The sequence below is a fragment of the Calypte anna genome, chromosome 4B, assembly GCF_003957555.1.
Source record: "Calypte anna isolate BGI_N300 chromosome 4B, bCalAnn1_v1.p, whole genome shotgun sequence".
NCBI classification, from domain to species: domain Eukaryota; kingdom Metazoa; phylum Chordata; class Aves; order Apodiformes; family Trochilidae; genus Calypte; species Calypte anna.
Genome location: NC_044249.1, coordinates 18,785,421 through 18,856,747, shown reverse-complemented (window position 1 = coordinate 18,856,747; position 71,327 = coordinate 18,785,421). Strand labels below are relative to the sequence as shown.

The window sequence follows — 71,327 nt, the reverse complement described above, 5'->3', positions numbered from 1 at the left end:
GCATTTCAGCATAAGAAATGGATTAAAAACTGCCACAGGACCCAAAGGCCTCAGGCCATAAAACAGATAAGAGTGATTAGGCAGATCAAAAGTCTTCAACTTATCCAGGGCCATAAGGAACAAATTAAACCCCAAAGCCTTTAGGAAATGGCTTTCATAACATTTCTTCTTATGAGCATCTTGGCAGGTGTTCAGGAAGTTCATTTAGAAACAGGACCAACAAATCCACTTCAAGTCAAAAAGATCAGGTTCCTCTGAACTTACTACGTCAGAGGGAAAGTCAGCACAGAGAGAACCAGGGTTTTAAGCCAGCACAATCAGATGTAAGAGGGGAAGAGGACAATACCTTGATAGTCCTCACAGTATTTAATCCAGACTATATCCAGCCATTCCTGTTTTCTGACCCGCACACAACTGCCCTGCTTAGAGCCACTTCTATACTGAGCAGCAGCTGCTCTTTGGGGTGAGCCCCACAGTCTGGGGTGACCCCAGATGGGCTGTGGGACCCTTCCAAGGCAACCAGAGTAGTACACGAGAGGAAAAGGCTGGGGCAGGTGGTATGAAGATACAGACAAGATGCAGAAGAAGCAGAACCCTGGATATGTTGCTCTGCCACTTTGCCTGGACAGCTGGAAATGAGGCTTCAGGAGCATCACAGCTCGGGGTAGAGCAGGTTTGAGCATTTAGTCACAGACACAAGTTCTGCACCCAAACGAATCCCGCTATTAAATCATCTTCAAACAATGCAGCAGCTTATTCTTGCACACAGCAAGCCAGCCCTGCCACACAGGGACTGCAGCAGGGAGGGGCCAAGCCTGCCTTTAATTTAAATGCTTGCTGTCAATCTGGTTTTATGAAAAACACTCTCAGAAATAACTTCTGCTACCCTGATGGAAGTTTTCTTCTGTAATACACTACCCTCTGCTGCTCGTACCTGCTAATTACAATGCAGTGTCAGCCTCCTGAGCTCATAGGAGAGACCTGCAGAGCTAAACCTCAAAGGGTGTGATTTATTAATTGCTGCAATCTAAAAGAAGTGGTGGCTTGTCTCTTCATGATAACCAGATTTATTTAAAAGGCATATTTGAATCCTGACTGAACTTTTTTTTTCTCCCCTTACATCTGCACTGAACTACAATTTGTTCTGCACAGAAATTAAGGCCAAAGACTTTCTGCAGAGTTTTACTGGGAGGCTAATTGAGCCACAAACAGCAAAATGTGTTTCCCAAGTGGTTGTTTAGTCAGTCCACCCCTTTTTTTCTGCAGTAAAGGAATTAAAGCTCATCACATAAGACACAAAAGCCCCAGCTTTACTGTAGCAAATAGCAAAGTGATAATAAAGACCACCAGTGAGTGGCAGTTCTGGATCACACTCTCATAAATTCAATTTGCCCAAGAGGAGGCACAGACTCATTTATCCCAAGTCTCTTTCTGTAACTCTGTGCCCTGTGCAGTTGGGGCAGGCTGGAACCACAGCTCCCTGCACCCATGGGACATGGCAAAGAAAAGAGAAAGATGGGTCCATTCCTCCTTCTCAGGGATAAAGGAGAGCTCCCTGGCATCTCTCCTCTGGGTTAGGACCTGCAGGGCATTCCACATCAGCCTCCACTCACCTGAAAATGATCCAGTCTGAGCAGCTGCAAGCAAAAGGCTCTCCCTGTAAGAATGAACTGCTGGAATCATTTTTCCATCTTCCCTACCACTTCCACTGAACCAAAGGGATCCAAATCCTCCCACATGCCATGAACCATCCACAAGTTTTGGGCAGGGATGTGAAGGGAGAAAAATAAACCTCAAAGCTGAGTCTTCCACCAGTTTGGCTGCAAGGCTCCTACTGATAATACAGAGAATGAGACCCATGGACCAACATCTTTTAATTGCTAAGTTCTTCTGCAGTCATTGCTCCCAACTCCACCAGAACAAATGATACAGAGAGACTGAAGGAATTTGCTTGGCTCAGTACATTAAAGAGTTGTTTGGTAGAAGGTTCTGCTTTTTCAGACCCATAAACTCCTAATGACATTCTTTCCAACTGCTTTACCTCCAACCGCAGACCCAGAACCAATTCCCAGAGACGTATTTTACCGGCATCTCTTTACTGGAAGGAAGAAGTTAAGTCTTGCTGGACTAGACAGCTAGGCCAGAAGGTGAGATACCTGCTTCTGCTCCTCTAAAATCCTCAGAGCTGACCCAGAAGAGCTAGAGGAGGAGGGATTTCAGCTCAACATGTTCAGAGATCCCTTCTCTCTGATTTCAGCTCCTATTGGAATTGTAGCCACATTTAAACCTACTTTTGCAAAGCTTCAGTGACATGTGATTAACTTCATGCTCAGGGCAAAGTCCTCTTGAAGGGAAATGTGCTTTAAATGCAGCAGCAGTGGAAATTTATTCTGTTTTCAAAGGTAGGGACATACATAAGTCTCTGTTCATTCAGGATCATGTTCACAAGAATAAAAACAGCTAAACAACTGCTCCTTCTGCTCAGAACTTGAAATATTTCCTTCTAAATTTCTTGTATTGGCTGTAATCAGTTTTCATTCCATCCAACTGTTTTTGTCTTAACTTCTGCATAAGAGCCCAGCACCTTGTATCTAATGTGAATAGCTGGAAGCTATTTGGTAAACAGTGTATGGCATGCTTTACTTCTGAGAATTTATTTCTTCTTAGAGCAATATTGATGGGTTTAGGAGTAATTTTTTTTGTTGTTGCAAGAGGTAGGAAAGATTGCAAATTGGTGTTTAATTGGTTATAATGCCATTCTTTTACATAACTACCTTCTCCTCTTAGAAGATAATTTGCTTAGCACATGTAACAGTGCAGGCAAAAATATTTTTTATTTACTCCGTAGGTGTCAAACATAATACACAGATTAGAAATTATGAGCTACAGAAGCAGGAGGAGAGTTTAAAGAGATCTTATCTGCCAACTTTCACTAGAGGCACCTCAGCTTCTCAAGGAACAGGAGCATCACATAGAAGAAACAGGAATTGAGGAAACCTACAGGAAAGTGCTGAAAAGGACTTGCCCAGACTATCTGGTCTATGTTCTGGGAGAACCTCAGTCACCCCAAATCTCCCTAACATGCTGTAAAAGATTTTTGGTCCCAGATGTTGTGGAAGCCAAGGCTCAGGTGCAATAATCATGAAGTGAAGGAGGATGATCCATGCCCTGCTCCCCTCAGGAGGCAGGAGATGTTTGCTAACACAAGGATAACACCACTCAGCCCACAACTGAAATTTTTCAGGAAAAGGATTGAAATTGAGGACATGGTACAAGATCCGGGTGGAGGCTCCTTGTGGGGTTGGAGCACTTGGGCAATATGGCACTAAGTTGATTTGCCTGGGGGTACTCAGAGAAGTCCTCACATTGCTACTTTTCTCCTCTTTTGGAGACTAGAAAAAAGTCATCTCTAACTGGACACTTCTTATGTCTCTTTGGATTCCATTCTCAAGTGATTTTTGTTTTGAGATGTAATGGCAAGACACATGAACCCAGCTAGCAAGCTTTGTTTCCTAAGGAACTCAGGATAAAAATTCAATTAACAAACCCAAGAGCACCAAACTCTACCTTGAAACTTCAGTTACTCATTAACTTTGCCTTTGCAGGTGCTGAAAACAATAAAATTCCCAACTTTGAAGGCTCAGTCAGATATTGAAAAGCAGCCAAGCTCCTCAGGCTGGGGCACTGGAAATAATCCGTTTCCCTGCCAAAACCAGGGAAAAAAAAAAGTTAACAAGCAATTTAAGTTTCAAGGCAAGCTGTTCTCACGTGTGATTTTCATTTATTTATCTTTGCTAGGTAGGGGTTTTCTTTTGGTCTTTAACTTTTAACTGTACCAGGCTGCCAGGGAGAAGGATGTGTACTGGGGAGGAATTGGAAGGAGCCTCAGACAATATAGAAGTGTTTGCTTTAGAGGGGTTGGATCAGGTCAACTCTGCTAGATGACAACAGCTGGATACATGCACAGGACTCAGATGACACCATAAGGAAATTCATCACCCCCCCTAACCTAGGGAAAAGCTACAGCATAAATCAGGCTTCTCAGATTCACTGGTGGGGTTGTATTGGTTGTGTCTGTGGTTGCACTGCCTGGGAAGAAATTCAGAGTGCAGCAGCAATGTCACTCTCAGACATCCAAGCCACAGGATCCAGCACTGGAATATCCATCTGTAAAGGGGAAGCAAACTCTCAGCAGACTGCCCTGCAAAGGTCCAGTGAAGGAGCCTGCTGTAGAAATGTTTTTTTTTTTTTAATAACGTTCCTGTTTAAGGAAAAACTCAAACAATTACAACTATTCACCCTGGAGAGAGTCCTGGAAGGTTCATGACCCTCCCCACTCCTCATGAAACCCTTTAACTCAGTCCAGGAGTCTCAAGTGTTTCTTTAAGTCCCTGTAATTCAGGTGCTGCTGTTTTTTCTTGTTCCTTCCTAAGTCCCTGATGCCTGATTCTGCTATCAGCATCTGAGCAGATGCCAGAGGGGCTGTGGCTGCCTTTTTGCTGTTAAATCCACCCCAGCAAAGCTCCTTGGAGCAAAGTACACTTTAGAGGGATTAAAAGGTAAATCATTAGTCCCTGGCATTTCAGGTCCCAAGAGTATTTTTTCCTAAATCCAGTGACTGAATTCACTTGGAGGATTAATTCCAGAGGCATATGTTCACGTATTCACCCTTTTCCTTCAACCACCATTTTGAACCCTCCTGGATCTCAAAATTTAGATGATTATTTCCTTCCTATCATGGTAGAGGGGACACCCAGACATTTCAAGGACACCAAGTCTCAGCCCATGGGGCAAGGAATTACAAGATCTGCAGACACATGGACAGAAGACTGACAAATGGACCAGAAGGAAAACAACCTCAGTTCTGCTGGCCACAGAATTGGATGCTGATCAAAGTCCTGTGATTTCCTAGAAGCTCCACTTCAAATCCAAGACCACATCCTTGTCTTATCTATAGCTGTCTCCTCTTGTTCTCTCTTCCTTGTGTTCCCACACTCAGCCTTTTACATCACTCACTGATGGGGGGAAGCTTAGCCAGGCAGTGAACAAAATGCTGACCCTGGAATCAGAGCAGTTGCCAGAACCACCCAGGAGCAAAAACCACTTCACTCTTTGGAAGAGGAACAAATGGGGAAGGAACAAAGGTACCAGCACTGCCAAGGTCATACCGAGTCATGGGGAGGGAGACCTGATGTGTTTCAGATGCCTGAGAGGAAGGAGGAGCAGCTGCTGAAGCTGCCAGTGCTGTTGTACTCAAAATCAGCAGGAAAGCACTTGACAAACACGTCCTCATTGGGCCTTCTGTAAAAGCATTTCCCTGTCTCCAAGGCCACCTTGGAGAAATAAGCCCTGACACAGGTCACGTAAGGTGAAGCAGCTGGTCTGCACAGCCTGGGAATGGGGAAACACCACAGTGAGAGTTTAAATGGTTCCTTGGAGGGGTTCTTCATGCTCTTTTAGGATTGCTTCTGAGCCCAAAGCCATGTGCACATCACTGATCAGTGGCAAGCACCTTTCCAAAGATTTATGAACAACCAGTGGCTCACAGACCTTGATTCAGGTCCTGCTGCTTTGCACATTTAGTTGTCTACATCTCCAGCCAGCCAAAAATCCCTTTCCTTTGCTGAAGAACTAACTGCAACATCCTCATCCACACTGATCAACCTCTTTCTGCTCTTTCATCCCTTACTGCATTGCTTCAGTGACAACTTCAGAAGATGACTTAAACATCAAGGGACTGCCATAATCTTGCCCCCAGGGAAAGGACTTGCTGATACCCCAAAATAACTTGCTCTAGCAGTAGCTATGAAGTTGCCACATCTACAATGCACTCTGTGGGTATAAGGCTTTAGGCACTGACTTTGTAGACTCATACACATATTAGTTCCAGATTTTCTATGCATTAAATTAGGCCATGAAAGTACTTAGACCTCAAAGTAAAATCCCCATTACCTGAGCATTGATAATTTGCAGGGAACTTGCAAATCTCCTTGCAGCCAAAGACTTGGGCAAGTCTAGAGGAGCTGTGTGCAGTTTGGAGCATTCCATGTATAAGGACCACAGATTTGGAGCTTTAACACTTCATACAACAGCTTTTATTGTCACTCTTTGCTGTGGTCAGCAGCTACCACAGGAGCCATGCTGCCCTGGCTCACACTAAAATAAACACAACTGTTTATATTTGTACATATTTCTATTTTGTCTCAGGACCTCACTTTATTAGATGATGTACATACACACTTACTGCCCAGAGATTGCCCATGCCTCTAAAAAAGGAAAGAAAGGCTTGGTGTGGAACAGAGAGCTTGATAAAAGTCTTCCTGAAGCCCAAAGTTCATTAAGTGGATTGCAGTGATGAGTAAGCCTGCTCACCCAAGAGTGAGTTGGGCACCTCCAGCAGATGGCTTGGCCCTCCTGAGGGACACAAATTACTTCTGCAAATTCCAGGGACCCAGCTGCAAGTGGACATCAGTTACTAATTTCAAGTAGGATTCATCTGACTAAACTCAGATGTCTCCACCAAAGGCACCTCCATCTCAGCCCACCTTCCCAGGCTCTTCTTCAGCAGTGGAGATGCTTTCCAAGCACTTTGGGTGTGGGTTTTCTCAGCCCAGCACTGATGTCCCAAACGGGCCCAGTGAATTACCCATGGTGTTAATATTCCTCTTTGTCTCCACCACAATCTGGGGCAGGGGCAGCTCAGCAAACTTCCCCTCTGCAGACACCAGGTTCCTGCAAGATGAAGCCTGTCCTAGCCCAGCCTAAGCATGTTCCCTGCCCAAATTCCCCAAAGCAGTTCTGCAAAGGCCGAGATGCTGATAACCCAATATTAAGGCAGTGAACATAAATATGATGAGCTCTCAAGAACTTCTCCAGCCCTGCTTAAATCATCCACAGTGTTACTAACCTGCTTTAAATACCCCTGCACTGGCATCTTAAGGGACACCTTAAGATGTAGTAGATGAGGATTGGGTTAGGGATCAGCTGAGTAATCTGGACATCCATAAGTCGATGGGTCCAGATGGAATGCATCCAAGGGTGCTGAGGGAGCTGGCAGAGGTCATTGCTAGGCCACTCTCCATCATCTTCAGTAAGTCATGGGTAATAGGAGAGGTGCCTGAGGACTGGAGAATAGCAAATGTCACTCCAGTCTACAAGAAGGGCAAGAAGGAGGACCCGGGTAACTATAGACCGGTCAGCCTCACCTCCATCCCTGGAAAGGTGATGGAACAACTTGTTCTTGTCACCATGTTCTTGGTCCCCATGACTCGGTATGACCTTGGCAGTGCTGGTGCCTTTGTTCCTTCCCCATTTCTTCCTCTTCCAAAGAGTGAAGTGTTTTTTGCTCCTGGGTGGTTCTGGCAACTGCTCTGATTCCAGGGTCAGCATTTTGTTCACTGCCTTGATATGCCTTGATATCAAGGACATGGGGGTCATCAAGAGCAGTCAGCATGGTTTTATCAAGGGTAAATCATGTTTGACTAACCTCATAGCCTTCTATGAGGAAATTACTAGGTGGATAGATGATGGAAGAGCGGTAGATGTGGTTTATCTTGATTTCAGTAAAGCATTTGACACCGTCTCTCACAGCATCCTTGTAGATAAGTTGGCCAAGTATGGGTTTGGTGATCAGGTAGTGAGGTGGATCAGGAACTGGTTGAAAGGAAGGAGTCAGAGAGTTGTAGTCAATGGGGCAGAATCTGGTTGGAGGTGTGTGACTAGTGGAGTCCCTCAGGGGTCGGTACTGGGACCGGTGTTGTTCAATATCTTCATCAACGACTTGGATGAGGGTATAGAGTGTACCCTCAGCAAGTTTGCTGATGACACTAAGCTGGGAGGAGTGGCTGACACACCGGAAGGCCGTGCTGCCATTCAGAGAGACTTAGACAGGCTGGAGAGCTGGGCAGAGAGAAACATGATGAAGTTCAACAAGGGGAAGTGTAGAGTTTTGCATTTGGGGAAGAACAACACAATGTCCCAGTATAGGTTGGGGGCTGACCTGCTGGGGAGCAGTGTAGGTGAAAGAGACCTGGGGGTCCTGGTAGACAAGAGGATGACCATGAGCCAGCAATGTGCCCTTGTGGCCAAGAAGGCCAATGGCATCCTGGGGTGCATTAGAAAGGGTGTGGTTAGTAGGTCAAGAGAGGTTCTCCTCCCCCTCTATTCTGCATTGGTGAGGCCGCACCTGGAGTATTGTGTCCAGTTCTGGGCCCCTCAGTTCAAGAAGGACAGGGAAGTGCTTGAAAGAGTCCAGCGCAGAGCTACTAAGATGATTAAGGGAGTGGAACATCTCCCTTATGAGGAAAGGCTGAGGGAGCTGGGTCTCTTTAGTTTGGAGAAAAGGAGACTGAGGGGTGACCTCATCAATGTTTTCAAACATGTAAGGGGTGAGTGTCAGGGAGATGGAGTTAGGCTTTTCTCAGTGATGACCAGTGATAGGACAAGGGGTAATGGGTGTAAATTGGAGCATAGGAGGTTCAAGTTGAATATTCGAAAAAATTTTTTTACTGTAAGGGTGACAGAGCCCTGGAACAGGCTGCCCAGGGGGGTCGTGGAGTCTCCTTCACTGGAGACATTCAAAACCCGCTTGGACACGTTCCTGCACGATGTACTCTAGGTGGCCCTGCTCTGGCAGGGGGGGTTGGACTAGATGATCTTTCGAGGTCCCTTCTAACCCCTAGGATTCTATGATTCTATGAAGGAGAGGCAGGGAAGTAGTGCAAGTTCCTACTTGGAAGCCTTCCCTACCTACAGATGTCCTACATCTTCCCAGGTACCTTCTTCCTCCAGTTCCCTTACTGTATCTTGGATGGAGTTACTGGAGCTGGCATGGAGCTGGACACATTGTTGAGAAGTTCTGGCAGCAGACACAGAGGGAAAGAAAACCCCAAGACTGGCCCTGAAGCTGAACTTGAGATTTTATGACACAGATGACTTTCCCCTTGAGAAATGCAAGTCAAGGAGGCCTCAGAGCTGGTTCTTTTTTGTAATCTGCTGTGGGACCAAGAGCAGCTCTTCAGTTCCATCCCCATTGCTCTATGGAGCAGGGCCAGCACTTGATGTCTGAGCCTTGGCCACTGCACAGGGATCTTGTCATCAATTTGTATGTTTAAGCACCTCTCCAACACAAGCTCACTAATCCTCTCCTGACTGTAAGAGCAACCAGGATGGATTTTTCCAAAGTGCTGAAATAAGCTTCTGCAAACCACCTCAGGTTCTTGAAACAGGAAGACAGATAACCCCAAGGGAGAACCATTTCCTTTGCCCCATCTAAGTGGCTTTATTTATGCTCTTGGCAGTTCTGTAATGATGTTCTTGACTAATGCACAGAGTGCTGGGTTACAAAGCTCAGACCCAAGTATCAGTTTCAGCAGAAGACACTGACCCAGATCCATCATCATTGCTGCTGCTTTGAGAGTCAAAGTGGGCTGGCTACAAGGAGCCAAGAGAGAGCAAGAGCTCAAGGACAGGGAAAAAAAAAAAAAAAAAAAAAAAAAAAAAAAAAGAAAAGAAAATCACACAACACCCTCAGTCTCCCATCAAGACCCATGAGAAGCTCAAATGAAAAAGCTCAGGCTCAGGACACAAAAGCATAGTTGAGTAAAGGTTGGAAACACCAAGGACCATTCCCAGGATGATCCCACCTCGACCCTACAGACAACCAACTTGCTTAGTTCCAGATAAATCCCAGGGAAACCTTCACACTGGCATCGTGTCACTTGTAGCCCTACAATGTGAGCAACATTTTACAAACCCTGACTACCACCCAGAGTCCTGCAGCACCTGGAGTGCTCCAGCCACACAGAGTTCTGCTGCTCTGTGCTCTCCACATTCCTCCAAAAGCCAAGGCAGATGGATCTATTTAAGGTCTGATGCAGTTTAGTTCCATATGTTGTTCACCTGGAAGGGCTTTCATTTCAGGAGTTTTGTTAGAAATCTCACAAGGAGCAAGCTTGAATGCTAAATATTAATAGCAATGTACAAATGACTTGTCTTCAAGGGATGTTATTTGGGCTTTTCTTGATAAGGCAATAGGCAAAAAAGCCTTGAGGTCTCTTTATCCATTAAGTCTGGAATAAGTTTTTATCAAGGAAGTGATTTAATAACTACAACTCTTAGCTGGCTCATAAGACAACCTGTTTCAACTTGATCTTGTTAGAAATCAATGTGCAAGGTTAAGCATGACATTATAACTCAGTATTTTTGTGCCACAAATGTGACTGCAGTTATGCTAAATCAATAGAATCAGGTAGCCCAAATTTACTGCAGAGTCACAGCATAAATGGTTAATTCATGGATATTGCTTTACCTGGTTTAGAGGTAAAAGGGTTGTTAAGAACAAGGCTCTGGAGTTGTTCCCCAAGGCTGCAGTGCAAGAGCTGTCATTCATCTTCCATCCAGCCTGCCAGGCTTTTGAGGATGTTGAAAGGGATTTTGATTTTAGCAATAAAAACCAGTCTCTCATGTTTTGCTTGTTTTGTTGCTGTGCAAGCACAGCTCCCCAAGAATAATTTCACGTGCTGCACTTGGAAGGGATGAGGCTTTCAAAACCATCACCTTAGCAAACGTGTTTCTAACCTCATGAAAGTACTGTCATTTACTGGCTTCTCAAAAAGAAGCTCACTTTATTTCTTAACTTTTTATTACTGTTTATACAGAAATTATTCCTATTAAAGTAAAAAGAAAAAAAATAAATTTCTCTCTTCACAGCTACGATTTCAGTGCCTTTTGTAAGGGAAAGTTTCCAGCTCTTGGTTGTGTAGAACGTTTTTTTGAGAATGAGATTTATATGCAACTGTAAAAGGAAAAACAAAGAAACAAAAACACAAAAAAACCCCCACCACAACAGTGGTTTTGTGCTTTCCTGATTGTTTCCATGAAAATCTTGCTTTGGGTTATGTGACGGTCTTACAATGTTAATTCTTCTGGAGTGGTTGAGAAAATTCATCTCTGAAATCAACTTGATATGTAAGATTATGCAACTTGGCTGCAAAGTTTGGAGGGGGACTAGATTATGCATCGATTTGTTTCTGCTGGAAAACAGGTTTTTGTCAAAAATAATTTATAATCTACAGTGAAATCTTCTTTGTAGTAACTGTTAAATCCTACAGCAGAAAATTTCCAGATTAAGCAAATAGCTGAATCAACTTTGCTTTTCAAAAAACAGATTGCAGAATCAAAGGAGAAGTGGAACAGAAACATCTATTTTCTTACTTAATTAAAAGCACAAGTATATGTTGTTTTACTTTCCTTGGGGAGGTTAGAAAATAAATATAATAGTGATGTAATAAAATGTATTAGAACAACATCACCAGGATTCCTGACATGGTTCTTAAAAAGAAAAATAAAATATTGTTGTGTGTGTAGAGCTGCATTTATGTAGTGCTTTCTCTCTCTCTCTCTTTTTTTTTGTTATGGTCATTTATTTTGAGAGAGAGGAGGGTTATTTGTGTGGTTATGGCTTCTTACCAGGATTATGGTTTCTCATAAGATGGTATTGCTCCCTCACACAGCTCTGGGTGACTTCAATAGGTTTTCATATAACTTTGAATTTCACTGGAGGGGGGAAACTCAAATAGAAAACTTCATATGACAACTTTTTTTTTTCTCCTTCCAGCCCTCAGCTCCTGTTCACATCTGTTTATAGCCACTTCCAGGGATGATAACTTCTTTGAAAGGGTTGCAATTTGAGTGGTTTTATATACCCCAGGTGTATTGCACCTATATAATTCTTATTACCATATAACTCTTCCTAACTATAAAAACTCCTTTAGGGGACATAATGTTGTTTGCACTAACTCAGGAGGTAGAAGGCAGGATCTGGGGCACCTCGTGTAGGGCACTGCACATGTCCACATCCTTTATCCTGGGATGAAACAGGCCCAAGAGTCCTTTTATTCTTCTTAATGGCCAAATAAATTATAAAAACATTTCTTCACAGGAGTGGCTCTGGAGATAAGAAATGTTTATATGGATTCAACAGGAGTGAATTTAATTTCAGTAAGTGTTATCTCTAACTTTGCTATTGTGAACCTGATGCCTTCTCAAGCTCAGCTTTGAAGGAAACAGCATAACCCCATTACTGGGGATGGAAAACCAATAGCAAGAGATGAGAGACTGAAAGCTCATTGCACAGATTAATATTTATAGCTGCATTGTGAGCATCTATTTTCATTTCTATTACACTGGAAGATATGATAACAACACTAAAGGAAATTACTTTATGAATTTAACACCCATATATTTTCTGTACTGATTTCATTCATCTACGTTTGGTGGCGTTTTATGTGAATAGTAAACTCTGTTCTATCATCATTCTTAGTCCAGCTAATAATAATCATTATTGTTATAGTAATTAATTGCCAATTGCCTCCTAAAATATCTTCTACAGAAACAGCCAGAAGAAAGATATTGGTCTATTCCTGTTGTTAGTGTATTTAGAAATTGCTTAAGTAGTCACACTGCCTAAGATCTTGTGCTAAGGACTTCCTACAGCTAAAATGTGTCTCTGACACACTTAATAGCATTCTGCTCAGCACTGAACTGATGAGATTACATTCAAATTAGGAACTTTTGGTCTTTTTGAAATAAGCACATAGAAAGCTTGCCTCAATTGCCTTGAAAACCTCTTGAAATTGTTCCAGTAGGGAAGAGAGAACTTGGCTGTAATGAAACAGAAGCTGATTCTGTGAGCATCAGACAGCTTTTGGTGGGTCTATCCAGCTCCCAAACTGTTTGATGGGAAGCAGAGTACACAGAAACTGAAGACACACAGAGGCATGATGTGATGCCTGAAACTTAACTTGGTCCATCTGGGATGCACTGGGGTATCAGACAACCTCCTAGAGTGGACACAAACCACACAGGACCAATGGGAGCCCCATGTCCTTCTGTCTAAAGGGACATTCAGGCCACCCAAGGTAGCCACCTGGTCTCTCCTTTAAAGTCACTGAGCCCTCCAAAGAGCTCTCCTTGATCAAAGTCTCCTTAACACACACCACAGCCAGGCCCATCTCTCTCCCGTGAAGGTAGGTCTGGAAAGCAGAACAGCCTTCTACAGCACCCAAAGTTTGGGTCTCCCAATGCCCAAAATGCCAATTTAGCTGTGGGTCTTGCAGAAGCTCCAGTTGTAACCTGGTATCTCCTGGAGCAGCAGCACAGGGGGACCAAATACTTGGAGCTGGGGCTCTCACTGCCAAGAAAACCAAGTCTTGAAAGTAGCAGGCAGAGGTCAGAATAAAGTGATTTTGAACTCAATATGTGAAAAGCAGAAGGGATGGGCTCTGATTAATTGGCTGTCTGCCAGCAGATTAGGCTGGGCAACCAAAATAAGGTGGCAGAGAGGGACGGGGTCTGGGTTTTCCTGAAAGGTTGCACCAGGCTCATCATGGCACAGCTCCATTTCTCTGTGTATCCATGTCCAACAGAACCACTGGTCACCACCCCAGCACACAGGAGAATTATCACTGCCCAGGACAGGTCCCACTGTGCCAGTGTCTCCTATTTCCACTGGTTCTTCAGCCAACAACCAGTCCCAGCTCCCTCATCTTGCTTGGCACTCAGGGCACCACAGAAATCCCCCTTTTCTCTTCCAGCCTCAGCCATGACCTTTCTCAGCTGGCTTGTCTCTCACCTCAGTTGGTGTGTGCTCTAATATACAGTCATATTTTAGACATTTTTGGAGACACTAAATTGCCATTACTTCTCCTTCCAGGAACTAACAGAACTGTGGTATTTACAGCCCCATTTCTTGAGGTGCCATACAGATGGGTTTGAAGAGACAGCCCCTTCCCTGAGCTGGATATGGATGAAGTAGGCAAAGAAAGGCCCAGGAAATTTATTATATAGTTACTCAGCAGCAAAGGAAAGGGGAAAAAATAATGCCAGCCCCAAGCTCAGTGTTCTGCCCAGGCAATTTTACCATTCCTGCCTTTTAACATATTTAACTTTCCCTTTAGCTGGCATTTTGTTGAGGTAAAAAAAAACTCAAACAAATACAACTTTATGGTCCACAGCATCAATGGTACTAAAATATGACAATTAATCACTGTCAGCCACCAAATTTCCACTGAGTTCAAGCATTTAAGTTGCAATTAGCAGGCACAATATTTCAGGCTATCAGTTTAGTCAAAACACTGAACCGAATTTGATCTATGACATTGGCAGAGATGCAGCCAGCACATTACCATACAGCTGTATTCATCATCATTTATCCAGTCCCCATCAAACACTGCTGTGTGCACCAGGCCATGAAGGAAAAGTCTCTAAGTGATCCTTGAAGCTGCAGTGCTGATGGTTCAAGCCCAGTTTGCCTGGCAAATTTTACTCTCCTGTTTCACACATGCACAGCCAGTAAGGTTCCTAAGATGAAGCACTTTAGGACCAAAAAGATCAAGTTTTGCAGTTCCAGGCTCCAGGAGTGCCAGACCAGCTGTAAGTTCAGCTCCTAAAGCAACAGCAACCAGCTCCAAAGCAAGGCAAGGCTCACCCACAGCTTTCTTACAGGTGAGACACTGCTCTGCTGTCTACACCATTCCTCAGTCACAGAACCAACACTCATTAAACAGAAAAAATAAAAAAAGGGGACAGAAGTACCTTTAGCTGGCAGCAAGCACTCCTTCTTCCTCTTTTGTTCCTGCAAGACCAATGTAGCAGTTGAGAAAGAGGCTGCTGGAGTACAGAAGGAATATTTGGGAGATGTTACTGGTGATAGAACAACAGCTGAGCTCAGCTGTTATAAATCAGCAAATCAGAGCTCCTTCAGGATCAGCTTCAGGTGCACCTGAAAAACTGGAACAGGTGGAGCAGATGAGGCTAAAACTGATTACTGAGATGCAAACCTTGTAGTGTCACCACTAACAAGAAGGGGTAAGGGGAGCTCAACTCTGAGCTCCTCCTGAGTCTTCCTAACTGCACCCCACAGATGGCCAAGGTGTGGAACTCCCCATCTGCTCCTCTGGGCTTTTATTCAGCCTCAGCACCAACTTCATTCATAGTTCAGATCAAGTTGTCAGAGAGGAATAGAAGCAACCTGGCACATCTTGCTATGGCACTGTTGTCACCATGGCTGTCTTAGCCCATACTGGACTCTTCCAGCCTGAAAGGTACTACTGGAATTATAGATGCTGTACATTTGGCATGGCACCCATAAAAAGAGAACTATAAATGGACCATTCTCACAAAAGAGCATTGAAAAGAAGCATTTCCCCCTATCCCTGAAAATAAATAAAATAAATAAAATAATAAAATAATAAAAATAATAAATAAAATAGTAGAAATCCACCAAAATCCATAAACTAAATGACTGAAAGTAGAGAAACAGAAAGGCAAGTCAAAGAAAAAAAATATCAAAAGCATTAGGACCGTTTTGTTGTCTGGCAATCACTGATAAATAACAGGGTTGAAGAAGAAGAAAAATTAATCCCAAAGCAGTCATGAGGATGTGCCCAGAGAGACTAAAAGATTGCTTACAGATAAGCTGCCTGTAAAGGCACAAAGATGCATAACACAGAGCAAATCCTCTGAGCCATTTATTCCCTTCATCTTCCCAGCCTCCTGGGCTTCCACACAACTTCAGATCCTTCCTGCTCCTCTGTCCATGGGATCTGAGCAAGGTCCTGAACCAGAGACAAAGCCAAGACTGCTGGGTCTCTCTTACCCCCATGATTCAGCCCAAAGAGGCAGCATTTCACTGCTTCTTGCTTGGTCAACCCATTGGGGCTGTCCAGCCAACCACCACTGTCATCCTCCATCCACCTGCACGAACCTTCTGACATGGAAAAGAGATTTTGAAGCCAAACAGTTCATTTTGACATACGATGGTCAAGAGGCAGACTCTCATGTGAGTCTGCACCCAGCCTGCCTGGTACCCACCAGCACCTCTGAGCTGGGCCCTTCCCTGAGCCATCTGCACTGTGACATCTTCACAGAGTTGATATGGATGTTCCCAAGCTTTCAAAGCATTGGATTCCCTTCCCAAGCTGCTCCATGTGGCCAAAATGACCTATTTGCCCCACTTGTCTGGATTTAAAGGTTTTGTGAACAGGCTGCACAGAGGCAGTTTCTGGCTTGGCAAGTGCATCTTCTTCACAATGGAATGTCTTAGCTGATGGTTCTTATGATGATTCATGAGCTTTCAAGAGCCAAAGTCAAATCACATCACTGGGTTATTTTTGTATTATTATTCATGAAGCCCATTCAAGGCTCAACTCAAAGAGTATCTGTAAACAGCTGGTGAAGAGCTGGAACCCCTACAGTAATAAATGAATCATTTCTCAGTGGAGAACAAAAAACTTACCACATCAGCTAGAGGACTGCACATGACAGAGCATTGAAAGATGAAATGGGATTAAGGGAATGGAAATATAAGGAAATCATAAGGGAAGCGGAGAGAGAAAGCCTCTGGGTGGAAAGAGCCTCAGATGGAATTGTACACTGAATCGTTCTTATGAAGTTCTTCAGAAGTTCCAGAACTTCAGAATGAGAGAAAATAATGTGGTTTACAAAACTCCTTTGCACCTCCCTCCTGTCTGAGCTGGTTTCAGAGACCGAATGGTCAGGTGCTGAAGAGGTGGTGCAGGGAGTCTCAAAGGCAAACAGGTCTTGAAAATATATTGTAAGTATATATACAGGTCTTGTAAGTATATTGATACATGTGTAGGGTAAACTTGTCCAGTCAGGACATTATTTTCTAGAAGGTTCTTGGCTCAGAGAAGACTGGATGGCAGATGGGGCAGGTTTCCATGTGAAGTTCAGTCTACCAGCCTAGTACACTGGTTCTCCAAAGAGAGGAAGGATCCACACAGGAATGTTCAAAGCACTCATGTAAAGGAGTATTTTTATTTTCTTGCTGCACTGTCAGTAATGGGAGTTTGATCCTCAAGGACACAAATTCCTCTTGCACTAGGCAATCTCAGCCTTTCCTATGCCTCCTGCCTGATGTTTGGTTGGAAAAGTACAAAGCTTTGTGTGAGCTAAATCTGAGCCAGGCTACATCAGTGTCCATGCAGGCAGTAACTGCTCTCCAGGGCTCCCCAAATCAGAGCCAGGCAATCACCTGTCTGATAGACAGTCCTCACAGTACCAAGGATGAAGGCAGACAACCTTCACAGTCAGCAGGCACACACTGCTTCTCACAGAAGGAAAGGTTTCTTTTCAGGACAGACCAAAGCTTGCTAACAGAAGCTGAGGCACAAAGGTTCATCAGCCTCTCACCAGAGCTCAGCTGGATGTAGTTCAGTCAAACTTAAAATAACGAGGTGGTAAAACTGCCACTGCCTCCTAGCCTGTTAAAATATATTCTTCCCAACCTCAAAAAGAACATCCCCACTGTGTCAACCTCTGCAGCTGGTTCCTTCCACTCCAGCTATCCCAGGCATTTCCTAGAATCATGGAATCATTTTGGTTTGAAAAGACATTGAAGATCATTAAGTCCAATTGTTAACCCAGTACTGCCAAGTCCAGCACTAAACCATGTTCCCAAGCACCACATCCAAATGTCTTTTAAATACCTCCAGGGATGGTGACTCCATCACTGCCTTGAGCCTGACAGTGCTGACAACCCTTTCAGTAAAGAAATATTTCCTAATTTCTGCCAGCTCTCCTATTGTCCCCTTCACACATGATAACTGTATTTTGACACATGCTCCCTGCTTATATATTCAAGCCAAAGAAAACATTGGTATTTTGTTGTTTTTAAAAGCATCGTTTCCTTTTATTCACTGTGCTTTTATCAAGAAAATCTTCTGCCTGAAGTTTTTCCAGGTACTTCTTTAAGTGTTCGGGGTGTCTGCTTTCATCACTTCAAAATGTGTTTCATCAGGAGGGTTTTGCTCTAGTGTGAGTCGGAAATCCTGAGCCATAGACACCCTTCACTGCTCCATCATTTCTTTCAACAGAGGCTTTTTCAAAAAGATGATTATTTCATTTCCCTTCTCTGAGCATTCTGCTTTCTCCAGTGAGGTGATCAGTGTCCCACTGACCTCATGGGATGGGTCTCAAGTTGACACAGCCCTAGCTGGGATACTTGTAAATCTGTTCTTATGATGATCAACCACCTTGTTTGCTTTGAGCCCTTTGTTGCCCAATAAGCAGAGGTTGTTTTTCTTTCACAGAGCTGCCCCAAATGATGACAGAGGTTTTCCCTCTGTATGGTGGCTGCTGCAGTAAAGCCCATTGCTCCATCTGGGTAGCTGGGATGGCTCAGTCCAGAGCAGGTAGCCCAGCAGAACAAGACCCAGCTCCATGAATGCAGCATTATTAAATTAAACACCTCAACTCTTTTGTAATGACCATGGGTGTAATCCTTCATGATTACCTCGAAGTGGCACCTCTCCCATCCAAATGATTAATCTTGTGCAAGGACTGCCAGGAATACATCAAAGTAGGGAGGGATAAAAGAAGAAAAAGATAACTAAAAGGAAAGGCAATACAGAAGAACTGCTGCACAATCTTGGTCTCCCTGCCTCTCTTATTTTTCCTCTCAGAATTATAAATAAGGCCCAAAACAGGCAGGCTGCTTACAGACAATGCTGAAATAGCTTGCAACAGCAAAAGGCATGAAGAGCACCCCAGAAGGTGGAGGGAAGGAGTAAAGGACCCTTAGGGGTTGCTATGGTTTGTGCTATTTCCCATATCTCTTTGGTTTGGCTTCTGGTCCCTCTTTTCTCATGTCCCACTGGAGAGTCACGTCCTCACGTCCTCATGTTTCCAGTTGCAGTGTCCAACCTCTACCCACCTGTCCTTGCATCACTACTGTCACTTCAGAAGTTCTCTCCCTTCCTTTTCCATCCCTCTCAATGATCTCCAAACAACTTGGACCAATGATCCATAGCCAAGATCAGGGCTCTTGTCACAGGCACCCACTCATCACCACCCTCCCATCTGGAACAGGAAAACTCTGTGGACATTGCTGCATCAATGATTCTGCAGGGTTTGTGCTCTGCACCAGCAGGCTGGGCATGCTCTGGACCAGCATTTTGAAAGCTTTTTCCCAGATGACAGCACTCAAACATCACATCCTCTCTCAAAAAATTGCTGTTCCAAAGAGAACTCTTGGCCATCTTGCAGACAATCCACTCTCCTTTCCTGCAGCCATTCTCTGTGTTTTCAGTTTAATGTCATCTCCTTTGGAGCATGATAAGGACAGGACATAGAAGTGGGCACTGATGGGTAACTGGATGGCCACTGCTTGTGGTGGATTTTTCCATGGTTTTGGATGAGTTCATCTTTCTCTTCTTTGGGAGAGTAAGCATCAGGGGTCTCTCTCCTGTGGTGGATAAGGCCTTTGCATTGCTCTCTAGTTGATGCTGGCTTCAGGCCATTTGGTGTTAAAACTTCCATTCCTCAATCCCATGCTGCTCTTCAAAAAGATTTTACGGCTACACCCATCTCCAGAGTACACAACTCAGTTGCCTCAGTTTGAGTTTCTGAGCTCCTAGGCTGCAGGCAAGTCGGTTTTTCAAGCTTATATCCACAGCCCGGGGTAAGAGCTACCAGAGCTACCTTCACCTCCAATGAAGGCCATTGCAATAGGCTAGCAAGCTCACAGGAACACTTGCCTCCTGGAGCTGGGCATTTAAGGAGCAGAATTAAATGACAAGGCACACACTGAGAACTTGAGAGATTGCAGTACAGCTTTTGGTTCAAATTGACTTCCTTTAATCCAAACTGTCTTCAAACTTCTGCATGACTGACCTTCAGGTGATCCTTATAGTCAAGAGAAATGAAACAAACCCCAGTTCATTACAACTCTCTGAAAAAAAAAATAGTTTCAAGCTGTAAATCCCAGCACACAGACTCGAGCAACATAAAAACAATCTATCCAGGAGAAGATGTTCTCCCCATCCTGCTAGCATTATTCACACATTAAATCAGAACTGACAACACAATCTTTTCAGCTGAGCTGTTCTCATTCTTCTTTGTTTTTATCAAGATGAAATAATTCCCCTTTTTAACAACTTCCAAATGTTCATACTGATGCATTATTGAAGTGACAGCACAGATTTCCAAGAGAATGGTGTGCTTGACTTTTTTTTTTTTTTCCAAAGCAGTAAATAGACAGGATGCTAATGAATTGGAGAAGTATTAAAAATTTGTTTTGCAAAAGGAAATGTTTTAAACTATATAAACCATTGCAACAGCTACTGATTGCATTTCCACCACAACAAGGCAGGCAGGGGCTGATTTACAACAGCAGCCCACCCTAACTATCTAGCCAGATTTAATATAGTTGCCATCCCATGACACAATGATGTGTATTTTTGTGGCAATCTAGAAAATAATTTGCAAGGAGTAACAGTTCATTCTTCAGCCATCAGCCATAAAGCTGTCAGGGGAGGATCTACAGTGCTGCCTGTGGGACAGTGATGTAGCGAGGAGGGCTGCAAACCCTCATGGGCTGGGGATAGGATGGGGGAAATCTCAAATTTATGGATGTGTGCATTTTCAAGGGACTGTTTTACTGGTTTTATTTTAACCAGAGAGCAAAGTCTCCGTAAGAATAATCAGTGTTTACCAAACCTTCCTTTTCACTGTCTGACACTGAAATCCAAATGGGACCTTACAGTGTGAGTTGACAATGTAGTATTTAGTTGTCTGGAGATAGCCAGGAAACAGCTTTCCCTCTGGGATCCTGAAGCAAAGAAGAGAAAGGTAGAAGGAAAGTTTCTGTCCACTTTTTCTTCTTCACTTGAAACGTGCTGGTTTTAGGTCAAGCTGAGCAAAACTCTAATAGCAAATACTGAGGTCATTGGGAAAATGGTTCTTCCAGCCTGAAATACTTTACAAAGTTTCTTTGAGGATTTTTGCCTGGAGAGGCCCCAAAAACTTATGGAGGAAGAAACAGCACTTAGGCCAAACCCAGCTGCTGCTCCATGTCAATCAACACAGAACAGCCTCAGCAGAAGGGACTCAAAACACTTGGGTGAAGGTGGCTGACAGACAAAGCTTGGGCACCCCATGCTTCTTGGGTGACAGCAGAGCTGGACCACTGCCACTGCCGAGGGTTTCATAGGACACATCCACAGCATCCCCTCAGGTGGGTTTGCTAGAGAGGATTTTGCCAGGGGAACAGAGCCAAAGAGAAAAGGGCAAGGCAAGAGCACAGCTTTGGTGCTAAAGGAACTCATGTTCACAGGCTGCTGTGGCACAAAAAAACTGTGGAGATGCCTTTTTGGCTTTGCAGATCCTGCCAACACCTTCACTCTTGGGTTGACAGGGTATTAAGAAAGATCCCAGGATAAGAAGATTGTCTTCTACCCAGTCATCACTAAATTCTGCATGGAAAAGAATTTCTCCCTATTGATCATAAGCAGAGCTAATTAATATCTCAACAAGCATTTTTTTCCTGTGCTTCAACCTAGACTGTTATACAGGTAAGCAGCAAACACAGACCTCCCTTCCCCTCCCCTGCTGCCTGCCCTCTCTGTCTCTGAGCTTAACACCCCCATTCCAGCAGGGTTTGGGGGGGGTTTCTTTCCTTTTAGTACACTGTTACATCATCCCAATTGGGGTACCCAAAAGAAAAATTAAAAAAAAATTTTAAAAATCCTAAAATTAACCACAGAACACAGCCCTTACTGGAAACAAGCTGAGCATACTTTCTTTAGTTGACTAATTCTTATTTATTTTAGTAAAGGCCGCTGCTATAAAATTCACAATCCAATTACAATTTCCAGGCTGAAGAATGGCTTCTAATTATATTGTTTTCCATCACTGCTACAATCATTGCAAGAAAGAGGGGATTAATGCTTTGTGATTTCATCCCCTGTACAAGAAGCAGATCTCAACGTTCTCAAATGATTTATGAAAGACACATTAAATAAACTATTAATAGTGTTTTTGCAACAGAAATGGGTTGCACCATAAACAGGACAAATTGAAAAATAGGATTTGCTGCCACGTTCCACTGCATCAGAAATGAGGCTCAGACGTTGCATACTGAGTATCAATAGAACAGACCTGAAAATGGAAGGAAAACTCTGGTGACCTTTTAAATGAGTGGGTGGGTTTCAGGAGAGCTGTCCTGGTGTCTGGCCTGGCAGAAACCTTAAACACAGCTTTGGGTAAGTGATTTGGAGCACATCTCCTAATTGGGCTGACATAGTTGTCCCACTGCTCTAGCTGTCTCCATGTAGGTGTGAACATGTGTGTCTTGGGTGTAGAAGTTTATTAGAATCAGCACAGATCAATGACCAAATGTGAATCAAGTATCAGATGTGTCTACATGACTGTTTCAGAAGTTCTGCTGTCCTTGCCTTGCTCCTCATCCACGTTCCCCCAATTCTGCCATGTGTGTAACCAGTGGGAAATAGCTATGGATTGGCCTCAGACTTTATGTTTCATTACAAGGCAAAACCAGAGCCCAGACTGGCATCTATGAAGCTTTGGATGGATTTATTCCCCGTCCATCTATGCTGTGGGAAACAAAAAGAACAAAAAAACCTGTGCCTGTCTTGAACAAACGAAAAAGCTGCCTAAAGAAAGATAAATAAAATAGATCCAGTTGGAGACTAAATCTCTTGCAGCTAGAGCCAGTTAATAGCAAGACTTGCAGTCTGAAAGCAGAATAAGGAAGCAGATGATGACCTCAAGCAAGACACAGTCCTCCAGGCTGTGAATCCTCCAGATGCACATTTTTACATGCAGGTGCATGGACACATCTGTCTCCACATACACAGCAAGACCCCTTGCAGCCTCTTCTATTCAAGGGCTGACATCAAAGACCAAACCATTCTCATGCTCCTGTGAGGAACAGGACTGACCCAGCCCCTAATGTCACTGCTCACCCATTGCCCTGGATACACTCAGGGTCATTTTCTTCCAAGAAGCTTCATCTCCTGTTTCTCTCTAGGAACTCAGCAGCTGGTGACTGCTTCCTACAGCTTCTTTTATTATGCACAAGTTGGTATGGCAGGTTTTTTTCTGCTCTAGATTAAAAAAAAAAAAAAACATAGAGGTCTGACAATTCATTTATCTCCTCTTTAACAGCCCTAGCTCTTCTCTCCTTCTTCTACCCAGCTATGGGCAACTGAGTAAGAAAAATCAGTTTTTAAGACCTTGAAAAGAAAGAGTCAAATCCATTTCTTGTTCATTTCAACATGAAGATAGGTATTTCTCTAAGGCAGGTCCCATTTGACTACAAAAGCCACACAGCTCAGAAAAACACCATGAAATTTCAGCATCATGAGTGTACTGAGAACACAGGGAAGGAAACCAGCCAGGTTCTTTACCACCTCTCTCCAACTCATATAGAAGGATATGATCACAAATCAATATAATGTCCAGAGAGAATAAAGCAGTACTGGTTTGTTTTCATCTTCTATTTCTTCAGCACATTTTGAGCCCCTGCTTTCAAAACAGGAACCAAAATCATGGTTTAGTGTCAAAACCTGCCACCTAGAGAGCAAAACCACAAACAGATTTGGAGGCTTGTTTGCTTGGTTTTGTTTTTTGGTTATTTTTAAAGCAACTGTCTCATAAAGTTACAGATGTGCTGAAAACTATAAATTTGCTGTGCTGCCTTTTACAGCAACAAAACAGATTTTAAGAGACCCTTAACTATGTATCTGCACAGCACAGACATTGTTAGAGGCCACTGTGCACAAACACTGCTGCATCAGGTTTGGCTGTTACAGGGCAGACAAACATTCCTTCTCCCAGCTCTATGAATAAACAGGGTGTGTGTAAACAGAGAGCAATCTCTTTTTCTTTCAAGATCACATCCCCACTGCAGAAAGCAAGTCAGTTTTTAACGAGATGTTTTGGGTGCTTTGAGCAGCAGTGAGCTGTCTGGGTCTGAGTTTGCTATTGAGCTGGGGATGCTCAGCAGGGCTGGCAAACATCAGGATGAAGACACCACGGGCCTGAAAGCCCAGACTGGAACCACCAAAAAAAAAAAAAAATCAAACCCCAAACCACAACCCCACTGCACTTCTGAGAAAGTTTCCTGAGGTTTTTAAACACAGCGAAACTCTCCAATTTCCATTTCTAGGGAAATATCCTGTTTGCACCTCAAATCCATATGGAACAAGCTGCTGAGTCCCTATTTGAAACTTAAAGTGTTTCTGAGTTGAGTTTTCCAATTGTAAACCTTGATTCCAGGTCAATTCCTGGCATAACCCTAAACCAGGTATGAGGAAAGGGGATATGAAGTGAATCTTCAAAAATCCCCTTGCTAGAATCTCACCTCAGAGCATCTTTTTAAGTACAGAGGTGTAGAGATAAACTTAGCACTGCCTTACCCCAAACAGAATATTACATTAAAGGAACACATTCCACACTTCCAGGGATGGGGCAGATCCAACACCTCTGGGCAACGTGGGCCAGTGTCACCCCCACAGGAAAGAATTTCTTCCTAACATCCAACCTAAATAGAACCTCTTCCCAGTTAAAGCCTTCACCTATCACTCCATGCCCTTGTCCCAAGTCCCTCTACAGTTTCCTGGAGCCCCTCTAGACACTGGAAGGTGCTCTAAGGTCCCCCTGCAGCCTTCTCTCCTCCAGGTTGAACAACCCCAACTATCTCAGCTTGTCAATACTCAACACTGCTTTCAGCTGTCCAGTGACAGGATGTCAGGTTCATTTCAGGAAACCACACTCAGGTGAACAATACAGCACCTGGTCTGAGTCCTAAGGCCTGTGTTGTTTGACTGATGCTGGACCACGTACAAACCATGTTAATACCCATTCATTGCAGTGGAGTGATGACCCATCCTTTTATGCATTTCATCAGGGCTTAGCTCTGCAAATGTCAGCATCAAGATACCTGCTCACTGCTTGCATCAAGAAGAGAAATTCCACATGCATTGGAGGAAGAAAGGAAGACCAACTTTGAACAAGTAACAAGACGAGTTTTCATAACAGCACCTTTATGGAACACCAGGTTAGCTTTAGACAAGTGACAAGGTTACATAAATTTTCAGACTTCTATATAAAGAAAGCAGTCTTGGGTTTAGTCCATCCTGATAGAACTTGAAACACTCATTTATAGGCACAGTGCTATTTCCAAAGTAAAAAAAAAGGGCTTTTTCCATTACAGTGCTGGGAGTGGTTAACAAGAAACATAACTCATTACATTGTTCTCCAGAGAATACCAATTCTCCTCCATCATGTCCTGATGTTATGAGGATCTCAGAACACACAAGCAATGCAAACCTAGTTAAGATATAAAGAGGAAATTAATTTAATCTAAAGACCAAATAATTTTTATAGCTAGAGACAATTTGTAATATATATATTTGCACAGAAAATAAAATTAATTTGGGGGAATAAAAATCCCATCTCTCCACACAGCAAGCAGAATTCCTTGCCAGTAGAGGGCTGCACTGTGCACAGTGCATCAGCCATGAAAATAAAGTCTGGACTTCAAGCATATCCAGCTACATGGACCAAACAAGAAACCCCTTCAGATCCAGCAGCTTTGGTTTCATGGACGGAAACTTTGGCCTACTCTTCCACACAAACATACTTGCCAGCAGCAAACAAGATTGGATTTTTTTTAAAAATACAGCAAAGTGTGATACGTGCATAAAGTCAGTGACCTTAAAGTCAGTGATCCTTAAAAGCATCTCTATTATAAGCAACTTTACCTTAAAATGGGCAGTGCTTAAGTTACAAAAGATTCAGATCTTCAGGCTGATTATTTTTTTATGATGGTTGAAGACATGGCTCTCCTTCAGGAATTCAAAAGATGAATGAAATTTAGTAGTAGATTTATTAATTTGTTGGGATTTACAATGTGGTGGGATCACATCTGAACCCAGAAGACATCAAAACAGGTTTAACCAGGAGGTTTATGGCTTCCCAAGTCAAATTCAAAGACCAGTGTCAGTCATTTGGGCAACTGAAGATTATCAGACAAAAGAGAAGCAGAGGCCAGGTGCTGCACTGATGTTTTGGAGACAGTATTCCAAAGTGTCTTCTCTTACAGCAATTTCCTTTTCTCAAACTCCTGCAAAATGACACAAAAATATTAAAGATGGGAAAATGGTTTCTATTACTATTTTCAATTAGTTTGTATTTCTGATTTTTGGAATTAGAAATTAATAAAATGCATAATGTGTGGAAGTAGAGGAAAGGAGAATAAGTACTCTCTCACTTCACATTACAAAACACATACAAAAAAACCAACAGCTCTGGACTGCAGCAAATTGCACTGCACTCAGATTACAGTGCTGTCAAGGAACCACTGAAAAACAGCAGTTCTACAGAAAAACCACAGTAAAATCCTTATAGTAAATGACTCTAGCCAGGGAAGCAACAAAATCAAGATTTTCATTCTAGTAAAGGAAAAAAACACAAGAGAAGAATACTCCTGCAGAGTGTTAAGATGCTACACTATACAAACACCACAGGGAAAAAAAGTACTTAGCACAGCTGAGCTGTGCATTTTCTTTAGCTCTGAAGCAGAGCCTGGTTTGGGAAATGACTTAAGAAAAATGCAACTAATCCTATTCTGAATTCTGAATTATTACTTAAACTAGTCAGACTCATAAGCCCAGGCTTTCATTCCTGAGGTACCATACTTTCTAACAATATTTTCATTTTCTAAATTCATTCAGGTTCTTTACATTCAGAAAACATAATTTAACAAGTTGCTACACTGGAAAGCAAAATTTAATCTCTCCTCTCTCCTGCCACGTTTACTTTTCTATAAAGCCAATATTATATAAAACTATGTGCACATATTAGCTAAATAATGACTGCAGCTTGGTCAGTCAACGGAACTCTCATGTTGTTCAAGCTCAGAACAGCAGAACATCTGTGTAAGAGATTTCCTCCCTGCTTGCATTCCCTCAAAAGCAGTTTCTTGCTCTGGATGAGTACATACACAATTTTCTCAGCAACAAACCTTGTAGATGGTGCTTCCTAGCTGAGCAGGAGACATGCTGACCACAACACCAGCACTCTGAAGAGCTGCAATCTTCTCTTTAGCTCCACCCTTTCCCCCAGCAATGATTGCTCCAGCATGACCCATCCGTCTGCCTGGAGGTGCAGTCAGACCAGCTATGAAGGACACGACTGGCTTGGCATTTGGACCCTGAGAAGGAACAACAGGGACTGTGTTACAGGAGGGGGGAGGCTGAGATGAAAACCAATTCCAGATGAAAAACCTTTTTTAAATTTTTCTTAATATCAACTACCCCAGGCAAAGATATTTAATAGCTAGAAACCTCAGGCAGCATGGAGCCAAGAGTCTGAAGAGTGTAGAGTACTTTCTGGGTAAGAATCATAAACCAGAAGCAATGAGAAACTTTATAAGTGGCTCTGCAGAGAGATGCTTTATTACAAAAATCAGATTGGTCACTACAAGTATACACAGGACTAAAAATCTGAAGTTAACACTTCTCTCCAGTTAAATTCGATCTGGATTAAGGTCTTAATTTGAATTCTCTCTCTTTAATAAAAGTGTGGTTGATTGGTATTTTTCTGTTACAAAATTAGATCCTGAACTGAGCTTTCTGGACAAAAGAAAGTGCTAACTAGCAAGGTGTCTGGAAACAAACTTACACTATTATTTTCTTTCAAAAATGCTGCTGCATCTTCTTCAGCATTTCCTCCAATTTCCCCAATCAATATGATCCCCTCAGTACGAGGATCCTTCAGGAAGACATCAAGGCAGTCAATAAAATTAGTTCCATTGAAGGGATCACCTCCAATCCCTGAAAAAGAGAGTAAATTTAAACCACAAAAATAAAGGCTAACTCAGAGTAATGATATTGAATGCACAATATAAGTTTCAAAGTAAATTTCAACATGAAGAGTATTCCCAAAGGCTCCTAAGAGGGACAGTTCTGAAGGCTCTTCCCAAGTCAGTGTGCCAAATTTTTGCTTCAAATACCTCCTGTACAATTTACAGAGAACTTTGATAACAAGATAATCACCTTTCAAATCATAAACAAAACACAATGCCTTATGCAGAGGCTTTGTATAAGACACAACAGGACCAAGACCCCAGCTCTAGAATTTTGCAAGAAAAGCAAATTTACTTCACATACCAAATTAAATGCCTAAGAATGTCCTAACTCTTTTAACTTTAAAACTTCGTGGGGAAATCTGTTTCCAAACTGACATCACATTTCTTGGCAGTTCTCTGTTCAAAGCTGGGGTTTTTTATTAATCTGATGCAGGAATTATAATAGAGAAGGGCAACACTCTTCACAGAGTATTACTGATTTCTTGACACAGTCACCATTCAGCAGTCTTCTGCAAAAAGAAATTAGTCTGGATTTCTTCTTGTGCAATAGGCTGTTTCTGAGGAAACCTACCAATACAGAAAGACTGCCCCAATCCAACTTGTGTTGTCTGATGAACAGCTTCATATGTCAGAGTTCCGGATCTTGACACAATACCTTTAGGAAAGAAACACAACACTAAGTGCATGACAAGAGGCAGCTGTTGTTATGAAAATCAGCTTAATAAACTGAACATGAGATGCCAGGTTTTCCAGCTATCCTTACCAAAAAAATGAAAATTCTTATTAAGATTCTATCTGTGTCTTCTTGGTTAACAGTTTTTGACAGTCAGCTGTCAACAGACTAAACCTGCCCAGAAAATCAGTAATATTGGATGAGACAGCATTCCCCATGCCACAGATTTGTCAGGAAAGAAAACTCAAAACAAAAGAGAATACACTTCTTGTCTTGTATGAGAGTAGCTGATGCACTTAACTTGAAAGAGAATTGCAGCTCAGCAGTTTGCCAAAGAATTCTGTATTAAGCACATGTCCAGTGTGGCCAGGCACACAAGAGATCCTGCAGAGCAGAAATACACTGCACAAATATTATTTTATCACTCTTAAGGCATTTGTTGCTGCAGCTCACTGCTCTACAACACCCATTCAGCATCTGCATTATAGTATTATATGAGTACAACCCTAGTTTTAAATTTGGAATGGAAGATAATACAGAACCTGGGTCAGGGGCAAGATATTTGCATGTCCTTTTGTTAATTTTTAATGTGACCATTTGTTCATTTTTTCATTTCCAAGATTTCTGTTAGTACTACAGGAGTGAACAGTTCAAGGAAAAAGAGACATCTGCTTTCTACTTCAAGCCATCTAACAAGGAACATAGTAAGTGTTTTGCATGAACAGAGGAAAAAATACAGCACTAAATAACTTTAGTTTTATCTACAGTTTATACTGTAGGCCAGTGCAGATCTCTACTAGCAAAGGGTTTTTTTGCTGCTTACAGATGTCTTCCTGGTTACTATTAAGATCAGATTGCCTCACAGAAGCCACAGATAAAGGTCCAAAGACTGACTATTTTTATACCTTGCATCTCAAGACTATCAAATGACTCTTGGATGCCTCACAGTAATAGCAAGCTGGGGAGCCTTTCACCAAAGGTCACAGTGTTGGATGAAGCTGGGAGGATTGCAAAGTTACATTTTTTTATTCCCTGTTCCTTGGATCACCACTGAAAATGTTTTCAGCAGCAGCTGGGCAACTGGATTCAGGATGTAAAACATTCTTTTGCACTTGATGTGCTTTGCAGTCAGATTCAAGTACCTTGTGACTACAAGACATTTCTTGGAGATATTTAAAAAATTGTAACAGAACTTTGATTCAGAAGGAATCAAATACAGCAAATCAGTAACTGCAGCATATGCTGCCTCTGAAGTTCTATTCAAGAATAAATGTTTATTTTGGAAGAATTTTCTTTATTGCTCCAAAACACCACTATTTTAAAAATAATTAATAATCTTTTCGTGGTTTAATAAGGAAGCAACAGAAGTCAGAAGAGATTTGCATGCAACAGGGGGTGTAACTAACACGTGACTATGAACAAGTCCCTCCTTTTCTGACCTAAATTCTGCTGTCTGAGAGTATGTTCTTCACTATGGTATAGTTGTCTAAATTATAATGTTATAAACTTGCCTACAAACTCTTTGCAATAATACTGATCTCACTGTAGGTGCAGGATCCTAGTTCTCAGGAGCCAAGCTGTTGGAAGGAATATGGTTGGAGAGCTTAATGCTCTCAGATCTCAAGATAAATGGAGGTACCCTTGAAGGAAAGCATTAAGTCAATCACATTATCTAAGGAAACTTCCAATCACTTTGCCTCAAACTCAGTAGACTGATTTTGGCCTTCAGGTCTGATAAAGGCAAAGTTCACTAACAAACTGAAGGGCAGACAAGCTGTTATATACTGTGTCAACTGTCTTCAGGGCAGGATGTGACAATAAATAAGAACACTAGAGCACCAAACTTTAGTTTTAGATGATGCATAAATATTCAAAAACTCACCAATTCTTCCCTTCTTGTGAATGTGACCAGGCATGATACCAATTTTACATTCTCCAGGCTAAGGAAAGAGTGGGAGAAGTCAGATGGAACATTCAAACCACCACTAAGAATGGTTTAGCCTCGGAGCAAATCCAGAACTCACTTACATTGATGACCCCAGGGCAGTTTGGGCCCACAAGTCGGGTCTTATTTTGCCGAACCAGTCTGTGTTTAACTCGAACCATATCCTGCTGGGGAATCCCTTCAGTAATGCAGACAACTAAGGGCATTTCTGCATCAATTGCTTCATTGATGGCAGCTGCAGCAAATGGAGGAGGGACATATATAACAGTGGCAGAAGCACCAGTCTTTTCTTTGGCCTACAATGGGCATAACAAAGACAAAAAAAGATATCAAGCATCTCGTAGGGTCAAACAGAACATGTGGTAATTCCTCATTTAAAACATGTCCATTCACAGGCATAAATCAAGTACATGGGTAGGTATTAAAGTACTATAATCAAAGCAAATGTTAAATTCACTGAAGATGGGACACACACGGTGGCAACTAGGGATCTGAGAACTGTCTGGAAAGGATCTACCCCCTGAACACCAGCACAAATACCTTTAGATAACAGTTTGCTAAAAATTCATCTGACACACCAGAACCAAGCAGAAACCTGCTGCATGCATAAAGTGTACCCAGACTCTGTGAGCTTCACAGTGGAACCCAAATTCATGCCTGACCACACTGAATGTTCTCTCTTTTAAAAGGCTTCTAGTTCACTTCTTCCAGTCACATCCATGGCTCAAATGGTTGCCCCTTCAGCATGAGCAATGAAGTAAGAAGCCCTTCAGCAGTATTAGATTGCCTGCTCCCCAGTCATTGCTGCAAATTACCTCCTTCACAGAGTTAAACACAGGCAGACCCAGATGAGTTTGTCCCCCTTTCCCTGGTGAAATTCCTCCAACTAAATTGGTGCCATAGTCCAATGCCTGCTGGCTGTGAAAGGTACCCTATGAGAGAGAAAATAAGTGAAGTTAAAAGGCATGTAATAGAAATATGATGAGCCAAAAAAAGTAGATCTAGTTCTAATTCTGAAGGCAATTCAGGGCATATAACTGGACAATGAGATGGGGAAATTTCACTACATACAATCAATTCTTTTGGAGAGTGCACCCGCATGCTTTAAATCCATTGAGAATATGTTATGCTTTTTCTTTTAATTCAGAGCACTATGGCTTCACACTAAAGGATATTTTGTTGTGTGCTGCTAATACACCTCCAGACATATTTTATTTTCTATATCAGATGTCATCTTGGCAGATGACAAGCACTATAATGAAACAGGAATTAGCATTTTTATCCACAACTAGCTGATAGTTGTAGGAAAAGCAGTTTTCTCCACTTGCAAACACATAAGATTGACTGCAAGAAAATTATTAACTATACTGAAATAAAAACAGAAATTTAATTCATAGGCATTGACATTCAAAGGCATCTGTGAAAGAGGGAGGCACTCCTAAAATGGGAAGGTTTTTTGTAGGTTTTTTTGTATATATACCCTTCTTATAGGTTACTGTTTTTTGACCATCTAACTTTCTGAATTAAAGGGTGACAGAAGAAATAGTTTGTGTACATACCTGTTTCCCTGTAAACCCCTGACAAATAACCTTTGTATTTTTGTTAATATACAGATTTTTTCTTGATGCTGTGTAGGAGCAGTGTCGGACTCCATTCTGCTGCACTAGAGAAAAAAAGAAAAGAGGAGAAACCATTAGTGCACTGCCTTGTTAGACCTGAAGTCAAAAAATGCCCTAGCAAGTAACTGCATATTTATTAATGCCTGTATCAAAAGACTGATCCAGCAGTTCATGTTTTCACAAAGCAGCTTAGAGTTATAAGCATTTAGGACCTATTATTCTAAGACATTAAACAGCTGTAGTTCACCCTACCTATCACTGTGATTACTCAACTTGCCAGGAATCAGGGTAGCTATTCCTCATAGTTAATGACAGAATTCCAGTGATAATTCTCAACAGAGGGAACCATCACTTTAACCACTATTTTCATTTGCAAATCAACATGCCAATGTCCTCTAAGAAATTCTGCAACTCAACAAAGCAGAACTAAAATCCTGTTATCCCAGAGTCTGTTGTAATGTAGGTTCTACACTGCACCTTCTGTGAAATAAGGTGCCCAATCCATACTTGACAATGGGAGATACTGAAGTTGAGGGTCCCTCAATCCAAGTGAAACCTAATGCCCAGCATTACACACAGCAAAACTTTTTTCTGCCTAGCTCAAGAAGGAAGATATTTTTTTCCTTTTTCTTTTTTTTTAAGAAAGGAAGGAAAACCTTTTAAGTGGAAAAAGGGAAAAATATTCTTTAATATAAATTGCTAAAGTACAGAATTTATTGAGGTGCACTATTAACATAAGTTATTAATATGATGTCTATGGGGTAATAAAAAAGGTGAGAAAATTTAAGATCCATGTGTTTACACATTTCTACCACAAAGAATGCATAGGACTCTTCCATTAATTCTTTTGCCAAGGAGATTTTAGTGACAGCTTTAATGCTTTTAGGGCTATCCCTAGATCTAAGGTAATTATTCTGTTCTTAAGAAGTACCAACAGAAACACAGGACCTCAACTCTATCCAGCTCCTGCCATTCTTTAAGGAGCTGTGGCAGCACTTCACCTTCAGAGCAACATAAAAAAAAAATTCAACTAGATTTTAAAGAGAAATGCACAGACTAGCATGCAGCTAACTTGTCACTAAAGTAGTAAAAGGGTGGATCAGCTTACCAGCCTGCAGGGTTTTAACCTAAACCATATCTTTATCCACAAATACTGTTTCAAAACCAAAGACAAAGCTGTAATGAATAAAATATCTGAAGCTGAGATTTATTTAATAGTGTTATGAGGCTGGCTGTGGAAGGGTAAACTCTTGCTGTTCAGTGTCACAGCTACAGAAGACAGCACAGCGTGGTCTTCATGCTTGGCCAACAGCTGAGCCTTCCTAGATAAAGCTGCATCACTCTGCAGGCTGCACTTGTGCTCCAACACCAAGTTTCTCAAGCACTCAAGTGACAAACAGCCTGGCTCCAGCAGAGAGGGCAAAACAAGGAGAGATCCAGCTGGTTAGAACAGGACATCAGTCTGCTTGATCCCACAGGTACAGTGAGACCCAACCATGGGAAAGCAGAGGATGATCCCCCTGGGGAAGGTGTTACAGTCATGATCTACCACCAGCAAAGCCTTGAGGAGATGGTCTGGGCTTCCAGAAGTATGGGAGTGCATGTTCTGAAAGCCCTCTCTCTGGTGGGCCTGCAAAGGGAGAGGATAAACAGGCAACACTAATCCAAATCTAAGTTTTAAAGGTATTGTCTGTGCTATAACACTGACAAATCCACCTGCAAAACAAGACAGGGCTGCTTGCCAGGCAGACAGCATGCACTCAGGAATTTCAGTATTCTGAAAAAAAATAAATTTGACAAATAGTCACTCCTTTCTCTACACCTTAAAAGCAATTCTACAGTCCCAGTTCAGCTGTCCATTCCATATCTACTTTCAGATATTTATAATACTGAACAAAAAAAATGTCTCAGAAAGCTTAAGGTTGTCAATTCTCCATTCTGAGAAGACTATATAGATATATTTTTCAAGGATAAGAAGCTTTTGAACATTTCCCAAGCGACCAAAGTACAAAAAAAAATAAGCACTGGCAACTAAAAGACAACTTAAATTCCAAGCTTTGTATGGATTTACTCTTGAAAACTGTATGTTCTTCTAACATTACTGAAGAGCCCTGGTTCAGAGAAAAGACAGCAGGTTCCAAAAAGCCTGGCTTGAGCTGCTTGCTGCAGCCTAGCACAGGCACATGTCTGAGGAGCAATACTTTAAAATAAAAAACTTTTAAATTACTAAATTAAAACCACACTACACTTTCTGGGCTGGATAAGTCCAAGTTCTTGGGCATTTTTAAGCTGCAATGAAACAGCTTTCTATTTCTGTCCCTGGTGCTGCCTGAAGCAGAGAAGTTTGCCCCAATTATCAGCACTGCAGGAGGGGCATGGGTCAAGACAAGGTTCTGCTTCTTGTGGCACAAACAGCAAGTCCTGAGTACAAAGAGCAGGCAGTTTAAATAGTTAGGACAGATTTAAGATGAGAAGGAAACAGGTGGAAAATGGAAATGGGACACCTAAGTTCATAGCAGGTAAGAGTCAGAAATAGAATCCTAGTCTCAGTTTCCACCCAAGACCCTCATTCACTAACCCAGGCTGCTTCACCCCTTCCAGTGCCTGGTCAGGATATTTGGTCTATCACTAGAGCAAATTAAGGTTCCTGAGTGTAAATGCAGGCTGCTTCCAGAGGACAGGAGAAAAAAACCAATAAAAATATTGTACTTCAGCCACAAACCAAGCCAAACTCATTGGTGATGCTATTTTAATGCACACCTATAATTACAGGCCAAGTTGCAAAAGTGATGGCTCCAGATGGAAGTCTTAGAGCACAGGGAGAAGTCTTACCAAATCTAAAGCATATCAAAAGCACAGTGGAAACGTATTTTGCCAAATCAGAGTCCTAATGTTGCATTACAAGCCTGTGACAGACCTTTAAAACAGTATTCAAATAAGAAATTGGATAATCTTTACCAGATTATTCTTTCATTTTTGGAACACCCGTTTTTTGCATAGCTTGGGTTAAAAAAAAAAAAAGTTACATAAAATAACAAGATGCATTTATTTTGGCTATCCAGCATTTCAGCTTGTACATAGCTAAAAAGAGACATATTGTGGCAAGAAACTATTTTGGTGGGGACAGCCAGATAGTTGAAAAGTGAAAAGTGCTCGAATACCAAAACCCTGCTGCCCCAGGATACATCTGAAAAGCAAGATCTAAATTTAGCAACTTAGAAGCCTGTATTTTAAAAATTCAGGTTTTTTAAGAAAAATAAACCTTACTAGAAACTAAGGGACAGTTATTTCCACCACACACACTGTAGTTACTCCTGCATTTCCAGGGAGCAAGGGCCCAGCCAAACACTTAGAGCAGTTCCAGTAACAGGAAAACTTGGCTATATTAACTCCTCAAAAGGCACCTCAAAATCTGCAGCTTCAAGCAGGGGTTTGAACTCATTTGTGTATTAAAATTAACAAGCCTTTCTAGAAAAAGACCTTATTATTTACCATTACCATATTATTATCATTAAATATGAAGATGGATTTACATCTTTAAAAGAAAACTGACCAATCTGCAATGTATTTTATGTATAAACTATTTAGAATGAGCTTTCAGGCACTTCTCAAGCAGAAACACCTCTCAAGCACACATCTCATTTAAAACCTAAGCAATGTTTGCCCAGCTGACTTGCCCAGGAAAGATACTGAGGGCTAAATCCTTCCTCAAGCTATACAAACCTGAAAGCTTGTTATTTCAGGACTTCTTGCAAGATTTGCTAGAGCTACAGACAGGAATTCAATCAAAGTGCCTCCCCTCTTACCCACATTTATCTCAGACAAAAAAGAAAATTAAATTTGGAAGCTAAGGTAGCACCTGAGGGTGTTCATAAAACCAGCACAATATAAAAGCAAGGTGAAACAGCAGAGATTCATTTCCAGCACAACCTGAGCAGATATCAAGGTTGCCAGAAGACTGAAAAGTACTAATGAAATCCCCTTTATTACTCCCTGAAATAGCCAGAGAACTTGGAGATTGAGGAAGACAGTCCTTTTTCCTTTCTGCTAACTATGTAAGGGAAGAAGAAAGTCTTAGAAATCATAGGAGCTCTAATACAAACAAGGATAACAGAGAATAGTGCAGGGGAAATGCAGGGAAAGATTGAGGTACAGAGACTGCTATTTAAAATACTATCAATTTTTTTTTTCCAGCACACACCACTTTCCACCAGTTACAAACCTTCAGTTTGCTTCTGAGAAATCCTTTCCATATCTTGTGTATGTTTAATTTGTATTTTATGACCATATTCTTTCTTCTTCCTCTGCCTACAAATTCATAGCCTGAAGGGGCCAGAATAAAACCAGTTCTGGACAGTTTCTTCCCTTACAGAAAAGCATACATGTTTTGAAAAAGTTTGGCCAAGACTGAAGTGCTGCAGCAAATTTTAGTTTAGTAACTATAAACTTGATATTATCAGGTATATTCCCCATGGAGCTTCTCACTCTAGTTCTTTATGAGGCTTTAGTCTTAATTATCAGGCCATATGTATATATATTGGCACACACAGTTACATTTGGGGACTTCTCTCCCCTCCTCAAATCCTTCCAGGTACCAGTTTCACTGGCAGAAGATGATCCTTTTTGACTAAGTTGTTTTCATGCTATTGAGGGATTGAGGACATTTAGGTATCACTCCCTGGCCTCTCTTGTCTGAGCCTTTCCTTGCCAAATTCCTGGTTATTATGGAAACCCCAGCTTATGAACATGGCAAAGCAACTGAGGAATTAAGTAAATTATCCAGGCAGTAAAAGATGCAATGACTGCTCCAAACCTACCACATTAAAGCAAAACTGTGACTCATGGGAAATGACATTCAGATAAATTTCAGTCCTCCCAACACATATCTCTTCTCTAAACCACAACTCACTGATGTATGTCACCAGCTCCAGGGGACCACAGGAAACAAAATGAAATAAGAAAAGCTGTGTCCCGAGTTTATGAAGCTGGAACAAAGTGGAGCATCTCAGTGCTTCACTTCAGGCCCTGGAGGAAACAAGCATGTTCTTCTCAGCACAAATCAAATACTTCTTGTAAACCCACAAACTGTTTTTTCCCCAAGTATAGTCCAGTAAGAACACTCAAGAGTTTGTGAGTTGTTTTTTTAACATAAATACAATTCACAAGTTCTTCAGTTTGGATTGTTGGTTGTTATTTTTTTTCTGCAGCAATTGTTTGCCAAGGTTATTGACACAGTTTATTGTAATCTTTTAATCTAAGACCTCTCCAAAGCCTTCTGAACACACCCAGAACATAAAATCCCTAATCCTGACTCTCTGATCACAGAGAGGTGGCTGTTCAGTGTGGTCCAGACCAACAAGGGGCTTTCTTGACTCTGTCCATGTACAAAGAGTGCTTTGAGCTGACCTCTGAGCAAGCACTCACCATTCATTGACATCTTTCATACCAGGTTTTCACAACCTCCTGAACTGACCCTTACCCATACACACCCTGCACCTTTGCTTCTGCAAAGTGCTGGCAAAAAGAGAGATGGCAAAAAAAGAGTCTCTTTTGCAACAGCCCACACCAGAAATCCATGATTTTAAATCACCAACAGAAGCAGATGTTAATTGTTACTGAAAACATGTACAAAGTTCAGATCCAAGGTTCCAGCAGTCTTTTTTAACATGTTGTAAAGAGTAGAAAAAAACAAAGAAATGTTTCAAATTCAGAACTGTTCCACCTTGCAGGAATTTCTTTAAATCATCTCAAGAATTCCTGTGAGCAGAACACTTCTTGAGCCACTTAGGCCACTTCTTTCCCTCCACCCCCCCAAAAATCATCTTAAATCCCTTTTTCTGATTCTCTTACTGCTATTTGTAAGTGGGGCAATGAGAGTTTTTAACACATAACTGTACCTAAGAGTAGCTTTGCTGAGAATATAAATTGAGCTAAATTGGGGATGGTACATTCCCATCTGTTCCCCTCCATCAGAACCAGTTATCATTGGATTCAGAAGAGCCAATTCAAAGAGCTTAACTGGCAGAACTCTACAGTACAGTAAAAAAACAGTTTCATGGTCACGGAGCACAAGAGGTAAAATGGATACATGAAGGGATGGGAGGTGTGCCACAGGAACATCTCACACCACCTTAAAATGTTGTGGAATCGTGTTACAAGACCCTGACCTGCAAGTTACCACAGGGAGACAAACTTTATGTGCTTCCAAATGGGACAAACAAGTTTAAGTTTGTCCATTTATTCTCAGCAGCAAGATGCAAGATTATTGCATCAATTCCTCAGTTAGAATCCAAGGAATGGCTCTTATGCCAAGGCAAACCTATACTGACTTCAGGAGAAGATGCAGCATTAAGTGCAGCCCAAAAAAATCACAATGAAAACTTAAAAAGGAAAAAAAAGAAGTAAAAATGGCATTTTAGTTTTTATTGTGATCTTTAGAACAATACATATAAATACTTTCAGACTTAAGCATTAGTCTCGTGTTCTCCATAACTGAAGGCTCATGTTCTTATTCCTGATAATAAAACAACTTCACCACCCCGTGTTGAAATCACAGGATAATTTAGGAACTTCAACAAGTCTCTAGTCCAAACCACCACTCGAAGTGACTAGAATCATGGAATCACTTCGGTTGGAAAAGACCTTTAGGATCATCGACTCCAGCTGTAAACCCACAACTCCCAAGGCCAAACTCTATCCACCTCCTGACAGCTTCCTCTGGGCCTTGCTTTTAGTATTTCCGGGGGCACGACGGAGAAAACAAATCTTCCGGGTCGCTTTGCCAGCGCCTCACCACGCTCAAGACGAAAACTTGAAATTTATGAAGTTTTTCTTGCAGCCACCCCTGCCCTGTGCCCTACACCGCCCCGGCCTCCTGTCCCCATCCCACAGCTTGTAGGAGAGGCTGCCAGCACTGCAGAGCAGCGCTCAGACCCCCGTTGCCATCCTCATGAGGAGGAAACGCAGCTCCTCCAGCAGACCCAGGCCCGGCATTGGCGGGGGGGAGGGTGATTTCCCCGCCTTCCCCCCCCACACACCTCATCCGGGAGGCCTGGCCGTGCCTCGCCGGGGACAGGCAGGACGCTCCCCCGCCCCTCAGGTGACCTTGCCCCGCTACAGGCCCGGCCCCTTCCCTTCTCCCGTGGCGGGCGGGCGGACCGGACGGGCCCGCGGTGGAACCGACCCCACACACCTCTCTTTCCCTTCCCTTCCTCCCTCCCGCCCTGCTCAGCCCCGCGGCCTGCAGGAGGCAGGGGCAGGAGGCCGAGGCGCGGAGCGGTTGCCAGGCAGCGGGGAGGGCCCCGCAGGGCCCAGGGCCGGAGGAGGTGTGTGGGGGGGGGTTGGTGCCGGTGGCTCGGTACTCACGGCGGAGGAAGCGGCCCAGGAGGCGGGCGGCGTCACGGCTGCAGTGCGACATCGTCCCCTTCGGCAGTGGCACCGGCACGGCGGATCGCGACCGGCACGGCGGATCGCGACAGGCGGCCCTACGCGGCGCCTGAGCACTGAGGACACCGGCACGGCGCCGGGCAGCCCCGCCCGGGGATTGGCGCAAGGCAAAGGGCCCCCTCCCCGCGGCGGCAGCCAATCAGAGGAGTAGGCGGAGGTGGGAGGGCCGAGGGGCATTGTGGGTGTTGTAGTCCTTGTGAGGGCGGAGCTGGGAGCAGCGCTGACACGACACAAAAACCACCAAAAAATTCACACAAAATGAGTTGTGAGGGGGGCCTGGTGTGGCTGGCAGGCGCGGGGCATCATGTGTCGTGTGTTCAGCGGTGGTGAGGCGGCTCCTCGAATGCTGGGTTTAGTTTTGGGCCCCTCAGGACAAGGGCAGGAGGTGCTGGGGAGTGTCCAAAGGGCAGCGGAGCTTTGGAAAGGTCTGGGGAGCAAATCTGAGCTGGAGCAGGTGAGGGGAGTGGAGTTGTTCAGTCTGAAGGAAGGGAGGCTGAGGAGAAACCTTGAATTGTCTGCAGCTCCCTGCCCAGAGGTTGTGGTGAATCACAGAATCATAGAATCGACTGGGTTGGAAGGGACCTCAGAGATCAAGTCCAACCCTTGATCCACTCCCGCTGCAGTTCCCAGCCCATGGCACTGAGTGCCACATCCAGGCTCTTTGGAAATATCTCCAGACACAGAGAATCCACTACTTCCCTGGGCAGCCCATTCCAATGCCTGATCACCCTCTCCGTAAAGAAATTCTTTCTAATCTCCAACCTAAACCTCCCCTGGCACAACTTGAGACCCTGCCCTCTTGTCTTGCTGAGAGTTGCCTGGGAAAAGAGCCCAACCCCCCCTGGCTCCAACCTCCTTTCAGGGAGTTGTAGAAGGAGAGGAGGAGATGGCTGAAAGTTGTGCCTGGGGAGGTTTAGATTGGATATTAACAAAAATTTCTTCACTGAAAAAGACAAAAGGAGCTGCAAAAGACTGCCCAGGGCAGTGGTGGAGTCCCTATCCCCAAAGGTTTTAAAAGCGGTGTATGTGTTGCTGAGGGCCATGGGTTTGTGGTGGCCTTGACAGCGCTGGGTTAAGAGTTCGACTTGTTGATTTTAATGGTCTTTCCCAACCCAAATGATTCTCTGATTTCATGTATCTATCAATAGGTCATGGGTGAAGAGAAGCATTTCCAAACAAGCCAAAGTTGTCTGCAGACAAGGAGGCTTCCCAGCATGCTGTGGCTCTGGGGGCATGCATATTTTAGAACAAGGTTATATTTTACAAGGAAAGGTGACATCTTCTGATTGAGTGACAGATCTAAATCCACGTACAAGTTAATCAGTTGATCAGATGAAATACGTGACCCCTCTCTACAGAGCTGACCTCATTTGCTATTAATTTGTGTGCTATAGAAAGAAAGCAAAACCCCAGTCCCAACCATGCCAAGCAGGCACTCAGTGAACACTGAGAGACAAGAGGATGACACAGGGAGGACACAGTGTTCTTGGGAAGATTGACACAGCTGGAATGGTCACCTTGATAAGCAGCAGTCCCAATACTTTATTGGGGTTAAATCGTTTGGGATTAAACTGCTTTTAAAAATGGAAAAGAAGTGACCTTCCTCTTTCTCATTCACCACCCACAGTTTACTCACCTGGCTGACCCTGGGCCAGGAAAAGGAGTGGATTTGAATAAATCAAGCAAAGTTCTGAAACAATAATTAGTGTTTTCTTTCGTCTGCACAGAGATCTTAACAGCATTTTCTTCCTCCTAAACTTCAGGGGACATTTGTGCTGGAAGAGGAAATGGTTAAGGAACCACAAGAAGAGCTCAGCTCCTGTTTTTTGAGGGAGCAGGTGTCAGGGGCAGTGATTAGGGGAGAGGCATCTCCAGGGCAAACAGAGGATACATCTGTACCTGGGACTTGAAGGAAAGTTTGAAAACTGCCACCAGCTGCCTCCAGACACAGCACATGCATGAATCTGTGTGTCTGTGAGCATGTGGGAGGGGGCAAGACGTGTTGAAATATTCCTTAAGGACAAAAGTTATACTCTGATTTCATCCTGATTATTCCATTCCCTTCATGCCCATAAAACTGAGGCCAGAATAAGACCATAATAAACAAAGGAAGCATCCAGCTGTCCAGCTTCTTCTGGGGAATATGTGATCCCCTGAGGAGCACATGGACACAGTGGTTTTACAAGGAACCCACTCAATGCTAAAAAGATTTATACCTGGATCCATTTACAAATCAATTTTTCCTTGGCTTGAGGCTTTCACTAAGACTCTTGTGGGGATTATAAAATCTGAGTTAGATGCCACTGTATCATCATTCTGGATGCAGGAAGTCTTTGCCTTAAGCAGTTTCTCAACAAAACTCCATCATCAGGAGAGAGAGAGAGGGAGAGAGAGAGAAGCTTATTTAAAAACCACACACAAAAGAAATAAGTGAGGCTGGACAGTAGGAAAGCTCAAAACCCTTTTTTATTCTAAGTGATCTAATTCTAAGATCTAAGTGATCCCCTTCACCTTGGTTCATAGGTGGCAGTGAAGGCAGGACTGTCCCCCTGCCTGGGGTCACAGGGGGGTCCCAGTCCTGTCAACAGGGAGATGTGATGCTTTTGACCCCAGTGAAATTTCAGAGTAGGTTTTTCTTCCTCTCCTTTTTATTTTTATTATTTTATCATTTGGGTATCAAATGCACTTGAAACAAGTCAAACAAGGCAAGCAATATTACAAAATAATGGTCAGTTGCAATTTTTTAGTGGTTTTAGTAGGATTGTGTAAGATGAAGTTTCGGGTTGTCAAGCCTTTTTTTTTTTTTAATGTAACAGAAACATCTCTCTAGTCATTTGCATTCAAAGCCTGCACATATATATAGTCTTAGGAACCTTAATCTCTCACTGTTTGTGGCAGTGGGGCTGGAACTCGATGATTTTAAAGCCCCTTTCAACCCGAACTACTGTATGATTCTACGATAAATATTATTGCAAGTCATTATCACCTTACTGCTAAAGGTTTCAGGGTATGGAAACCAGAGGTGCAGTATATATAACTGGCCAGATATACATGGAATCAAGAAAAAAAAAAATCTATTTTCATTTGTTTTAACACTGGTTTTGTTCCTCTCAGAGAACACTCTGTCCCACCAACATTAATTTAGAGGATTTCATCATCTGCCTGGAAAGAAACCATTCGGCCCAGGGAGAAACAATACAAGCAATTAGCAAGGCTCAGATAGCAATAGCAGGAGCTGCCTGCCAAAGTTCAGGACAGACCCAGTGCTGGCTCAAAGTGGGGCAGTCAAAAGATTAAGAAATATTTGGGGATTTAATCTAAGAAGAATACTTTCCAATTTCTGCAGAAATCCCAAAGGTCAGATCAGGGGAGGGGTCTCTCCCGAATGCATTTTCAAATAAGTGACTTCATTTTAAGAGCAACACAGATCCTGGAGTTGAACCTGATGAAAATCACACACCCAGGGACAAACTGAATCCTAGCAAAAACCTTTTGCTTGCTTCCTTACACACAGTTGAGCTTTAATCCTGTTTGGAAGCAAATCTTCCTGGTATTAAACACAAGACTTTCTGCTTAGTATCCCTCTGCAGAGGACTTGACCTTCTGCTAGAAAGGAGCCCAAAAGAAACATCATGTTAATGTTTACCTACCCCAGGAGTTCCAGCTCTACCCGAAGACAAAAGCACACTGCCTGCCAACATTTCCTCTCCAATAGATCTTCAGATAAAAGGGAGGTTGCAGCCTCTTTTGGTACTTGTAAAAAATGAATGGCTTTCTAAAACACACAGAGTTACAAAAATAAAATTGCTTCGTGCCCATCACACCGAGAGAGAGGAACCAAAGAGTTTCAGGGCTGCTCAGTGCTCCTGGCCCCTGGTGCCACCTGAAATTCACACCAAGCAGAAATCCTTTGGGGTGATGGTGGAATCCACACACTTATAGAATCATAGAATCATAGAATTGGCTGGGTTGGAAGGGACCTCAGAGATCATCGAGTCCAACCCTTGAACCACGGTTGCATTGCTAGACCATGGCACTGAGTGCCACATCCAGTGCCACATCACTTGATCCACACAGTAAACTCAGACTTATTAAAAACCCATGGTGCAGCCTGGTAGCTGTACAAACAACACAGCAAGTAAAGCCCCAAAACAGACTTTGTGGGCAGATATTTAAGAGCATAAAATACCCCCCAGACTTCCTACGCTGATTCTGAAACTATTTTGTCTCCTGGTGTTGGCCAGAGCTAAAAGCCTGCAGGTGCCAGCAGGGAGGGCTGAGCAGAACCACCAGTTGGTATCAAAACATCAACAGCAGAAGCACTTTAGGGGGAAGTCCCCAAGAAGGACACTGCACTGGTACCACCAGCCCCAGACTGACCTTTCCAGGTCCCTCATGGCTTTTTATTTCTCCAGGAGGGAAGATGCTGTAGCAGACCTGTGGTCATCTTCATCAAAGGGCTTTTTTCTTTCCCCCCTTTACTGTGTGATCTGAACTGGCTCTGTCAGGGGCTTATCAGAGCTTACTCATTTTATTCAGGATAGTTTTTTTCTTTCACCAGAAATGCTTCAGCAACTCCAGGTCTTAGAGAAAAGTTTGACATTTGATGGGGTTTTGTAGCAGCTCACTGGGCTGCAGCTGGAGCAGCCACACACATCCCACTGCATTCCACCCCCCCTGGAGCCAGAGCAGCCAAGCACAACGATCCAGTTTATTAAAAACACAAGAGTCAGACCTGGGGCTGTCCCACGGTGCTGAGAATTGTGGAGACTTTTCCAGATGATCAGGTTGCCCAGTTGGTCAGAGCAGATCTGAAGATGGGAGGGGTACACTAAAGGAAAACAGCAAAATGGGGTAAATTCTGCTCTCAGTCACCCTGCCATGGGGTTCTCCTGGTGCTGGAGCAGCATCCAGCATCCTGCAGAGCCTCTGCCAGGAAGGAAGAAGTGGGAGCAAAATGGGCTGTAGGTTCTTTGAAATGTGTACACCAGGAAAGCCTCTCCTCATGGTTTGTACGCACGGTGTAAGGATTTGGGTTTGGCTGTGAATTATTTGCCCTGAAAGAGACTTCCAATGAATAACAATGATTCCTTGTGTGATAAATAAATTCAGCTTTCCCTTCCTGGAAGCCAGGCTGGCTTTGAAGGCTTCAGGATCATGGGGTGCAGCTCAACATGAGCTGAAAGCTGATGCAATCCTGATGCCTAAGGGCCAGAGCTGCAGTGGTGGGAATCAGCACCTCCCCTTTGGGTCCTCTGTCTCTGCATAATTACACATGGAACAATTTATTTTTTATTTTTTTTTTAACACTGTTGAGTTTAAGAAAGCCACACTTCTGAAAATCAGCATCAGGACACAAGAGAGTGGTAAGGAGTGGGAGCAACCTCCCCCTGTGCAGCCAGAAGCCTCATCAATGGGGGTCTCAACATAGTAAAATCTCAGACAGCCCCTAACTTACCAGGTCTGGTCCTGCTTCCCCACAGGTTGGAACAAGCTCCTTCATTGGGAAAGCACAAGATCCAGCTATTTCCAGCTTCTCTTATTCTCTCATCACTTCCATCAGCTGTTACTTCAGGGGGAAATTGCCAGGGCAGCTTCAAGGTGACCACTTGGCTGGGCTGGGTGGTCCTGGAGCAAGAACTGGTGGCTTTTATTAGCCCCAGCTGAAAAACCTCAGCCCCCAGCAGTCTCATGGGAATTTTCACAGAATCACAGAATAGTTTGGGTTGGAAGGAACCTTTAAAGGTCACCTGGTCCAATCCTCCTGCAGTGAGCAGGGATATCTGGAACCTGATCAGGTTGCTCTGTCCAACTTGATCTTCAATGTTTCCATGTATGGGGCATCTACTCTCTCTATAGGCAACCTGTTCCAGGGTTTCATCACCTTCACTGGAAAATATTTCTACCTTATATCTTGTCTGAATCTCCCCTCTTTTAGTTTAAAACCATCACTTCTTGTGCTACTCCAACAGTCCTCTTTGTTTCAGTGCTGTTCACCTGCCTCCCCCAGGGACACAGGTATGAAAGCACAAAGCAAAACTCAATTATAACTGTTATTTAATTCTGAGTATATGCTGAAGTCCCAAGAAATGCTGAGCTGACAAATTATATCCTTTTGTGTCTTTTACTGGATGGTACCAGATCATTGCACAGTAGAAATCCCAGTGTTGGCTACAGCAGCTTCACAAACACATCCCTTCAACATTTTCATACTAAAATTGCTTTTGGTTTGGGGCATTGTGGAACTGGTGAAGGGTAGAAGTTCTGTCCACCATTTTTCTGAAGGCTTAACAACTCCAGAATAAAACATATATAGAGATTATCCCATAGCAGGGGTTGTCTTGCACCTAAAGAAAAAAGTAATTTGCTCAAAGTAGAGGTGGGTTTGGGGTTGGTTTTTTGTTTTTTGGGTTTTTTTTTTGTGCTGAAATCACCATTGTTCTTACAGAAATAACTGACCCCAGCAAACAGTACCCAGCTTCTTTGTAAAGATTTTTCTCTGAGGTTTTTCATTTTCACTGAAACCTTGCTGACTCAGCACTTTCACTGTGCAAATCTCTGCAAGGTCACAGAATCACAGAATCACAGAATCCTAGGGGTTGGAAGGGACCTCGAAACATCATCTAGTCCAACCCCCCCTGCCAGAGCAGGGCCACCTAGAGTACATCACATAGGAACGTGTCCAGACGGGTTTTGAATGTCTCCAGTGAAGGAGACTCCACGACCCCCCTGGGCAGCCTGTTCCAGGGCTCTGTCACCCTTAGAGTAAAAAAATTTTTTTGAATATTCAACTTGAACCTCCTGTGCTCCAATTTACACCCATTACCCCTTGTCCTATCACTGGTCACCACTGAGAAGAGCCTAACTCCATCTCCCTGACACTCACCCCTTACATATTTGAAAACATTGATGAGGTCACCCCTCAGTCTCCTTTTCTCCAAACTAAAGAGACCCAGCTCCCTCAGCCTTTCCTCATAAGGGAGATGTTCCACTCCCTTAATCATCTTAGTAGCTCTGCGCTGGACTCTTTCAAGCACTTCCCTGTCCTTCTTGAACTGAGGGGCCCAGAACTGGACACAATACTCCAGGTGCGGCCTCACCAATGCAGAATAGAGGGGGAGGAGAACCTCTCTTTCTTTGCTTAGGGATTAGCTCTTGAAATTGAATGTCTACAAAAAGCAGAGAAATGTCTACACCAACCACACAGAGGCTAAGCCTCAGTTCAGACATCTGCAGTTAAATTTGGAGCCCCAGCAGTGAAGTCACCCCAATGACAGCACTTGAGACCTTGTGACATCCCCTCCCTTTAAAAGCTACAGTCCCATTTTGATCTATTGTCTCACACACAAAAGCACACACACAGAGAATCAGCTATCACCAAATATACTTATTTTTACATTTTTAACCTTGCTTAATATATTTTTCTATTCATCCCTAGAATTGACTTGTCACTGGTGAAAACCCACACAATTAACCACATTCAAATCTTTCTTTTCAAGCAATTTCTTCTATTCTTATCTTCTGGGCAGCCCTTCCAGCTCAGTTGCAGTGGAGAAAAGGAATGGATTGCTGATCATCTGTAGGAAGCATGACTCAAATGATGAAAATTATATTTGCTGAAGTCCCATTAGGGAGGAAAAGTGCAGGTCAGTCATGAAGGCTTCTCCTTTTGGTCATAGGATGGCCATGAGTTCTATTTATATCGTGTGGATTTTTCCCTGGTATGAAATAGCCACAAACACCACTAGATGTCACAGCTGCTTCACTGTTCCACTCCTCCCAGAGCTGTTTCACTGAACATCTTTGGCTGGACTTAGCTGAGGAGCTAAAACCAATGACCATGCAAGGAAGCAACACCAGGGGTTTGGCCTCAGGAAGTGGAAGATGCTTTAGGACAGAGTTTTCTTGAGCAAAGAATTCATGTGCTTCTGAAATCCTCTGGTTTCACAAAAAGACACCGTGGGTTAATTCAGTCTGGAAGAAACCAAAAAGCCTGCAGGACTTCCCTGACTCTTTGAAACTACAGATGAAAATCAGGGAGAAGAAGACGTTTGAAGAGGGACACAAAAAACTTTGCTGAAGGCAGGAAAGCAAAGTGACCACAAGTATATTATTTTCTCCTTTATTCTGATCATTTTGGTGTTGGAAGTAATTTTTTCTTTACTTTCTGTAGAGTTAGTGCATGGCAGTTGTGTTGTTGCTGTGGTTATTGGTGTTTTCTCATTAATAACCTGCCTCCTCTTACTGAAATAGTAAGGAAATAGGAAAAAATGTCAAGTGGCCAAAATTAGGCCAAAGTTGGGGCATTTAATATCAAAGGCAGATAATTATAGTGCAAAACTGCTATAGAGGTTGGCTGCATTTCTCCCCTATTTTAGCAATTTGAGGCAGAGAGGCACATGATAGGAAAGTGAAGGAGTGAGCAAAGGGGCTTCAGCCCATATGAAGGTCAAAGGAAGAATATTCTTCACTCTTTCCCAAGACAAGTCTCATTTCTGCCTCCCCTGGTGTCACCTGTAGGAACATATTCATCCTCAGGACTTATTACCACAAAAAAAACCAAAAACCAAAAAACCCAGCAACAACAACAACAAAAAACAACCAAAAACACACCTTTTTTGGAGGGACATCCAAACTAATTATCTCCCACAGGCCTTTAGAGATTTTTAATTCTTGCTCTAAAGACACTGCAGTCAGTGCACCAGGCTGTGTCATCATTATGCACATGGAAATACTAACAAAGCTGAAGATAATGAAGATAATTAATTTATTCACTCTGTTGTGACCAGTAATTGCTCCTGTGGATTCCTTTTTCACTCCATTGATGGCATTTGTTACAAACAAAACCCAAACTGTATTCCTGTGAAATTGCTATTAAACCACTCCCTGAAGGCAAAAACAAACAAACAAACAAACAAAATATATTAAACCCCATAAAAACTGAAATTATAAGAAGGAAGAAGTAATCTTGACCCAAACCATGTCACAAAAAGTAGTGGATGTGGTGGGTGGGGATGTTCTTGAGCTGTACAGGACACACCAGCCTTGCACAGCTTCTACTTTCCATCCTTTCCATAGCATCACCTCTGCATTCCCAACAGTTCCCAACAGTTAACAGGAACATCACAGTGTGCCAGGGTCTCAGCATCCTCACACAAAAGGATTTCTTCCTAATGTGTAACCTAAATCTACCCTCTTGCAGATTAAAACCCTTTCACCTCATTCTAGCACTCCATGCCCTTGTAGAAAGTCCTCCTCCAGCTTTCTTGTAAGCCCCCTCAGGTACTGGAAGGCCACTATAAAGTCTCTTGTTTTTCTTGGGTGTGAGGAATTGGGGTTATATGAGCCTTCTGGTTATATGAGCCTTTTATTCAATCACACTTTTCCAGAAAGCAAGAAATAGTTTGGACTGACATGAAGAATTCCATGGTTTCTGGAGCAGATAAAAAAAAAAACCTCTTTGCAGCCTCATTCATTATTTTTTATCCATCCTCTTCACTTGGACTCATCTCTCCCCAAACTGCATTTTCTGCTTTCAATAATGCAAAGCTTTGCTCAGGGGTTCCCATGGCTCTCTGATGTTCAGAGACTGGGAGGCAGGAGAGCCTGGGGCTTGCATTTAATTGGGGTGGGTGCTGCCAGGAGGTGATGGGTCCCTCCTAAAACAGAGGAGTTGAATCCATTTGGCTTTTTCCACAGGGCTTCATGTTTGCTCAGGCTAAAGGCTCACGTAGGAGTGAACGTGAGATAAATCCTATTACTGATGTGGAGAAACTGGGAAGCAGTTGCTCCTGGTCCTGCTGGATCTGTCTGTTTGATCAGCAAAATGGGTGCTGAGACAGATCAAAAGAGGGATAAATGTGTTACAGCAGACAATATTCGTCTGTGTTTGACCAGCCATCTGGCTAAATAGCAATATTGATCCTCTAACATCCCTAAAATATCTAACTTGCTCCTCAAGCAGTAAATAAAGGCCTAGGGGCATGAATTTCCCCACTGAATTTTCCTTGGGAAAGGCAGCCATCCACAGCAGAGTAACTGCACAGTGTGGGTTCCCTCACCCAGGTTACAGCTTATATATTTACTTTAATTTAATCAAATGAAGACTAGAAAAGTATCAACTTTCTTTTCCATGAACATTTACTGAACATTCAGCTTGGAACTTCTGTTATTATTTAACCCTGAAATGTTCAAGCTTTCTAAGTGTTCATTGACTGGAGGATGCTTATTAGTTCCTTTATACCCTAAGTACAGTTTTCCATATCACTTAAGCAATAACTACAGAGAAAATTCTCCATATGCCAAATTATCATTGCCTGATTTGTTTTCCAGTACAGCCTTTTCTTTATTTAAAACCCAAAAAGAAAACTTACTCCTGATATTAATAACTCTAAAAGATCTCTAGATGCTGTTCCCTTGCTTTCCAGTAGCAACAGACTCCATCCCTTGCAGAATGACCAATGCCAAGTTCCAAACTTAACACATGGGAGATGGACACACCTGTGGCATCCAGATATCTAGGATGCCAAAATTCTGGATTAGGGCAGTGATTTTCCTGAGGATCCTGCCCTGAGCTCCTAGGATGTGTCCTTGCATCCAAAGATACAATCACTGGTAGGTTTGACCACAGCCATCCTTGTTTTCCTCCAGCTACTGTCAGCCACCATGTGGAAAGCATGATGGTTACAAAAGACCAACACCCCCCCCAGAAAAAAAAATCCCCCCATCCTTGGAGACCCTGAGTTGTTTATGGGAAAGCCAGAAACACAATAAGCAGCTGTTTGCTCTTCAATTACACAGATTTTGGTACATTAGTTACAAGCTGTTGGATTTGACTCCACACTGATCTGGTCCAGCCCCCACTAAACTATAATTTAAAAGTAAAGCAGTGAATTATAACAATTCATGTAAGGATTAAAGAAAGGCAGGACAGCCTTTTGTTTCATCAAGGAGTTAAGATAGTGAAAAGAAAAAAAAAAAACCACTTATCCCAGTGTACTGTCTAGATTTACAGCAGGGTTTTTCAATTTAATTTCTCATTGCCAAATACTTGAGGTTGGGATTAAACTGTACAGGTTATTAAACACTGATTATGAGATGACAGTGTGCTGTGGCAGGCAAATAATTTACAAGTTATTGAATTAAGGCTTTGAAAATGTTTTAAGGGAGTTAGTGTTTAATTAAAGATTTTGATCTAAGGCATTCCAGTAATAGCTTCAGTAAGAGATGACATAAACCTGTGAGACACTGGTAAGTAGAAAGGCTATTTGCTAGTATTTTTTTAATTAATCCTGCATAGGAAAACCATCATGAGGAATTGGAGTTGAGTGTACAATAAAAGGACCATTCCAGTTAGCAGGCTTTTAATTCTGTGATATTTTTTGAATGCTCAAGTTGATGTGCTCATATTATTAACAATACAGCATGGGATGAACTTTGAATTTAGCATGATTGAGACTATTCCTAACTCAACACCTCGAGATAGGATATTAAACTCCAGGAAGGTTTACAGGTATGAGATGGTTGGCTTAATAGTCACTTTTTTTTTCTTCCACTGCATTTCATCTTTCTGCTCCTGATTTCCAGAAACAACATAAATCTTTAGCAGGATCTAAAATGGCTTTTGTTAGAAAACTTACTGCACACTGAGACATGCTGGTACAAAGTCTTATTTCACATACAAAAAAAAAAGTAGTTTATGTTATTGCTTATATCTAAAGCCAAGTCACTGATCCTTTCTCTCTGCCTCGATGATCTGACATTTTCACAAGGCTGTAAGTGTAACTAAGGGGGTTTAAAAGATGTTTGTGCCAGTAGTTGGAAAAAAAAAAAAACAAAAAAACAAACAAGAAAGTCTACAGAATTGAAAACAATAAATATCTGGCTCAGTTTTCCTACAGAGATGATGTTACCAAGACTCTTCTACAGAAAAACTTTCATTAAGGAATGTCATGGTAATTTATAGTGGCTGTCAGGAGATAAATCCAGATATCTAAACAGTTGATGTGTCACGTTCTGCAGTTATCTAGAGGCTTTTTAACAGCTCAGATCCTGATGGATTATGGAGAAACATGGAAGATAAGACTCCCATTAAAGTTACTGGACAGGAAGATGAATAAATTCAGACATCTTATGCAGGAAAAAAGTAGCAGATTATAGGTTAAGTTTTGTCTTCAGGCTGGAATGCAGCATCTTTTTGCTGATGTACTGAGTAAAACAAAGCTGCAAAGAAGTTCTGGAGGTTTCACAAGGCTTAATAAATTTGAAAAATCACTTTGACAACAAGGACTTTTTTCCTTTTCCTCTTTCTCCTTTCCTGGTGCAGCTGCACCAGGACTGACACCACTACCCAAATTTTTGGTTAAAACCATCTGATTTCAAAGTTCTTCCAGAATTAAACAACTTAATCTGGGTAAGTAATGAGAAAGTTTCTTCTGGTTACAAGATGGATCTGGTTTTATGTTTAAAAGCTACTCATACTCTTTACAGCTTACAAATACTCACTGCACATTACTCTCACTGGTTGTAATGTGCTCATTTTCTCCCTACCATTTTGGCTCTCATCATTTGGTTTAACACACAGAACACACCCCCTCCTGCTGCCTGCTTTTTTCATCACTTTTTATGTCACATTTCTCAGGACAAGAATCATGGCAGCTCATAAATCCTGTCCTACAGTGACAATAATAAAAACCTGACAGACACTAATACTTGCTTTATAACATAGAACAAGGTAATTCACTTTAACTAAACACTTCATTTCTTTCTGCTTAATTTAATTAATTCAGCTTAATTATTTAACCTACTAACCAAAGGTTAATGAAATTGAATATGAAGCACTCTCCTATTATATCTCTATCACTCTTTTTTTTTTTTTTTTCTTAAACAGGGCTAATGTTTCATTACCTCTCCTGCTCATTAGTATTAGTGCTGCTGTTGCTCTTTCTTGAAATGTTTGTTTTCTCCAGGGCCAGGTTAATCCATAATTCAGTGCTAATAGTAAATCAGTTTTGCATTACCCACTGCTGCACAGGGTCCAAAAGCAGCACCAGGGTTTGCATGCAGGGGCTGCCGGGCTGCATCATCTCACTATGGTTAGCATGAGGTAACACACCCTGAACAGCCACAACCATCCTCTCTTTAAAAGACAGGATGCTTTTCCTTATTTATTTATTTATTTTGCAATCCCCTTCTTCTAAAATCTCTGCTCTCCTGCAGTGCTCCAAGGGGTGGGATAGAGGTGGCAGCCCTGTTCCTAAAGGTTGTTTTGAAGGGCACCTTGAAAAAAGGGAAGTCAGGAGCAAACCCCCAAGTGCAAACTTGCCAAGGTGCTAAAACCAAATTTAATCAACTCAAACCTCTGACCCACTGGGAGCAGCTCACCAGTATGCCCACAGCTAAACTGCCCCTGCCTAGAGGAGTTATAGATTCACAGAATCATTTGGTTAGAAAACACCTTTTTGAGACCATCAAGCCCAATGGCAAACCAAGCACACTGCAAACCCGTGATAGGTACCTGCAATCACGGCCAAGTGCCAGGTCCTGCATTTGGCCACAACAACCCCATGCAGCGCTACAGGCTGGGCAGAGAGTGGCAGAAAGGGACCTGGGAGTTTGGATTGACAGGAAGCTGAACAGGAGCCAGCAGTGTGCCCAGGTAGCCAAGAAGGCCAATGGCATCCTGGGCTGTATCAGGAACAGCGTCGCCAGCAGGTCCAAGGAAGTGATTCTGCCCCTGTACTCAGCTCTGGTGAGGCCACACCTCGAGTACTGTGTCCAGCTCTGGGTGCCTCAATTTAGGAAGGAGATTGAGGTGCTGGAGCAGGTCCAAAGGAGGCAACTGGGCTGGTGAAGGAACTTAAGTACAGATCCTATGAAGAGAGGCTGAGGGAGATGGGGCTGTTCATCCTGGAAAAGAGGAGGCTCCGAGGAGACCTCATCACTCTCTACAACTCCCTGAAAGGAGGTTGGAGCCAGGAGGGGGTTGGCCTCTTTTCCCAGGCAACTCTCAGCAAGACAAGAGGGCAGGGTCTCAAGTTGTGCCGGGGGAGGTTTAGGTTGGAGATTAGAAAGAATTTCTTTATGGAGAGGGTGATCAGACATTGGAATGGGCTGCCCAGGGAAGTAGTGGATTCTCCATCCCTGGAAATATTTAAAAAGAGACTGGATGTGGCACTCAGTGCCATGGTCTAGTAACTGCAACGGTGGTTCATGGGTTGGACTTGATGATCTCTGAGGTCCCTTCCAACCCAGTCGATTCTATTCTATGTTTGCCCTATCTGAAGGTCTGCCATGGTATCCTCACCTATAAACCATTTTCTCTCCAAAAAATAACACAAAGGTACTGGTGACAGTCTGGAAAAGCAAGGAGCAGGGACTAGAAATACTTCTGCTGCCTGTACTCCTCATGTCCATACAACATGCTCATGGTTAGGCAGCTGGGGGCTCAGCATCAGTGGGCTGAACCATGGCAAACCAAGGCCACCCCAGGAGGGGACCTGCACCACATCTAAAAATGCCTCACATGTGCTGGCAGACAAAGATGTGGATGGTCACAACAGGTCAGGAAGCCTGACAGCCTCTGAGGGAAAGGGCTAGATTCTTAAGAGCTCCTCATCTCCAGAATCCATCCACTGACTCTGCAAATGGGAGCTGGGGGAGATTGCAGGAAGAAAATCTGCACAAAGCCTCCAGAACTGGTTCAGACACCAGGTTTTCTTCAGTGCTTGTGATTTTCATTGCATCTCTGCAGCACAATTAACTCTGCACCTGTGACCCACAGCCCAGGACCCACCCAAAGTCCCACCCCAGCAGGGGCATCTGTTGAAAAGCAGCCCCTAGTGCTACCTGCACCCCAAGCAGCTGGAGAAGCTCACGAATCAGACCTGCCACCTCCAGGCATAGATTTAACAAGCCCCTGCTAAGCACCAAGCTAAATGAGATCACATCTGGTCTGGGTCCAGAAGGTAATGGTGCAGTAATGGTTTTATTGGCTTTTTGAGAAGGAGCTGTTTGATTTCAGAGAGGAGAAGAGAGTCAACAGCAGCAACATTTGCTCCTGCTAATCTCATTTCCAGAAGCATGCTGAGTGAGAAGGTGCTTGGGCACAAAGCTCTGCTCCATTGCTCTCTGTTTATCTAGGATTACATTAGGAGCCCAAGATACATCTGGGAACAGCCCATGGCCAGGACTGAGGTTTTGTAAACAGCTTCTGCAGCATCAGCTTTGTGGGAAGAGATGCTCCAGTGTTTCCAGCAAGTTGCTGGCTGGACAGCAGCTCGGTGCAAGTGCTTCAGAATTAACAGAATAGATGTGCAGGAAGGGGAAGATTTAAAGATGTAAAAACAGTGTTTGGATGCACTGGTTTTAGACAACAACATTTAAGACCCCCAAACCTGAGGCAGTCTCGAGGCAAGTACTGCAGCTAACAAGTGTTGATTAGATGATCTGGTTAATTTATAATAAAGTATTCACCTTAAGCAAAAGGAAATCAAGTGCAGAAGGGTGAATTTGACCTGGGTGAAGGGCCTGGTAAGGGGGGGAACTAGAGCAGCAGTTAGCCTGACGATGATCTGCTCATTTGTCCATGAAACAGTTATTTTAAGAACCCAAAATGCCACCAAATCTGGTATAACAGCTCTTTATTTCAGTATCTACAACACAGAGGGCTTGCATTTCAACATCAGAACCATGCAAAGCACCTATACACCAAGATACTGAAGGAGTGTCTCTCTCCTGCTACATGTGGAAAATTTAGGCAGGAAGACTCAGTGTTCCTGTGCATTCTGCTCTATCCTCCCACAAATCAACCAGCTGCAAGGGTGATAATTAAACTTCATTCCAAATCAAACAATTTGCCACTGAACAGTATTCCACACTGCCCTAAAGCTGCTAAAATGTGCTTTTGTAAACTTCATCAAGGACCCAGTTCTGCTCTTGCTTTACAAAGTCCCCCACACCTCCAGCTACAGGAATATTTTAAGAGGTACTGAACTAATTGAGAGCAGATTTTGGCTCAAAGAATGAACGACTCCTCCATACAGAGGCTCAGCAAAGGCTCTTCTTGATGTCCCAGACAGACATGTAGAGACAACCAAAGGCTCAGAAAATTGTCATGTGCACAGAGGACAACTAGACATCCTGAACTATTAAAAACCAGTGGTATAGAAAAATAAAAGGCATAAAATACTGAACCAAAAAGGTTCCAAATAAGGCATCAGTAGGTTCCGACTGGATGCACTCCCATTACATACAGCACCCTCCCAGCCAGGAATGATGCATTAGGATTGTGTTTCTGATCTCATTCACTAAGGAGCAACCAGAAGAGTTCAAGTTCTGTTTAAAACAAGAAAAAAAAAATAAAAAGAGAAAAAAAACAAAACACAAAACTAAGCAGTATTCTTTTTGGTAAGTATTTCTTAGAAAACAAAATAAAAACATTAAAGCAATTCATTTAAATGATTCTTTTTAAAAAAGAAAAAGACAACATTCCTGTAAAGTAAAAATATATATATAGAAATAGAATATAATTTTTTTTGTGGTTTGATTGTTTGTTTTTTTTAAAAAAAAGACATTCAGCATCCCATCAGCGGATTCTGATCAACTTCCCATCCTTCTCCTGTGACAACCGCTGCTGGTTAAGGCAAAACGTTGGGTTGGCACCATTGCAAGAGCTGAACCAAAGTGGCCCAAGGCAAAGCAGGGCAGGCCCTGTGCTGGCATCAGTGAGGCTGCTTCTCCCTCACGCTGACCGAGCCGTCCTCCATGCCAAAGTAAACCACCTCTGCCATGTTGATGAAGAGCCCCGTCTCCACCACACCTGGGGAAGAAGAGTTCACCTGCTGGTTAATGCCAGAGCCACACCACTGCTTGAATCCTACAATCATTCAGGTTGGAAAAGATCTGTAAGATCAACCAAGCCAACCTTTAGACTAACCCTACTAACCTAGCTCGGCCAGCCCACTGCTAAACCACGTCCCTAAGAGCCACATCTAGATTTTTAAACACATTCAGGATGGTGATCCAACCACTTCCCTGGGCAGTCTGTTCTAGTGCTTAATTAACCTTTTCTGTAAAGAAAACCCACTGCTCTGCCCTCAGTTTTGCTCATTAAAAGGCACTAATGCCTCCACCAGAGGTCTGGAGAGAGATGTCCTGCCTAATGATGCTGCATCAGCTGCACAGGGAGCCTCCAGGACGTCTTCTCCATCGAACTCCCAGAAAGTGCAAAACAACTCCCAAAGCTTCCCCTCGACATTTACCCCACCCCAGCCACCACTGTCACACTAACACAATCCCAAGTGTGGTATTTTCAGCCATTTGAAGACCTACAGGAGCCACATGAAGCTACACACAGCCACAGGCTTACTTTGCATTTAAACACACCTGAAAAATTACTCTGTTAGAAGACACAGGGGTAGTTGTAACCCAGTGCAAACCCTCAGTCCAGTGTCCACTAGTGTATCCATTAAAAGCCCCTCTCTAAATGGGCACAAGGAGAGTAAGGAAGAGCACAGGACTGGCGTGCCTGGTGGAAAGCAGTGGCAGAAATCACCTGGCAGCACCCCAGGATTTCACTGTCATGGGAAGGCCAGTTGGGTCCAGTTGTATCAATTGAGCTGCTAAACTCTCAAGTAGAAATAAATGTATGAACCTATAAGAGGGCAGTAAGCACAGACACATTTTGTCCTGTGCAGGGGAGAGCTCCTACAGTCAGGATTATGTTGCACAGACCAACCCTTGGCCATCTTTTTCTTTCTGGAAAAAAAAAAAAATTTAAAATTCACAGACATTACCTGGTATCATTTTTATAGCAGTGTTCACTTCACTCCATTCATGAACCTTGTCAAACTTCCAGTCCAGGATGAAGTTCCCATTGTCTGTCACCACGGGGCCCTGGGAATCAAACCCATTTGTCAGCACCATGAGCCCCTTGTCTAGTGAGCAGAGAGCCAGGGACTGTCACAGCTGGGAACAGCTGAAGTTTGAGAGATTCATCATTCACATAAACCAAGGCAGCCCACAATAAGCCTGGAAGTAAAGCCACCACCCCAAGGCAACTGCTCATTCCTCATTCTCCTGTGACAATCATGCAGGAGCTGGAAAAAAATGATGTAATTTCATCATTGCTAACAGGGAATCCTTTCCACAAGAGTAAAGTTATATTAGTGTCCTAAAAAGGCTGTTACAGGCAGTTGAAGATGAAAAAAGGACCCCTCCACCTCAGTGATGTTGCTGGATGCCATGGGGAATTTTTTGAGTTGAAGAATTGCTGGACCTCAGCTTCCCAGATGTGTCCAGCACATTCTCAAACCCAAAAGAAGGAGCAATTGGGTCCTTCCAACAGAGCAGAAAAGCCAGGGCTATGGACAAGGGGTTTCAGCAGTGCTGAGCAGGGTGTGCAACTACAAGTGCCAGGAGGGACCAGCATCCTCCAAGGATGTGGCTCATGCTGGAGCAGCTCCGATGGGCATTCCCCAAGCAACGCCGGTCTGAAGTTCCCAGAGAACAACTGGTTGGCTCATCCCAGGCACCCAAAGTGACTGCATCCTCTTGGGATTAAAAAACAAGTATTGAGCCCTCAGATATTAACTCCAGTGTGACTGCAGAGAGCTTTCCTTTTCCCAGGAGATGTGGGCTGGCAAAGCCCCGCTGCTCAAGTCAGGAAAGGACAGCAGCAGTAGTGACAAAGCAGCTTCAGTCTGAATTTAGTCTGTGTGGTACAGAGGAGCCTGGGACAGAGCATGAGCAGCCTCACAGCTTGAGACCCTCTTTGGCAGTGCTGATTGCCCTCCAGCCCCCCCAAATCCTCACGGAGCAGGTCAGACCCAGCCTGCTCAGGGTTGCTTATTGAGAAGACACAAGGCAGCAGGAGCAGCCCACACACCTGAACACACAGCTCATTAACCAAAGCATAATGAGGAGGAATTGCACATGATGCCACTGGTGGGACTGCAAGCCCAGGTTTCATCAGCTGAAAGGCCAGCCCTCTGGTTCTCCATTTGCCCAGGTGCAGGTGGCACCTCTTGGAAAGCAGAGGGACACGTACCGCTTTGCTGACAGCCATCCGCAGCTCCACAGCACCCCCAAAGTTTTTGGTCAGGGCTCTGGTGACAGGGACATAAGCCATGGGGATGACTTCGATAGGAATTCCCTTCTTCCACTGCTCCCCAAGGCTCTTGGATTTTTTCCTGAGGGCACAGTTCGAGGCAGGATTAGTGTCAGACACTATACTGCTAACACCATTGACACAACTCCCTTATCACATTCATTGAATCATGGAATGACTTACCATTTATGATCTACCATAGTAAATCACAGAATCATAAATCACAGAATGGTTTACTATGGAAGGGACCTTAAGATCATCCAGTTCCAACCCCCCTGCATGGGCAGGGACACCTCCCACCAGACCAGGTTGCTCAAGGACACATCCAACCTGGCCTTGAGCACATTGTCTCTTGCAAACCCCTCAGGCATCAGGCCCTGGAGGGCACAATTCACCTGTGGGAAGAACTAATTTAAAGCACAATGCTCTGATAAGATCTGTTTTAACATGTTTTGGACAAGCAGGACACAAGTTTTCTTCTGTAGCCTGTATGTGCAACAGGTTTGCTGAGTTGCAAATTAAGAGAAAAATCTAAACTGAATTGCTGAAGTACTGGGAGTCAGGCTCAGTTCCACCTGTTCCTGCTCTCCTGACCCACAGCAAGGACAATATTGTACTCATACAGGACTTATCTGAATCTTCCCACACAATGGAGAGGTTATAATGAACAGTAATATTTTTACCTGTAATCAGCAATAACAATGAAGCATTTTGCATATCCTGCAACAATCTTCTCCTGTGTCAAGCAACCACTGTAAGGGGTGAAAAAGTAATATAAAAATCAGAAAATGGATCCAGTGTGCCAGATGATCCATTCCTCTTCACCATGTTCCTGACTTGGTGCTGCCATTGCCCCACATCAGGGCTCTTTCCCCTGCCCCATCAGTTTATCCTCCTTGTCCCTTGCACATACAGTTAAAAGTCATCTCCTACTGCAGGTGCACACGCAGACTTGCCCAGAATTCCCACCAGCCTCTCCAGCCCACCCAAGACAACCACAGCCTGAAAAGGATGCTCAGAGGCCACCCACACTGCACACAGACAGACAGCAAGGCTCACCCGCCACCTTTGATAAGGTTGAGGTCAGAGTCCACTTCATCTGCTCCATCGATGGCCACGTCAAGCTGTGGGAAGAGGAGAAACTTGGCATGAAAATCCTGTTAAGGAGCTGCTCTTGACACAACTTGGGAGGGTGTCAGGTCCCAAGCAGAAATGTCACTAGAACTGGGACCACCTTGACTGACTGGAGATGAGCATCTGATTAGCCACTAGGGCACCACCCAAGGGCACCACCCTGGGGCACCAGCCCCAGCTAAACCACAGGCATGCAAGATTTAAAAAATTAACCAGCAAAACCAACTGCTGGCCTGCAAGGCACATCATTTCAGCCTCCAGTGTTGTCAGCTAAAGGCTGGGGGGGCTCTTGAGAAAAACCTTGGTCACAACACTCGAGCAACGCCAAGCAAGGTGAGCGAGCCTCAGCTTGGCAGAAGTGCCAAACACTTGAAGGAAACACAGCTTGGAAGCCTACATACCATCCAAAGGGACAAGCTCCAGGAGATGTCCAAGGCTTAAAATGCTAGAAGAAGGTCAGGTGAGGTGTCACCTCCAACAGTCCCACTCACCTCTGGGTGTCGGTCCAAGTCACTTAGCGTTAAGCCGTTCTGCAGGATCAGCTGACGGGCCTGCACACCAAGAAGACAGCAAACACCATTTACCAGCAGCAGGAAGGGGAAATGGAATCATGGTGTCATTCCCCTGGTTGTGGCAAGGATGGAGCCTCCCTAGGAGACTTCCACTGCTCCACATGAACGGGTGGAGAAGATGCAGCCATCCGCAGAAACAAGCTGCAAGGAGAGAACGACGCTTCCAAACCAGGTTATTTTAAACAAGAGAAAAATCCTACTGCAACTAAAATGCTGCATCAGGATTCCTAGGGCCAAGGTCTCTCAGTACTAAAAAGCAGAAGGTCCCATCAGCTTCATGGAATGAGTTGTATCTAAGTATCAGAGCAAACATGGGATTTTTGAGCCCTGTAGTGTTTCAGCTTGGATATTATCTTCATACCCACCCAGCCCTTCTGATTTCCTCTGCTGAAAAATGAGAGCAAGACAATGAAGTATTTTCACCACAGCAACACAGCACTAACAATGAAAATATTTTCCATATTGTAAATTTTTTAAAAGTAAAAAAAGGAAAGCACAACTCATGGAAAAAGTGGGGGAAGCTTCCCACAACACAGGTTTAGTGGCTCGGATCTACTTTTACTGAAGTGGCCATGTATTTCCCTCTAGTGGCAGAAGAACACAGAGCACCCAGAGTTAACCTCCCTTTGGTCTGGTATTTTAAAACCCAAGTTCAAGCTTTAAAAGATTTGAATTGTTTGTATTTTCTGTGTTACAAATCATCATGAGTGCAATTTCCTCCTTGCACAGACTCTGCTTGTGCCTGAACTTCCTCCTGCGCTGCAGCTATTCCAAGAGACCCCAGCACAACATCCTGGATCCACTGATTCCCCTGAGTTTTATCCCCTAACACTAACAAAGTGAAGCTGTTACATGTATTGGTATCCCAGAAAGTTTAGAAGTAGTAGGCAGGGGGTACTCCTGGCAATGAGATATGACTCAAGTCATTTATCATGGCATTTCATAGCATGCAAGCTTTAACACCCATAGCCTGTGGTCTCTTGATCTGTGCCCCAGGTCTGTCCCAAGGACTCACAAAACACCACAAATCAGTGAGTTTCTTTTTTGCCACATGGTGTCCACATAAAGAGATTTCAGAAGTCTGGGAATTAAAAGCATCAAAACCCCACCGTGCTGCACATGCAGGCCAGATCCTGAAGAGGCTTAAGAGTCAGCAGTGTGGAAACAAGGTGGTTCTCCTCAGGCTCTCTGCTTGCAAGGCGACGGGAGCAGAGCAGCAGGAATCAGCAGCAGAGCTCCCAAGATGGGGGGAGAAGCATTGGGAACTGTGGAGTAGTTGCCAGGAAGGGTCTCGCCCCGTGCTCTCGGCACGCAGCCGGGTGAGAAGAAGGAACAATGCAAAAGCCAAGGGACTGATACTTACCCCGGGCTCTAGCTTTACTGATGGTGCTGGAATAACCCAACCTGACAACAGGGAAGGGAGGAGAATAAAAGCCCACTGAAAGCAATTCTTCCTGGCCAGTGATCTCAGGCAGCCATTTACACCTGTACATAGCGAAAATAAGATGCTGTGTTGCTGACCTGGGAATGTTGCACTCAGAACTGTCTGGGGTCTAAGAGATGCAAAAGAAAGGAGGCAGCCCCGTGTCTGGAGGATTTCTTCCTTATGCAGATGTAAGAACATTCTCTTCCCTTCAGCCTTTTTGATTTAAAAGGAAGAAACTCTACAGTGTTGCACAAACTATCCCAACACGTAAGGCAGGATGGGCTCCAGCTGATGTCCAACATGGAATTTTATCATTGCTTTCTGTAAGACTTAACAGCTGAACTAAAAGTTTTCCTACATTCAAATGGGAGGTGGTATCTCAGGATGGGGGTTGTTTCAAACAGAGCAAAGACAGACTCACAACAGTCTTATTTATGCAAGAGAAGTAGGGATAGAGGATAAAAAATAAATACATTTTAAAAATCTAGTTTTTACTTCTTGCCCTTTGCAGCACTTTGTATTACACCCTGGCTGGCCACTGGTTGTTTGCAGCAGCTGGGAAAAGAGAAAGCCCCATCATCCCACACTCACAGCTGAGCAACAGGGTGAGATGATGTTAAACTTTTAGGAGGTTATAGGATAATTCAGGTCAGTTTCTATGCAACCTCCAGCCCCAAGCAGGATCAGCTCTCAGGTTGCTCAGGACTTTACCCACACAGGTCTTGAAAACCTTGAAGATCCGACCCCGCAGAGCCCATCTGGGCATCTTGCCTTACTGCTTGATTGGCCTAAAGGTGAAAAAGTTGTGGCAAAAATACAATCTCGAGGTCCACACTAGGACTGTGAGAAGGACACATGCTCAATCCCCAGACCAGAGCATTGCCAGCCAGCCTCAAAAGCCCCACATCTGGTCCCCATCCCTGTAGACTGGAAATGTCACCTCTCCCTGCCTAGAGGGCACAAGGTGACAGCTGCTCCTCTGAGCACATTCCCACCTCAAGGAAAAGCAGCAGAGAGACCAAAGCCAGTTGCCTGACAGCATGGAAGCAGCTCAGAAGCTTCTCTAGCAGCTCTTCATTTCACTGCAAAGCCACATCCTCCCCTCTCCCTGCAAACTTCTCAAGAGTTTGCATTGGACTAATCCCTGCAAAAGCTGCACATAAAAGGGAAGATAAAGATGATTTCTCTTCTTCAATTCCTTCTAAAGACCAGCTGATGCATTTAAAGTTTCTCTTGAAAACACATGAGCTTGCCATTATTGCTTGCAGTGTGATTCTTACAGCTCCCAGGGCTTGATACAGAATGAAAAGAGAACACGTGTCTCCAGCAAGTTTTGCATTGACTCTGGTTCACCACTAAACAGCATTTTTCCACAAACAGGATCCAGAGCAAGCCACACACCAGCAATGACATAACCAGCATCACCACACTGGTTCAAAACACAGCCCAGCAGCTCAGGTCAGGGTAACACAGAACCATCATCACTGGCTTCACAAGGTCCATCCACAGGCTGTATCAACACGACTGCTTTCACTGATGCTTTGGGTTAACTCACACCACCACAGTGAGCCAGCATAGAGAGTGGTGTGGTTGCCTCCTGAAGCCAAAGGGAAAACCCCCTCTGGGAGCTTTTGGACTAGTAAAAAGCAAAGGGGAAAAGCACTCACCTGAAAAGACGTAGGGATGCAGACAATTGTCAGGTTCTCCTGTTTAACACGCTCAGCTGTAGGCAAAAAAGCAGAAGCCTGGGTTGGTTTGTTGTAGAAGGAAATAAAACCACACCAACTTTCACTTTAAGAAATCTCAGTTCAGAACAGCCCCTCTGAATCACTGCAGTTACTTGCTTGGCTTGCAAATAACTCAGTCATGCTCAAAATGCAAACAGGTGCCACCCTGCTCAGTTTCTACAGTCAGGAATGTTTAAACACCCACCCTGGCTCAGCCCAAGACATCACAAGTCATTAACCTTTGAGTCTCCAGCAGCCAAGGAGCCTCGTCAGCAAACTGTCACCTGGGAAATGAGCCCCACTCCCCTCTCTCACTCCATTAGACAGGTTCAGCTGGGCTCCTTGTAAACAGAGAGCTCCAGCAGCTGTCTGAAAGGTTTTCTGGCTTGTTGCCTTGGGGACATCACATCCATTTATTAGAGAACATTAAAATATATGGCAGGGAAAGGACTAATAAAATACAGTATTCCATTAAATGGAAGGAAATATTTCCTCCCCCAGGTTAACCTCAAATGACTAAAATCTATTACTAAGATATCATTACAGACAAAATGTTATTTTAGTAATTACCATACTCAGGCATAAGCCAACAGCCTGAGACTCAGCAAAAGCTCTTGCACTACAGCAAGCAGACAGGCTCCATGCTTCAAGGTAATGCTGGAAGGACAGAGGATGCAATACACGAGGTTGGATGTTGTTACAACCCACACCCCAGCACTAGTCCATCCAGTAGACATGAAAAAAAATCAGATTTTGCAGCCTGGATCAGGCAATGCACTTTAAATACTCTACCCATTTATTTAGAGAGATTGATTCTGTGTTAGAATTGGGAGTGGTTGCACTTCTGAGCCAAACCCAGAAAGCTGAACCACAGCTCCCAAATCATCTCCCAGGGAAATAAGTTTTATTACACACACAGCATGGGGTGATGCCTGAAATTGCACAAGGGGAGGCTGAGTCTAGATATGAGGGAGAATTTCTTTACTGAGAGAGTAGTTAGGAGCTGAAATGGGCTCCCCAGAGAGGTGGTAGAATCACCCTCCCTGGAGGTATTTAAAAACTGTAGATGAGGCACTTCAAGACATGGTCTAGAGGGCATGGTGATACAGATATTGATAGATATGTTTTATTTTATTGGGCAGGAATGTTGACAGTTGGACACAGTGATCTTGGAGGTCTTTTCCAACCATGATAATTCTGTGATTTTCTTTTTTTCTGGGATTCTCTGGGTGCTCAGGGGCAGGCACAGCACCAGCTCTGCTGTATCTCTTTGAAGCAAAGCACTCGCTGTGCTCAAACCTCAGCCCCTCTCACACACAGTGGGTTGGGGGACATCCAAGAAAGACCCTCCCCAAATGACAGGGCTGATTCTGCACTCCCAAGCCATCACAGCATCCACCACTGCTCTGTCTTGCATCCAGGGAGAATGAAGCAGAAGGAGGTACAGAACCTCCACTGGCAGATCTCCCCTAGGGCTGAGCACCCTTTGAAGGAAGCTTTTAAGCCTCTGTGTCCTCTGTAATGAAGCCTGAAGGGTAATTACCCCTCATGTTCAGGTTACAAAATTGCATTTGCCTCACTGAAATACTTTGCTGAAGTTTTCTGATTCACACCTCCTGCAGGTTTGCACTGGGGGGGAGGGGGCAAGCAGTCAAATCTAGCTGTAGGGTATATAAAAAAAAGAATGCCATGGGATTTCATTCCTCATTTTCATTACATCTCAGCAGGACCCTCAGTGTGAATAACACAGATGTGAGGGAGCAGCATCAGCTGCATACAAATGGGTTAAAGGAAGCAGAGCAGCTGCATGGCCCAAAGCCACAAAGCAAGTCAGGACTGAGCAGAGCTGGAAAGAAATGGTGGGGTTTATTTCCAGTTTGTGGTGGGTGCCAGTAAAACCCTTTGCCAGGCTGTCAGGGGAGAACAGGTGGCAAATCATTACCTCCTCAGGACTGCATGCAATAAATTTGGAATACAAGACCCAGTTTTAACCTTCAGCTTCAAGGAGGACACAGCAGTCAGTGAGCAGACCAGTGAGCTTCAAATCAGTACCCAGACAATTTAGCCTGCTTTTCCAAGTAGCTGGGACAGCTGGACATGAGGACTTCCTGCAGTGGGAGGGACACCAAGGGGAGCATCCTACCTAATCGATGCACCGCATGGACAATTGTAGAACCACTTCCAATCCCAAGGACTTGATTGTTCTGCAGATCAAAGAGAGACAAGAGAGCTGTTACTGGGGACTCAGCACAAGGCCTTTTCTCCTTCTCCCAGTAGATCTGGCCTTACAAAGACATGCAAGAGAAGCCTTGCCCAGAGATGCACGCCCAACACACAACATTTTAGCAGCCAGCAGGCAAGGAAGGGAAGACACTGCACCAGTGATGGCACAACCACTGTAGGCAGCTAAGGGATTTTAAGCAACTTGCCCCCTCCCTGGAGGACAGGTGCTTGCTAAATACTACCCTGGTGTGACTCTCAGGGTGTTCAATGCATGCTGGCTGCTGGTTGCTGCAGACTCCATGCACTCCATGCACCCTCTCCGGCCGGAAAGCTGGGAGCTTCAGACAATACCACAATGGAAGAAGCTGAAACAACCTCAAGATAGCATCTCCCACGGAAGCCACACAGTAAAAGCATGGGTTTGCTGCCAACAGTATTGTCAGTAAACAGCATGGCTGCACCGGTAGCCAAAGCCAAGAGCACGGCAGCCAATCCTAGAGAGTAATAAAAACCATCCTCCAAAACGGAGTATTTAACTGCATATGAGAGAGCCCAGGGACACTTTGGAAAGATGGGTGAGCCTGGCAGTGCATGTTGAAGAGGATCACATTTTAACCACAGGATCAGCACTGGCCTTTCTCTGCTTATGGTTCAGTTTAAGAAGGATCACTACTGTTACACCAGGACACACTTCCAAAAGGTGCTGCAGGCTGAGGGTGGATGGGTGCAACTGTATTACTTCTGCAAGAGGATACTCTGTGATGTCAATCCCAGTTTATTATCAGCTCAGTCTCCTAGCCACCCAGACCTACCTTCAGTGTCTTGCAGACTTCCAATTTTCAGCATATGTTGGATGAGCTCCAAAGCTTAAATTGACTTAAGGAGGCCCAAGATCACTACAGAGACCTCAGATGAGAAAGACTTCAAGCCAGCCAGAGATGCAGGCACAGAGCTGCTGTGTATTATCCCTTGGACATTAGACAGGTCTCTTCTCCATGTGCAGCAAATGCAGAGTTCAGTAGTGGTGAAAAACCACACTTGAACCATCTGAAATCTGACTGTCATGCAAGCTTGCCTGGAAAGGTGGAGCTCAAGGCAGGTCACGCTCCTCTGGAATTAATTATTTTCCTTGCTTCTTTCTGCAGGTTAAAAGCTTAAGAAAAGTTCTCCAAAACCCAGCACACAACCAGAAGCCCAGCTTATAACCCAGCCCTTGGTAAACACTGTGACTCTGCAGAAGATGGGGAAGGCACCAGACCTCAGCTGCAAACCTGCAACATAGCCAGCAGAAACCCAAGAGCTCCCCAGGTTTCTCAGTTCCACCTGCCCAGGAGGCAGAGGAAGGGGCAAGAAAAGCTGCACAGAGGCCATCAGGACATGGGCAGTACCAGTGTTCCCAAAAGACCTGTGTTTTCTGGAATTAGGCAGGTTCTTTTCTCTTTGCCCTCATTTCTAGAGGGCGGGACAGCTTCCTGGAGCAGCTGGGTGCCCTACAGGGATAGGCAAAGCCTCAGCATCAGCCACTCCATTGTAAGATGTCACAAAGATCCTGACCCATTAAGGCATTTATCAGTGAGGAGGGGTAAAACACCCTCCCTCAGGTGCTGGCAAGACCTTGTGCTAAGTGGGTTTCCTAGAAAAACAGTTTAAGTCAGTTTAAATTGGTGCTGTCCCAACTCCTGCCTTACCATGCTCCCAATTCTCCCTCCTCAGCTCCAAGCACAGTCAGACCAGGGACAAAGCCAGGCAAAACCCATCCACTTTTTAAAACAGGGGCAGGGCATGCATTGGCAAGAAGCAGAGCACGAGGTCAGTGTGCAAAGGGCAGGACCAGCTCACAGCAATGAGGAGCAGCACCTCATGCAAAAAAAAGCTTATGTTGCAGGCTGTTTACTAAAACCACAGCAAATAAAACCAAGGCACTGAGCCACTGCACAGCTGAGGACACACAGATGTACTCCATGACTGGAGTCTGCAGCAACCAAAGCTTTGTCCCTGCTAACCCAGGCACAGAGGAACGGGGCCCAACGCTGGAGATGCCGACCAGGCCATCCCCATTGAGTGGCTGTCAGCAGCACCACAAAGGTAAGTCCAGCAATAGTTTCCATAACTAGGTTTTACTTGGGCAAAGAGCAGGAGATCAACACAGTGTGATTTTCAAAGTTTCCTCTTATTAATGCTCAGCCTTCTGAGGCAGCAGGACCTACAGCTCTTGCCCACCTTTTAATTTCTAGCAGGGCCTGCCTTTGGAGCTGTTGTATAAATGCAAAGCCAGCTTTCCCCAAGCAGCTTAAGGCTCTAAAGCCCTGAGCCAGCCCTGCTCCTCTGAGCCATCACAGCTGAACATCCCACAGTGTCCGAGGTTGGTCATCTCTGTGTCCACTCCAGGAGTGAGGGATTCTGCTCCTACAGCTGCCTGGGGACAAGTGCTGTGGGTAAACACACCAATCTGGCTCAAATAAAAAAAAAAAAAGAAAAACAAAACAAAGAGAAAAGAAGTTCCTCCCTCCTAATCCTCCTACCTACAAGTTTTACATCTGCTGAAGGCAGCATGAAGAGCTCCTGTGAGGACACAAGTAGCATTGGGTGTCACAGAGGACACCAAGCAAGGAGCCTGATTAGCACCAGTACCAAGCCCCTGGTGCCACGGATTTATGGCACAGTTAAGCAGAAGAGGTTTGGTCAGCATAGCTGAACCCTGAAGTCAGTGCCATCTCCTATGTGCATGGAAGGGAGTCTGCAGCTTTGCTTTCTGAGACTACATTGCTCCCTCTGCTAACAGAGATAGCTCTAACCACTGAACACAAACCTATCTGTTACAGACAGCCGCTAAACCCTGACAGTAAACTGAAGGGGAGACAGGTTTTCTCTGGCAGCTGAGACCACCTAACTGCTTGGTGGTGACTGTAACCTGCATCTCCACCACTGCTTCAAGCCAGCTTCCATGGCATGTACTGCACTCTCACCCTATCTGCTGTCTATTTCACTTAATGAGCATGAATAGCCAGGCACTGAACTTTAATCAGCTGGGACACAGCCAGAAACGTGATTCGAAGTTAGCTTGACCACAAAGCAACACAACGGCCAGCTATTTCACTAGGACAGTCCAAAATTAAGAGTCACAGTTTAGCCCAAACCAGGAGCACATTCTGCTCGTAATACCTCCAAGCAGCAGTGGTGCCTCAGCTCCACACCTTGTGACACAAATTCTTCCTCCTTTAATCCCTCCACATGCAATTTCAGGGCTTGCTGTGGGTAAGAAAGTTTTTTTATGCAACTGCCAGTCCATCCCCCATAGCTCCTCCACCCTAAGGACAACTTTTGGGAGGGGGAGGAGGTGTAGGTCTCAGATAGTTGTCCCCCTCCAGGCAGCTGCAGTCTGCCTGGGGTAAGGAGAGGCAGCAAAACAAGTGAAACATTTATGGGAAACCAGGGAAGCCACCGAAAACCAGACCTCAAGATGCCAGCGCCACAGAGGGGAACAGGGAGAAAAATGAAATATTTTTCACCCCCCCAGACGGATAACTTCTACCTCCTTGGCAGCAACTCTTCAACTGTTTCATCATACTGTTGCAAAAGGATTTGCACAGCAAAGATTGCGATAGCCCACCCCGTGACTTTAACCACTGATCTTCCAAGCATTCGCAATCAGCCCATCACAAACCTGAAGCAGCTCCAGTCCTATATGAGCTTCAGGGGGTTGATTAAAGGGTTTGCTGCTGTTTCCCTCCCTGAAAAGGACAGGGCATGACCCCCTGGTTAGGGGCTATTGCTCCTTGCTTGGGTCCTTGGACACAGGGTGCGGCTTCAGAACACCCTGGACTTGGAGAAAGGCGCAGGACACGGTGTTAGCCTGGACTCCCACCACAACCCAGCTCGCAGGAGGGTGCACGGTAAAAGTTTAGAGGTGTAAGATGTTAGCCCAAACTCCGGTACACCGTGCTGAGCCGGGAAAAGCATGGAGCAGCTGCCTGGGAAGCAGGGACCGGCACGGGAAAGCGGTTTTCTCTCTTCTCCCCAGACTTAAGGAGCACAGTCCAAGCAAAGGAGGAAGAGGCTCAGCAGAACCCATCTATGTATCCCCGGGGTCCCCTCCTTGCACTCCGGGACCGTCCGTGCTTTGTGGGGAGATAGGGGTCCGTGCACCCCACTACCCATCCATGCACCCCAGGGCTGCTCCGTACACTGGAGGAGTCGGTGCAACCCAGAGTCCGTCTGTGCACTGCGGGGCTCCGTGCACCCCACGGCTGCTCCGCGAACCCCGGGGACACTTCGTGCATTTGGGGGCTCCGCGAACCCCGAGGATAATCCATGCACTGGGAGGCTCCATGCACCCCACAGCTGCTCCATGCACTGGGAAGCTCCGTACACCCGAGGACACTGGGCGTTTGGGGGCTCCGTGCACCCCACAGACTCTCCATTCACTGGGGGACTCCATGCACTCCGGGGACACTCCGCGCATTCGGGGGCTCCGTGCACCCTCAACAGCTGCTCCACGCACTTCGGTGCTCCCTACACCCCGTGGCCACTCCGTGCCCCGGGGATCTCCCTGCACACCCCGTAACGGGGCTGGGTTCCAGGCCGCCTCACCTGGACGTGCTTGTCCACCGCCGCGCAGGCGGCCAGCCTCTTGGCCTCCTCTGCCATGGTTCCGCCCAGCCGCCCGCGGGCCAAGGTTCGCCTGCCCGCTGCCGGCCGTGCCCGGGCCCTCCCCGGTGGCCGGGCCAGCAGGGGCGTGCTGCGGAGCGCGCCCAGCCGGCCGGGGAGCCGCATCCCGCCCCGGCCCGCCCCCGGGGGGCTCTCCCGCATGGGCTGGAGGCCTGGGCTGAGCCGACTCTCCCTTCCTCCTCCTCCTCCTTCTCCCCCTGCTGCTTCTGCTGCTGTTTGGTGCTGCGGGAGGCTGGGACTTGTAGTTCTGGGAGCCGCGAACTACACCTCCCACAATGCACGGCCGAGCTTGGGCTGCGCGTTCCTCCCACGACCCCGGAGCGGGGTGTTTTAGCGATGGATGTGCGAGTGGATGTATCGATACATCGTGTCTGCCAAGGCTGAGGCTTTGGCATGAAGTGCAGAGGAATGGGAAGTGTTCCAGATGGAAGGGCTAGGCGAGGAGTGGGGGCGGCAGGGGAGCACCAGCCCGGCAAGGCGGTGAGCTCAGGGGGCGACTTGAACTCTGCTGAGGCGTCTGGAAAGGCTAAGGAAGAGCCTTGCTTGGGCTTGCACTCAAACTTAGTGGCACGATCTTGCTCAGAAGTTTTTCGGGGTGGTGAGGGGTCAAGGACTGGTGAGCCAAGGCCCGTCCCAGCTGGGAGTGATGCTGTGTTGCAGGACTCACAGGTAGGAACTTGGACACAACAGCAAACGCTGGTCCTCAGAGCACACCGTTACCAACCTGCACTCACTCATCCTTATCCCACCCTGTAAAAGGGTCCATATAAATCTGTTAAGGAGCAGAGGACATTTTTTTTTTTCCATTGTGTTTTTCTCCTTTATCCGGGCAGGCATCTGTTCATGAAAAACATCAGAGAGAGAAACTTTCAGGTACCTGAGCACAAGCATTTTCCATCCTGGGAGCCACATTAAGCCCATACATAGGAATCTGTTTCACTGCAGGTTGCAGTCTCACCAAGATGGATGAGAACAGGAATTTACCCCTTACAATTCCCCCCGAGGTCAGACTGCAATGCATGGAGAATAACTTTTTTTTTTCTTTTTTTTTTTTCAATTCACTGAAAAAAAACCCCAACCCACTGTTGG

At 44.3% G+C, this 71,327-nt stretch overlaps 2 protein-coding genes and 1 long non-coding RNA gene across 3 annotated transcripts; 1 reads left to right on the top strand and 2 right to left on the bottom strand.

The window, feature by feature from the left end:
- Positions 1 to 24,847: 24,847 nt before the first annotated feature.
- On the bottom strand, positions 24,848 to 39,503 carry SUCLG1 (succinate-CoA ligase alpha subunit). Its single transcript, XM_030450391.1, has 9 exons — positions 39,300 to 39,503; positions 31,875 to 31,978; positions 31,131 to 31,247; positions 30,399 to 30,611; positions 30,253 to 30,310; positions 28,269 to 28,352; positions 27,511 to 27,662; positions 26,852 to 27,040; positions 24,848 to 25,951 (listed from the first exon to the last, which is right to left on the bottom strand). Exons 1-9 carry the CDS (start codon positions 39,349 to 39,351, stop codon positions 25,925 to 25,927), a joined length of 996 nt encoding a protein of 331 aa, XP_030306251.1. The 5' UTR covers positions 39,352 to 39,503; the 3' UTR covers positions 24,848 to 25,924.
- Positions 39,504 to 40,394: 891 nt separating this feature from the next.
- LOC115598338 lies at positions 40,395 to 41,079 on the top strand. The gene is made up of 2 exons (XR_003987578.1): positions 40,395 to 40,632; positions 40,775 to 41,079. It is a non-coding gene; the product is annotated as an uncharacterized LOC115598338 (long non-coding RNA).
- Positions 41,080 to 55,004: 13,925 nt separating this feature from the next.
- RPIA (ribose 5-phosphate isomerase A) lies at positions 55,005 to 70,421 on the bottom strand. The gene is made up of 9 exons (XM_030450591.1): positions 70,161 to 70,421; positions 65,491 to 65,551; positions 63,288 to 63,343; positions 60,114 to 60,173; positions 59,548 to 59,612; positions 59,172 to 59,240; positions 58,429 to 58,570; positions 57,176 to 57,275; positions 55,005 to 56,199 (listed from the first exon to the last, which is right to left on the bottom strand). Exons 1-9 carry the CDS (start codon positions 70,377 to 70,379, stop codon positions 56,102 to 56,104), a joined length of 870 nt encoding a protein of 289 aa, XP_030306451.1. The 5' UTR covers positions 70,380 to 70,421; the 3' UTR covers positions 55,005 to 56,101.
- Positions 70,422 to 71,327: the final 906 nt, after the last annotated feature.

Coding starts and splice junctions, on each gene's coding strand:
- SUCLG1 (XM_030450391.1), bottom strand. CDS start 39,351: ATGTCGCACTGCAGCCGTGACGCCGCCCGCCTCCTGGGCCGCTTCCTC. Junction 31,979..39,299: donor CCTGGGCCGCTTCCTCCGCC/GTGAGTACCGAG, acceptor TTTTTTCTCTAG/TGCAGCAGAATGGAGTCCGA. Junction 25,952..26,851: donor TAGGAAGCACCATCTACAAG/GTTTGTTGCTGA, acceptor GTCATTTTGCAG/GAGTTTGAGAAAAGGAAATT.
- RPIA (XM_030450591.1), bottom strand. CDS start 70,379: ATGCGGGAGAGCCCCCCGGGGGCGGGCCGGGGCGGGATGCGGCTCCCC. Junction 58,571..59,171: donor ATTGTTATTGCTGATTACAG/GTAAAAATATTA, acceptor CTGTGCCCTCAG/GAAAAAATCCAAGAGCCTTG. Junction 56,200..57,175: donor TGCTATAAAAATGATACCAG/GTAATGTCTGTG, acceptor CTTCTTCCCCAG/GTGTGGTGGAGACGGGGCTC.